The sequence below is a fragment of the Pristiophorus japonicus genome, chromosome 3 (genome assembly GCF_044704955.1).
Source record: "Pristiophorus japonicus isolate sPriJap1 chromosome 3, sPriJap1.hap1, whole genome shotgun sequence".
In the NCBI taxonomy this organism is placed as follows: domain Eukaryota; kingdom Metazoa; phylum Chordata; class Chondrichthyes; family Pristiophoridae; genus Pristiophorus; species Pristiophorus japonicus.
In genome coordinates this window covers 282,102,464-282,174,552 of record NC_091979.1, presented here as the reverse complement: position 1 = coordinate 282,174,552, position 72,089 = coordinate 282,102,464, and positions in this window count along the sequence as shown.

Genomic DNA, 72,089 nt, shown 5'->3' with positions numbered 1-72,089 from the left:
ACTCAATTAATCTGTCATTGTCCCTTTGCAACTTCCTGCTCCCATCTGGACTATTACTGTCCCTCCTATTTTAGTGTCATTCAATAGAATCATAGAAATCATAGAAATTTACGGCGCAGAAGGAGGCCATTCAGCCCATCGTGTCTGTGCCAACCGAAACAGAGCTATCCAATCTAATGCAACTTTGCAGCTCTTGGTCCGTAGCCCTATAGGCTCCAGCACTTCAAGTAAATATCCAAGTACTTTTTAAATGTCATGAGTGTTTCTGCCTCTACCATCTTTTCAGGCAGTGAGTTGTAGACCCCCAACACTCTCTGGGTGGAAAACGTTCTCCTCAATTTCACTCTAATCCTTCTACCAATGACTTTAAATCTATGCCCCCTGGTTAGTGACCTTTCTGCTAAGGGAAATAGATCCTTCCTATGAATGCTATGCCCCCTTAGACTTTTATACACCTCAATTAAATCTCACCTCAGCCTCTTCTGTTCCAAAGAAAACAACCCCAGCCTATCCAATCTTTCCACATTGGTGAAATACTCCAGTACTGGCAACATCCTTGTAAATCTATGCAGAATTTGCAAATTAATAAGGAGTTGCTGAAGGGAAGGAAACAGTATGCCATTGTTAAAGGAGTTCATTTGGAGGGGAGGAATGCTGAGGGGAATGCCACAAGAATTAGAGTTGGGACCTCTACTTTTTCTACTTCACAATAATGACCTAGGTTCAGAAGCTCAATGCAAACCAGCTAAATTCACAGATGGCATCAAACCAGGAGGGGCAGTTGAATCTGAGGAGGAGCTGAGCAACTACAAAATATGTAAGTGGGCTGGGCACCGGTAGATGAAATTTAGTACAGAAAAGTATAAAGTACTGCACAGAGGAAGAATAAATGGGCGATACTCTATGAATGGTATTGCAATAGCTTATGGTGAAGTTAAAACAGATCCAGGGTTTAGTACTCTCAAACCACATTGGTCCAGAAATTGGATTATGTTGGAAAACAGGCAAACAGGCAGTGAGATGTGCACCGCATACGCCTGTTAGTGTTAAACATAGAAACATAGAAAATTGGTGCAGGAGTAGGCCATTCGGCCCTTCGAGCCTGCACCGCCATTCAATGAGTTCATGGCTGAACATGCAACTTCAGTACCTCATTCCTGCTTTCTCGCCATACCCCTTGATCCCCATAGTAGTAAGGACTACATCTAACTCCTTTTTGAATATATTTAGTGAATTGGCCTCAACAACTTTCTGTGGTAGAGAATTCCACAGGTTCACCACTCTCTGGGTGAAGAAATTTCTCCTCATCTCGGTCCTAAATGGCTTACCCCTTATCCTTAGACTGTGACCCCTGGTTCTGGACTTCCCCAACATTGGGAACATTCTTCCTGCATCTAACCTGTCTAAACCCGTCAGAATTTTAAACGTTTTTATGAGATCCCCTCTCATTTTTCTGAACTCCAGTGAATACAAGCCCAGTTGATCCAGTCTTTCTTGATATGTCAGTCCCGCCATCCCGGGAATCAGTCTGGTGAACCTTCGCTGCACTCCCTCAATAGCAAGAATGTCCTTCCTCAAGTTAGGAGACCAAAACTGTACACAATACTCCAGGTGTGGCCTCACCAAGGCCCTGTACAACTGTAGCAACACCTCCCTGCCCCTGTACTCAAATCCCCTCGCTATGAAGGCCAACATGCCATTTGCTTTCTTAACTGCCTGCTGTACCTGCATGCCAACCTTCAATGATTGATGTACCATGACACCCAGGTCTCGTTGCACCTTCCCTTTTCCTAATCTGTCACCATTCAGATAATAGTCTGTCTCTCTGTTTTTACCACCAAAGTGGATAACCTCACATTTATCCACATTATACTTCATCTGCCATGCATTTGCCCACTCACCTAACCTATCCAAGTCATTATGCAGCCTCATAGTATCCTCCTCGCAGCTCACACTGCCACCCAACTTAGTGTCATCCGCAAATTTGGAGATACTACATTTAATCCCCTCGTCTAAATCATTAATGTACAATGTAAACAGCTGGGGCCCCAGCACAGAACCTTGCGGTACCCCACTAGTCACTGCCTGCCATTCTGAAAAGTACCCATTTACTCCTATTTTTTGCTTCCTGTCTGACAACCAGTTCTCAATCCACGTCAGCACACTACCCCCAATCCCATGTGCTTTAATTTTGCACATTAATCTCTTGTGTGGGACTTTGTCGAAAGCCTTCTGAAAGTCCAAATATACCACATCAACTGGTTCTCCCTTGTCCACTCTACTGGAAATATCCTCAAAAAATTCCAGAAGATTTGTCAAGCATGATTTCCCTTTCACAAATCCATGCTGACTTGAACCTATCATGTCACCTCTTTCCAAATGCGCTGCTATGACATCCTTAATAATTGATTCCATCATTTTACCCACTACTGATGTCAGGCTGACCGGTCTATAATTCCCTGTTTTCTCTCTCCTTCTTTTTTTAAAAGTGGGGTTATATTGGCTCCCCTCCACTCCATAGGAACTAATCCAGCATCTATGGAATGTTGGAAAATGATTGTCAATGAATCCGCTATTTCCAAGGCCACCTCCTTCAGTACTCTGGGATGCAGTCCATCAGGCCCTGGGGATTTATCGGCCTTCAATCCCATCAATTTCCCCAACACAATTTCCTGACTAATAAGGATTTCCCTCAGTTCCTCCTTCTTACTAGACCCTCTGAACCCTTTTATATCCGGAAGGTTGTTTGTGTCCTCCTCAGTGAATACCGAACCAAAGTACTTGTTCAATTGGTCTGCCATTTCTTTGTTCCCCGTTATGACTTCCCCTCATTCTGACTGCAGGGGACCTACGTTTGTCTTTACTAACCTTTTTCTCTTTACATATCTATAGAAACTTTTGCAATCCGCCATAATGTTCCCTGCATGCTTCCTCTCGTACTTTATTTTCCCTGCCCTAATCAAACCCTTTGTCCTCCTCTGCTGAGTTCTAAATTTCTCCCAGTCCCCAGGTTCACTGCTATTTCTGGCCAATTTGTATGCCACTTCCTTGGCTTTAATACTATCCCTGATTTCCCTTGATAGCCACGGTTGAGCCACCTTCCCTTTTTTATTTTTACGCCAGATAGGGATGTACAATTGTTGTAGTTCATCCATGCGGTCTCTAAATGTCTGCCATTACCCATCCACAGTCAACCTCTTAAGTATCCTTCGCCAATCTATCCTAGCCAATTCACACCTCATACCTTCAAAGTTACCCTTCTTTAAGTTCTGGACCATGGTCTCTGAATTAACTGTTTCATTCTCCATCCTAATGTAGAATTCCACTATATTATGGTCACTCTTCCCCAAGGGGCCTCGCACAACGAGATTGCTAATTAATCCTCTCCCATTACACAACATCCAGTCTAAGATGGCCTCCCCCCTAGTTGGTTCCTCGACATATTGGTCAAGAAAACCATCCCTTATGCACTCCAGGAAATCCTCCTCCACCGTATTTCTTCCAGTTGGTTTAGCCCAATCTATATGCATATTAAAGTCGCCCATTATAACTGCTGCACCTTTATTGCAAGCAACCCTAATTTCCTGTTTGATGCCCTCCCCAACATCACTACTACTGTTTGGAGGTCTGTACACAACTCCCACTAACGTTTTTTGCCCTTTGGTGTTCTGCAGCTCTACCCATATAGATTCCACATCATCCAAGCTAATGTCCTTCCTAGCTATTGCATTAATCTCCTCTTTAACCAGCAATGCTATCCCACCTTCTTTTCCTTTTATTCTATCCTTCCTGAATGTTGAATACCCATGGATGTTGAGTTCCCAGCGCTGATCATCCTGGAGCCACGTCTCTGTAATCCCAATCACATCATATCTGTTAACATCTATTTGCACAGTTAATTCATCCACCTTATTACGGATACTCCTTGCATTAAGGCACAAAGCCTTCAGGCTTGTTTTTTTAACACCCTTTGTCCTTTTAGAATTATGATGTAGTGTGGCCCTTTTTGTTTCTTGCCTTTGTTTACTCGGCCTTCCACTATTGCTTTTTACCTTTTTACCATCTGTTTCTGACTCCATATTACTTCGCCCTATCTCGCTGCATAGGTTCCCATCCCCCTGCCATATTAGTTTAAACACTCCCGAACTGCATTAGCAAATGTTACCCCTAGGACATCAGTTCCAGTCCTGCCCAAGTGCAGACCGTCCCTTTTGTACAGGTCCCACTTCCCCCAGAACTGGTTCCAATGTCCCAGGAATTTGAATCCCTCCCTCTTGCACCACTGCTCAAGCCACATATTTATTCTAACTATCCTGCTCACTGTACTCTGATTAGCATGTGGCACTGGTAGCAATCCAGAGATTATTACCTTTGAGGTCCTACTTTTTAATTTAACTCCTAGCTCCCTAAATTCAGCTTGTAGGACCTCTTCCCGCTTCTTACCTATATCGTTGGTACCTACATGTACCACGACAACTGGCTGTTCACCCTCCCTCTCCAGAATGTTGTCCCAGGCAGCACAAATATTATGAGTCAGGCATGCAGCCAGTGCTACCCGTAGCATTCACTGGATGCTTGTTTGGGGAGGCCCAGAAATCGATTGTCTCTGAAGCCAATTAAAAGATCTCTTAAGGGGGAGTTGCATTCTGGTTGCAGACAGCAGGGAATCATGTCTGAACACAGGAATTGCTGTAAGTCATCATCATCGTAGGCGGTCCCTCGGAATTGAGGAAGACTTGCTTCCACTCTTAAAATGAATCCTTAGGTGGCTGAACAGTCCAATACGAGAACCACAGTCCCTGTCACAGGTGGGACAGATAGTCATTGAAGTCGTTGAGATAGCCTGCTCTTGTTGATAAGAGGCTCCCGAAGTCTGGGAAATGGTCCACATTGTCCAGGGCCGCGCCGTGGATCTTGATGACTGGGGGGCAGTGCTATGCGACGAGGACAGGCTGGTGGAGTACGTTTGTCTTACAGATGTATAGCGTGAAGCCCAGGCTTTCGTACACCTCAGTAAATACGTCAACTATGCCCTGGAGTTCAGCCTCTGTGTGTGCACAGACGCAGGCATCATCCGCGTACTATAGCTCGATGACAGAGGTTGGGGTGGTCTTGGAGCTGGCCTGGAGATGGAGCATGGCGGTGAGAAAGATTGAGAAGATGGTTGGGTCGATAAGAACTGCAGCTAGGCTCCCCAGGTTCTCCAATGCTCCTTTGGAGGTCTTGGTCTGGGCTGTGCTAGCTAATATTTATCTCTCAATCAACATCACTGAAAAAACATTATCTAGTCATTATAACATTTCTGTTTGTGGGGGCTTGCTACGTGCAAATTGGCTGCTGTGTTTCCCACATTACAACAGTGATTACACTTCATAAGCACTTAATTAGCTGTAAAGTGCTTTGGGACGTTCTGAGGTCATGAAAGGTGCTATATAAATATAACTCTTTCTTTATTTCATTCTTTGTGGACAGGAGGAGGGAAATCTATGTCCCCCAGATGATAGAAATCCCTCCAGGCAACATCTCCACCACCAGTGGGAAGAGGTCATGGCTGCAATGCTGGAAAAAGTTCAATGACCTCACCAGAGTTGTCAAGATAAGAATACTGCTCTCTTACTCACTGGGTCAGCCCAATATCACAAACATGTCTTATTTAAATATGAAGCAGGAATCAACAACAGCAACAACAAATTGCATTTATATAGCACCTTTAACATAGTAAAACATCTCAAGGTGCTTCATAGGAAGATTATCTAATATAATTTGACACCAAGTCACATAAGGAGATATTAGGACAGGTGACTAAAAGCTTAGTCAAAGTAGGTTTGAAGGCGTCTTAAAGAAGGAGAGAGCTGTGAAGAGGTTTAGGGAGGGAATTACAGAACTCAGGTCCCAGGCAGCAGAAGGCATGGCCACCAATGGTGGAGCGATTAAAATCAGGGATGTATAAGAGGCCAGAATTGGAGGAGCTCAGAGATCTTGGAGGGTTGTAGGGCTGGAAGAGGTTACAGAGTTAGGGAGGGGCAAGGCCATGGAGGGATTTCAAAACAAGGATGAGAATTTTGAGATCAAGGCATTGCCAGACCGGGAACCAATGTAGGTCAGCGAGCACAGGGATGATGGGTGAACAAAATTGGGTGAGAGTTAGGGTATGAGCAGCAGAGTTTGAATGAGTTCAAGTTTATGGAGGGTGGAAGATAGGAAGCCAGCCAGGAGAGCTTTTGGAATAGTCAAGCCTAGAGGTAACAAAAATATGGATGAAAGCAAACATAATGCTGAACTGTATGGCCAAAATGTTAGAATGCAAATAAGGAGACAGTTTTAAATTGTACACTGCTCAGATCAGACCAAAGCTTGAGCAGTGTCACCAGTTCTGGTCACCAAGTAACATTCAAACTCTGAAAGCGAAATCGAGGGCTGCCATGAAACTGATCCATTGTACTGAGTAGTGAGGAGAAACTTGGGCTGTTTCATCTTGAGAACAGTTGATGGAGAAGTGATCTTACAGATTATAAACGGAATAGGAAAGATAAATTCAGCACACTGAGAAGTGTAGAGGAACAAAGGGACCTGGGAGTGCATGTCTGTAGGTCCCTGAAGGTAGCAGGCCAGGTAGATAAGATGGTTAAGAAAGCATATGGAATGCTTGCCTTTATTGGCCGAGGCATATAATATCAGAACAGGTGGGTTATGCTTGAACTGTATAAAACACTGGTTAGGCCACAGCTGGAGTACTGCGTGCAGTTCTGGTCACCGCATTACAGGAAGGACGTGATTGCACTGGAGAGGATACAGCAGAGATTTACGAGGATGTTGCTGGGAGTGGAGAATCTTAGCTATGAGGACTGATTGGATAGGCTGGGTTTGTTTTCCTTGGAACAGAGGAGGCTGAGGGGGAGACTTCATTGAAGTGTATAAAATTATGAGGGGCCTAGATATAGTGGATAGAAAGGGGCTATTTCCCTTAGCAGAGGGGTCAACAACCAGAATGCATACATTTAAAATAATTGATAGAAGGTTTAGAGGGGATTTGAGGGGAAATTTCTTCATGCAGAGGGTTGTGGGAGTCTGGAACTCACTGCCTGAAATGGTGGTAGAGGCAGAAACCCTCACCACATTTAAAAAGTACTTGGATGTGCACTTGAAGTGCCGTAACCTGCAGGGTTATGGACCCAGAGATGGAAAGTGGGATTAGGCTGGATAGCCTTTTGTTGGCCAGTGCGGACATGATGGGCCGAAATGGCCTCCTTCCCTGCTGTAAACTTCTATGATTCTATAATTCTAGATACTGTGATGGGGACGCTAGGGTCTTTATGGATGGATGAATTAAAATGAGTAAAATAGCCTACCTCATTTGTATCTAGTGATCTTGTATAAAATCTATGGATTGTATAATTGACTCCCTCATGAATTTAATTTGTGTAATCAGCTTGTAACCATTTAAATAGTCCAGGTTCAAATACTCACATGAAGGTTATTTTACTGTTTTTCTTTATAAAATCTATGGATAGTACAAATTCAATATATTAATGAATATAGGGACGATACTACTGTAAACATAATTCTGTTAATGTCAGCAGTGATCTTGTGTTTCATGGTGCAAATATTTGATGCATGATGTGATCTTTGTACTACAAGATAAGTAAGATGAGTATCATCTTCTCTGCACTTGCAATGCACTTCCCAAAGTATTCAGGACTGGCCATACTTCAAGGAATGATTCCATAAATTAAATAGGAAAAATTAAAAAATGTAAAATAAATGTAGGAAAGTGCACTCATGACATTCAGAACTAGATCCCACTGGTAACTGAGTCCTGATCATTTGTGGCTTACCAAAAGAGCAACTGGTTGCATCAAACCTCTGCAGTACCAGAACCTAGCGACCATTATTAGTATCACTTGATTGCGAAGCGTATGATTGATAACATTTAAGTAAAATTAGTAATCAATGCACTGTACTTATATTTTCCTGATCGTTGACCCTCAACAGTAGAATGATCTGCAAATGAAAGGATTTAGAAGTTAAAAAAATTGTGGGCAATTTTCCAGTGTTGAAAATTTTTCCGATGTTCTGACAACGCCCAGAAACAGCAATTCTCCCAAGCATTGAATAAGGTGTCTGCTGTGTAATGTTAGAAATGGGTTTGCAAACCTGCAGTGAAAATAACAATTAAGCTCATTAAGTTGGAGCAGGGCGGCGGATGCAATTAAAGCTGGCACATTGCAGTTTCCAATCACTTAACAGCCTGAACACATGTCGCCTATAAGTCAAGCTCAGGGATGGCACTAATGGGAAGAATGCTTCACCAAACAGAGCAATAGGGCAGCAACATGGCTTTAGCATCCTAATCATCATCATAGGCAGTCCCTCGGAATCGAGGATGACTTGCTTCCACACTAGAAATTAGTTCTCAGGTGATTGAAGAGTCCAATGTGGGACCCACAGTCTCTGTCATAGGTGGGGCAGATGGTGGTTGAAGGAACAGGTGGGTGGGGTGCCTGGGTTGCCATGCGTTCCTTCCACTGTTGACGCTTGGCTTCAGCTAGCTCTCGGTGAAGAAGCTCGAGGTGTTCAGCGCCTTCCCGGATGCTTTTCCTCTACTTTGGGTGGTCCTGGGCCAGGGATTCCCAGGTGTCGGTGGGGATGTTACATTTTTTCAAGGAGGCTTTGAGGGTGTCCTTGAAGCATTTCCTCTGCCCTCCTGGAGGAGGGAGCTCCGAGTAGAGTGCTTGTTTTGGGAGTCTCATGTCAGGCATGCAAGCAATATGCCCCATCCAGCAGAGCTAATCGAATGTGGTCAGTGCTTCGATGCTGGGGATATTGGCCTGAACGAGGACACTGATGTTCGTGCGCTTATCCTGCCAATGGATTCGCAGGATCTTGCGGAGGCAGTATTGGTGGTATTTCTCCAGTGTTTTGAGGTGCCTGCTGTATATAGTCCATGTCTCTGAGCCATATAGGAGGGCGGGTATCACCACTGCTCTGTAGACCATGAGCGTGGTGCCAGGTTTGAGGTCCTGTCTTCAAACACTCTCTTCCTCAGGCGACCGAAGGCTGCGTTGGCACACTGAAGGCAGTGTTGTACCTCATCGTCGATGTCTGCCCTTAGGTTCCAAGGTATGGAAAATGGTCCATGTTGTCCAAGGCCTTGTCGTAGATTTTGATAACTGGGGGCCAGTGCTGTGTGGCAGGAGCATGTTGGGTAGAGGACCTTTGTCTTATGGGATGTTTAATGTAAGGCCCATGCTCTCGTACACCTCAGTGAAGGTGTTGACGATGGCTTCAAGTTCTGCCTCAGAGTGTGCGCAGACACAGGCATCGTCTGCGTACTGTAGTTCGATGACGGAGGATGGTGCGACCTTGGACCTGGCCTGGAGGTGGCAGAGATGAACAGATTCCCAATTATCCTGTAATTTAGTTCCACACCAGCGGGGAGCTTGCTGAGGGTGAGATGGAGCATTGCAGCAAGGAAGATCGAGAAGAGCGTTGGTGCACTGACACAGCCTTGCTTGACCCCGGTCCAAATGTGGAATGGGTCTGTGGTGGATCCGTTGATCAGGATCACAGCTTGCATGTCATCGTGGAGCAGGCGGAGAATGGTGACAAACTTCTGAGGGCAGCCGAATCTGAGGAGGACGCTCCATAATCCCTCATGGTTGATAGTGTCGAAGGCTTTTGTGAGGTCGAAGAAGGCCATGTACAAGGGTTGGTGCTGTTCCCTGCATTTCTCTTGTATCTGCCGCGCGGTGAAGATCATGTCCATTGTGTCCCTTAGTGGTCGGAATCCGCATTGCGGGTCTGGGAGGAGTTGTTCAGCCACAGGAAAAAGGCAATTCAGGAGGATTCTTGCGATGACTTTCCCGGTGGTCGACAGCAGGGAGATTCCTCTGTAGTTACCGCAGTAGGACATGTCACCTTTCTTGAAGATGGTCACGATTACAGCGTCTCTGAGATCTCGTGGCATGATCTCCTCCTTCCAGATAAGAGAGATGAAGTCATGGATCCGTGCTAGTAGTGCTTCTCCGCCATGTTTTAGTGCTTCAGCGGGGATTCCATCTGCTTCTGATGACTTGTTCTTCAGTTGTCGGATGGCCTTTTCAACCTTGTGTCGGGCTGGGGTTGTGCTGAGATGGTGGCGGGTGACATGCTGGGGACGGAGTCGAGGACACTCACATCGAAGACAGAGTCTCGGTTGAGGACATCCTCGAAGTGCTCCTTCCAACGGGCACTGACTGCCTCTCTGTCCTTGATGAGCGCATCTCCGTTCTTGGCCAGTAGTGGGGTAGGGTCTTGGTGCTTGGGCCGTAGGTCGTCTTGGTTGCGCTGAAGAATCGTCACACATCGTGGATGTCGGCTAGCTGTTGGATTTCTTGAGCTTTCTCCACCCACCATCTGTTCTTTAAGGGTTTTCTGTTGGACATCGGCCTTCAGACATTTATAGAGCTGCTTTCTTGCCATCGAGTTGTGTTGCTGTTCCAGTCTAAGAATGCCTTGTGCTTGCGGCATATTAGCTCCTGGATCTCCTGGTCGTTCTTGTCGAACCAGTCGGTGTTTCCTGGTCGAGTGACCAAGCGTCTCTTCGCAGGTGCTGATTATGGAAGCCTTGAGGGTTGACCAGGCTCTGTGGACACTCTGTGTCTCTGGGTCACTGGGAGTCATCATGTTTGTAGCGAGGCACTGGCTGAGTAGGGCTTTCTTAGTAGGATCTTTGACTGCACTGGCATTGATTTTCCTGTGGCATTGTTTCTGTTGCTGTCGCTGTTTTGGGGCAATGTTACATAGAAACATAGAAACAGAGAAAATAGTTGCAGGAGTAGGCCATTCAGCCTTTCAAGCCTGCACCACCATTCAATATGACCATGGCTGATCATGCAACTTCAATGTTGATGGTGATGACGGAGCGAATTAGGTGGTGGTCGCTCCAGCAGTCGTCAGCTCCTGTCATGGCGCGGGTGATGTGCACGTCTTTGCGGTCCCTCGCTCGGATGATGACGTAAATCAGATGTCAGTGCTTGGAGCGAGGGTGTTGTCATGAAGCTTTATATTTGTCCTTCTGATGGAACAGGGTATTGGTTATGATGAGGCCGTGTTCAAAGCATTTCGTCAGGAGGAGGGCACCATTGGAGTAGGTTTTCCTTACCCCCCGATCTGCCGATCACAACTCCCCAGAGGTCAGTGTCCTTTCCGACTCTGGCATTGAAGTCGCCAAGTAGAATCACTAGGATCACAATCCTAGTGTGGCTGCAATCATTCCTTCAGAAGGAAAAATGACACAAATAGAATGAGAGCATAAGCGCACAGGACTCTCAAAAATATATATTTACATCTGAATGAGAGGGTTTACAAGGTCAGAATGTCATAACTCCTGCTGGCACACAGGTAAATGTGGGGAAGGTGGCTCCTTTCCTGTTTGTGCTATTTCTCAGTATATTTCTTTCTCATTATATTTTCTCTTTCTATTTTTCTCAATGTCTCTTCTTTTATCTGTCTCTATTTTTGCTTTTTTCAGTTTCTGCCCTTTTTTTCTTTCTTTCTCTCTCCCTCTTTCAGTCTATTCTTTCTTCTTTCTAATTATCTCAAGCTGTTTTTCCATCCACATCTTTTACTCTCTGCTTCTATATGTCTTTCTATTGGTTCCTCGTGCTTTTTTTAAAAAGCTTTTATTCTATGTCCTTTTCTTTCCATTCCTTTCTGCTCATCAGTCACTTTCATTGCTATTTCTCATACAAACCTACCTGGTGGAAGCCCTCCTTCGTGAGCTTGCTCTCTGATTCTGTGCACTGGAGGGCAGCGGAATGGCCCATGGATCCCAGGGACGCAGCCTGTGATGAAGCATGCCTGGGATCACATGGCCCTGGTTCTCCAATCATGAAACAGAATTAGATTTTACATAATTTCAAAAGGGGACCCCATAATCAGATTTAATTACAATTACTTTACAGGATTGGAATTTAATCCTAATTAGCTTTATTCCACCTACTTCACGACATCTTAGTTCTGCTAGTAAAAATTTAATTTTGCTGACAATAGTTATCAACATCATTAAAACTCCAATTGTCATGTATTCAACTGTCATTGTAACCCATGTAAAACTGACCTAAGTTGTAGAACATGAGAACACTGACCACGAGGTGGTGAACTTGTGGGAGATACTCCGAACCTGGACTTTCAAATATAAAAGGGAAAGCTCCACCCACCATCATCACTTCAGTGCTGGTTAATAAAGGTTACTGGTCACAGAGTGACCTTCTCTCAAGTATGGGCCTTGTGTGCATTTATATCGTATAGCAAGGACATATTATTGGCGACGAGAAACTGAGAGTTAAACCACACGAGAATGGCCACTAGCAGCACAGACAAGAGGTATTGTGTTGGTGATGATTGGGGTTATTTTATTGAGAGACTACAGCAAAGTTTTGTCACCAAGGAATGGTTGGGATAGGATTCGGCCGACAAATGTAGGGCTCATCTCCTGACGGTTTGTGGATCCAGGACGTACTCCCTGATGAAGGACCTTCTAGCGCCAGAGAAGCCGGCGGACATCATACACCAGAACGCCACCGATAATCATGAAAGTGCTCCTCAATGGCATCCCAGTATCAATGGAGCTAGACACAGGGGCCAGCCAGTCCCTGATGAGTATCAAACAGTTCGACAATTTGTGGGCGTCCAAGGCCAGGAGGCCAAAATTATTGCCGATTGACGCACAGCTACGGACAGATACAAAGGAGATCATTCCGGTGCTAGACAGCGCCACGGTAGTCGTGACCCACAAAGATTCGGAGAACAGATTGCCACTCTGGATTGTCCCGCGGGACGGTCCCGCACTACTGGGGAGGAGTTGGCTTGCTGTCATGAATTGGAAATGGGGCAATGTCAATGCAATTTCTTCTGTGGAGCGAGTATCATGGTCACAGGTCCTGGACAAATTTGACTCATTATTTCAACCCAACATTGGCAATTTCATGGGGACCAAGGTAGTACATAAGAACATAAGAACATAAGAATTAGGAACAGGAGTAGGCCATCTAGCCCCTCGAGCCTGTTCCGCCATTCAACAAGATCATGGCTGAACTGGCCGTGGACTCAGCTCCACTTACCCGCCCGCTCCCCGTAACCCTTAATTCCCTAATTGGTTAAAAATCTATCTGTGATTTGAATACATTCAATAAGCTAGCCTCAACTGCTTCCTTGGGCAGAGAATCCACAGATTCACAACCCTCTGGGAGAAGAAATTCCTTCTCAACTCGGTTTTAAATTGGCTCCCCCGTATTTTGAGGCTGTGCCCCCTAGTTCTAGTCTCCCCGACCAATGGAAACAACCTCTCTGCCTCTATCTTGTCTATCCCTTTCATGATTTTAAATGTTTCTATAAGATCACCCCTCATCCTTCTGAACTCCGAGTAAAGATCCAGTCTACTCAATCTATCATCATAAGGTAATCCCCTCATCTCCGGAATCAGCCAAGTGAATCGTCTCTGTACCCCCTCCAAAGCTACTATATCCTTCCTTAAGTAAGGTGACCAAAACTGCACGCAGCACTCCAGGTGCAGCCTCACCAACACCCTGTACAGTTGCAGCAGGACCTCCCTGCTTTTGTACTCCATTCCTCTCGCAATGAAGGCCAACATTCCATTCGCCTTCCTGATTACCTGCTGCACCTGCAAACTAACTTTTTGGGATTCATGCACAAGGACCCCCAGGTCCCTCTGCACCGCAGCATGTTATAATTTCTCCCCATTTAAATAATGTTCCCTTTTCCTGTTTTTTTTTCCAAGGTGGATGACCTCACATTTTCCGACATTGTATTCCATCTGCCAAACCTTAGCCCATTCGCTTAACCTATCTAAATCTCTTTGCAGCCTCTCTGTGTCCTCTACACAACCCGCTTTCCCACTAACCTTTGTGTCATCTGCAAATTTTGTGACACTACACTCTGTCCCCTCTTCCAGGTCATCTATGTGTACTGTAAACAGTTGTGGTCCCAGCACCGATCCCTGTGGTACACCACTAACCACCGATTTCCAACCCGATTTATCTCGACTCTCTGCTTTCTGTTAGCCAGCCAATTCTCGATCCATGCTAATACATTTCCTCTGACTCTGCATACCTTTACCTTCTGCAGTAATCTTTTGTGTGGCACCTAATCAAATGCCTTTTGGAAATCTAATTACACCACATCCATTGGTAGACCTCTATCCACCATGCTCGTTATATCCTCAAAGAATTCCAGTAAATTAGTTAAACATGATTTCCCCTTCATGAATCCATGTTGCGTCTGCTTGATTGCACTATTCCTATCTAGATGTCCCGCTATTTCTTCCTTAATGATAGTTTCAAGCATTTTCCCCACTACAGATGTTAAACTAACCGGCCTATATTTACCTGCTTTTTGTCTGCCCCCTTTTTAAAACAGCGGCGTTACATTAGCTGCTTTCCAATCCGCTGGTACCTCCCCAGAGTCCAGAGAATTTTGGTAGATTATAATGAATGCATCTGCTATAACTTCCGCCATCTCTTTTAATACCCTGGGATGCATTTCATCAGGACCAGGGGACTTGTCTATCTTCAGTCCCATCAGCCTGTCCAGCACTACCTCCCTAGTGATAGTGATTGTCTCAAGGTCCTCCCTTCCCACATTCCCGTGACCAGCAATTTCTGGCATGGTTTTTGTGTCTTCCACTGTGAAGACCGAAGCAAAATAATTGTTTAAGGTCTCAGCCATTTCCACATTTCCCATTATTAAATCCCCCTTCTCATCTTCTAAGGGACCAACATGTACTTTAGTCACTCTTTTCCGTTTTATATATCTGTAAAAGCTTTTACTATCTGTTTTTATGTTTTGTGTAAATTTACTTTCGTAATCTATTTTTCCTTCCTTTATTGCTTTCTTAGTCATTCTTTGCTAGTGATTCACATAAACCCGGACGCCAGGCCAGTACACCACAAGGCCAGAGCGGTGCCGTACGTAATGCGGGAAAAGATAGAAGGCGAATTGGACCGCCTGCTGAGGGAAGGCATCATCTCGCCAGTCGAATTCAGTGACTGGGCAAGCCCGATTGTGCCGGTGCTCAAAGCGGATCGGTCGGTCAGGATATGTGGTGATTACAAGATCACCATCAATCAGGTGTCACTCCAAGACCAGTACCCGTACCGAGAGCGGAGGACCTCTTTGCGACGCTATCCGGTGGCAAGCTTTTTTCAAAATTAGACCTGACCTCAGCTTACATGACCCAGGAGCTGGCAAGTGAGTCGAAGACCACCATCACAACACACAAGGGGTTGTTTGAGTACAACAGATGTCCGTTCGGGATTCGCTCGGCTGCCGCGATCTTTCAATGCAATATGGAAAGCCTCCTCAAGTCGATTCCAAGGACGGTGGTTTTTCAAGACTACATCCTCATCACGGGTTGCAATACTGAAGAACACCTCCACAACCTGGAGGAGGTGCTACGCAGACTGGACCGGGTAGGGCTGCGACTGAAAAAGGCGAAGTGCGTCTTCCTAGCTTCAGAGGTAGAATTCCTGGGGATGAGGGTAGCAGCAGACGGGATCCAGAGAGCACCCAGACCCTGTAACACGATGGAGCTGCGTTCATTCCTGGGGCTCCTGAACTATTTTGGTAACTTTCTTCCCAAATTGAGCACGCTGTTAGAGCCGCGACACGTGCTCCTATGCAAAGGTCGCGATTGGGTCTGGTGGGACAGCCAGGAAAGGGCTTTTGATATAGCACGCAATTTGTTATGCTCCAACAATCTGTTAACGCTATATGACCCATGTAAGAAACTTGTTTTAACGTGCGATGCGTCGTCCTATGTGGTCGGGTGTGTGTTGCAGCATGTTAATGCCGTCAGTTATAGCTGGTAGCTTATGCCTCCAGAAGTCTGTCCCAGGCAGAAAGGGGCTACGGGATGGTAGAAAAGGAAGCGGTTTCATGTGAATATGCAGTAAAAAAAATGCATCAGTACCTGTTTGACAGGAAATTTGAGCTGGAGACAGATCACAAACCCCTAACGTCCTTTTTGGCCGACAACAAGGCCATAAATTCAAATGCCTCGGCCCGCATACAGAGGTGGGCACTCACATTAGCTGCCTATGACTATACAATTCGGCACAGACCGGGCACTGAAAACTGCGCCGATGCACTCAACAGGCTCCCACTAGCCACCACCGAGGGGCAACCGAGCATGCTGCTGAGATGGTCATGGCTGTTGAAGCTTTCGGAAGCGAAAGCTCACCCGTGACAGCCCGTCAGATCAAAGTCTGGACAAATAGAGACCTGCTACTGTCTTTAGTCAAGAAATGTGTCCTGAATGGGGACTGGGCAGCCACGTTGGGGCATGCCCTGAGGAATTTAAACCATTTCACAGGTGCAAGGATGAACTCTCGATTCAGGCCGATTGCCTACTATGGGGTAACCGAGTAGTCATGCCCCAGATGGGCAGAGAGGTGTTCATCAGAGAACTCCACAATGAGCAGCCGGGCATTGTCATGATGAAGGCAATTGCCAGGTCACACGTTTGGTGGCCAGGGATAGATGCAGACCTGGAACTTTGTGTTCGCAGGTGCAACACGTGTGCCCAGCTGGGCAATGCGCCCAGGGAAGCCCCCCTTAGCTCCTGGTCCTGGCCCGCCAAGCCATGGTCACGCATCCATGTGGACTACACAGGTCCTTTCATGGGAAAAATGTTTTTGGTTGGAGTAGACACCTACTCCAAATGGATCGAGTGTGACATTCTTAATTCAAGCACATCCTCTGCCACGGTAGAAAGTCTACGAGCAATGTTCACCGCCCATGGTCTACCGGACGTCTTGGTCAGTGACAATGGCCCGTGCTTTACAAGCATTGAATTCCAGGACTTCATGGCAGGAAATGGTAATAACCATGTCTGAACGGCACCGTTCAAGCCGGCCTCAAATGGCCAGGCAGAATGAGCTGTGCAGATAATCAAACAGGGGATGCTCAGAATCCAAGGGGGTTCCCTAAAAAGCCGCTTATCACGCCTCCAGTTGGCCAATAGATCCCGACCACACTCGCTCACAGGGGTTCCACCCGCAGAGCTGCTAATGAAAAGGATGCTCAAAACCAGGTTATCCCTTATACACCCCACCATGAAAGAAATTGTTGAGAGCAGGCGCCAGTCACAATGTGACTACCATGACAGGAATGCGAGGGCGCAATGTATTGATTTCAAAAATCCTGTCTTTGTCCTCAACTACGCTGCAGGGCCCAAATGGCTCGCAGGCACTGTGATTGCCAAAGAGGGGAATAGGATTCTGGTAGTTAAACTTACCAATGGACAAATCTGCCACAAAGACGTGGATCAAACAAAAAGGAGGTTCATCAACCCCATAGAAGAAACAGAGGAAGAACACCATGTAGAGTTCACTCCACCACAGGTGACCGAACACCGGAAGCAAGTGGAGGAGAGCCCAGTCACTGTGGGCAGTCCGGACAGGCCTGAGGCACCACAAACAGCAGACACTCAGGCCAGCGCCCAACAACTGGAGCCCCAACTCAGGCGCTCTACAAGAGAGCATAAACCACCAGAGAGACTTAACCTGTGATCCCAATAAGACTTTGGGGGGGAGGTGATGTCATGTATTCAAATGTCATTGTAACCCATGTATAAACTGACCTAAGTTGTACACCATGAGAACACTGACCACTAAGTGGTGAACTTATGGGGGACACTCCGAACCTGGACTTTCAGGTATAAAAGGGGAAGCTCCACCCACCTTCATCACTTCAGTGCTGGTTAATAAAGGTTACTGGTCACAGAGTGACCTTCTCTCAAATATGAGCCTCGTGTGCATTTATACGGTATAGTAAGGACGTATTACCAATCTTTGCAGAAACAAGAAAAACACATTTATTACAATTAAACTATCCGATTTCCAAAATGAAATGGTTAAAACATGCCCCTTACGCTGATGTAAACAAGCCCTGTAGCTGTTTGCGAAACCATAACATTTTCTGACGCAATTGCTGGGCAGTTGGTGGGAAAATAGGCCAGCTCTGCTGTGCGGATAATCTGTCTTCGTGTACAATGACAGATCGGAAGTTCGGGATTTAGCGCATGTGCAAGCGTGTACGGAAATCCTGAACTTGCAGTCCATTTTAAAGGTAGTATGATGACATACTCTCAGAGTACGCTGTCATATCCACCGCAAGTTCTGGCCCATAGACTTTTTTTAAATCTTTCTGGGAACTCAACATCCAGGGGTATTCAACATTCAGAAAGGATAGAATAAAATAAAAGGAGGTGAGGTAGCATTGCTGGTTAAAGAGGAGATTAATGCAATAGTTAGGAAGGACATTAGCTTGGATGATGTGGAATCTATATGGGTAGAGCTGCAGAACACCAAAGGGCAAAAAACGTTAGTGGGAGTTGTGTACAGACCTCCAAACAGTAGTAGTGATGTTGGGGAGTGCATCAAACAGGAAATTAGGGGTGCATGCAATAAAGGTGCAGCAGTTATAATGGGTGACTTTAATATGCACATAGATTGAGCTAACCAAACTGGAAGCAATACGGTGGAGGAGGATTTCCTGGAGTGCATAAGGGATGGTTTTCTAGACCAATATGTCGAGGAACCAACTAGGGGAGAGGCCATCTTAGACTGGGTGTTGTGTAATGAGAGAGGATTAATTAGCAATCTCGTTGTGCGAGGCCCCTTGGGGAAGATTGACCATAATATGGTGGAATTCTGCATTAGGATGGAGAATGAAACAGTTAATTCAGAGACCATGGTCCAGAACTTAAAGAAGGGTAACTTTGAAGGTATGAGGTGTGAATTGGCTAGGATAGATTGGCGAATGATACTTAAGGGGTTGACTGTGGATGGGCAATGGCAGACATTTAGAGACCGCATGGATGAACTACAACAATTGTACATCCCTGTCTGGCGTAAAAATAAAAAAGGGAAGGTGGCTCAACCGTGGCTATCAAGGGAAATCAGGGACAGTATTAAAGCCAAGGAAGTGGCATACAAATTGGCCAGAAATAGCAGCGAACCCGGGGACTGGGAGAAATTTAGAACTCAGCAGAGGAGGACAAAGGGTTTGATTAGGGCAGGGAAAATGGAGTACGAGAAGAAGCTTGCAGGGAACATTAAGACGGATTGCAAAAGTTTCTATAGATATGTAAAGAGAAAAAGGTTAGTAAAGACAAACGTAGGTCCCCTGCAGTCGGAATGAGGGGAAGCCATAACGGGGAACAAAGAAATGGCAGACCAATTGAACAAGTACTTTGGTTCGGTATTCACTAAGGAGGACACAAACAACCTTCCGGATATAAAAGGGGTCAGAGGGTCTAGTAAGGAGGAGGAACTGAGGGAAATCCTTATTAGTCGGGAAATTGTGTTGGGGAAATTGATGGGATTGAAGGCCGATAAATCCCCAGGGCCTGATGGACTGCATCCCAGAGTACTGAAGGAGGTGGCCTTGGAAATAGCGGATGCATTGACAGTCATTTTCCAACATTCCATAGACTCTGGATCAGTTCCTATCGAGTGGAGGGTAGCCAATGTAACCCCACTTTTTAAAAAAGGAGGGAGAGAGAACAGGGCATTATAGACTGGTCAACCTGACATCAGTAGTGGGTAAAATGATGGAATCAATTATTAAGGATGTCATCGCAGCGCATTTGGAAAGAGGTGACATGATAGGTCCAAGTCAGCATGGATTTGTGAAAGGGAAATCATGCTTGACAAATCTTCTGGAATTTTTTGAGGATATTTCCAGTAGAGTGGACAAGGGAGAACCAGTTGATGTGGTATATTTGGACTTTCAGAATACTTTCGACAAGGTCCCACACAAGAGATTAATGTGCAAAGTTAAAGCACATGGGATTGGGGATAATGTGCTGACATGGATTGAGAACTGGTTGTCAGACAGGAAGCAAAGAGTAGGAGTAAATGGGTACTTTTCAGAATGGCAGGCAGTGACTAGTGGGGTACCGCAAGGTTCTGTGCTAGGGCCCCAGCTGTTTACATTGTACATTAATGATTTAGACGAGGGGATTAAATGTAGTATCTCCAAATTTGCGGATGACACTAAGTTGGGTGGCAGTGTGAGCTGCGAGGAGAATGATATGAGGCTGCAGAGTGACTTGGATAGGTTAGGTGAGTGGGTAAATGCATGGCAGATGAAGTATAATGTGGATAAATGTGAGGTTATCCACTTTGGTGATAAAAACAGAGAGACAGACTATTATCTGAATGGTGACAGATTAGGAAAAGGGAAGGTGCAACGAGACCTGGGTGTCATGGTACATCAATCATTGAAGGTTGGCATGCAGGTACAGCAGGCGGTTAAGAAAGCAAATGGCATGTTGGCCTTCATCGCGAGGGGATTTGAGTACAGGGGCAGGGAGGTGTTGCTACAGTTGTACAGGGCCTTGGTGAGGCCACACCTGGAGTATTGTGTACAGTTTTGGTCTCCTAACTTGAGGAAGGACATTCTTGCTATTGAGGGAGTGCAGCGAAGGTTCACCAGACTGATTCCCGGGATGGCGGGACTGACCTATCAAGAAAAACTGGATCAACTGGGCTTGTATTGACTGGAGTTCAGAAGAATGAGAGGGGACCTCATAGAAACGTTTAAAATTTTGATGGGTTCAGACAGGTTAGATGCAGGAAGAATGTTCCCAATGTTGGGAAAGTCCAGAACCAGGGGTCATAGTCTAAGGATAAGGGGTAAGCCATTTAGGACCGAGATGAGGAGAAACTTCTTCACCCAGAGAGTGGTGAACCTGTGGAATTCTCTACCACAGAAAGTTGTTGAGGCCAATTCACTAAATATATTCAAAAAGGAGTTACTACTAGGGGGATCAAGGGATATGGCGAGAAAGCAGGAATGGGGTACTGAAGTTGCATGTTCAGCCATGAACTCATTGAATGGTGGTGCAGACTAGAAGGGCTTAATGGCCTACTCCTGCACCTATTTTCTATGTTTCTATGTTTCTCTTTCTGTTTTTCCCTCTGTTTATAGCTCTTTCTATCTCTTATTGCTTCTTTATATCTGCCTCTATCTGTATGTTTATCTTGATGTATAATTCTGTTTCTTCCTGTTCTTGCCTCTCTCTATCTATCTATCTATTTATCACTCTCTTTCTGTCTCTGCATTTATGTGGCGAGCACCTACTCCATTTTTCTCCATCTGCCCAATCTGAGACTCTGTTTACATATCAACAGGCTTTGTGGTCTTAAATAGATGCAGTTCCACCTTGACCAGCAGAATAATATTGTGTATTACACAATATTACTCTCCTGTCATTATGAAACAGCATGTTGCCCAATTTCTCATGAGCAATGCCATGGGAGCTCTGCTAATAATATTAATAAGAGTACATTTAGCATGCATTTCCTGCCTGTTAGACCACACTCTGTCAGTCAAAATCAGAGATAGGAGTTGTGCTGGGAGTTCTCAACATTGACTCTGATCTCCATGACATCTCATGGATCAGGTCAAACAAGTCCAAGGACACCTCCTGCTCATCACCACTGATACCCTCCCCCCTCAGCTGAATAATCAATACTCCTCCATGTTGAAAATCACTTGGAGGAAACTCTGGGGATAGCATGGGCACAGAATGTACTCGGGCTAGAGTACTTCAATGTCCACCACCAAGAGTGACTTGGAAGTACCACCGCTGACTGAGCTGGTCAAATCCTGAAAAACATAGCTGCTAGACTGGACCTCTTGATAAGGGAACCAACATGAGAAATAATCTACTTGAACTTATTCTCACCAACCTACCTGTTGCAGACATGTCTGTCCATGATAGCATTGGCAGAAGTGATCACGGTACAACTCTTGTGAAGGCAAAGTGGTCGAACTTTCTGCCCAGATGTAAACGTTGCAGATTGTTGCCGATCGGGTGCCATGATAGAAACTGCCCAATTTTAATTTCAAATGAATGGAAACGAAAACTAGATGGTCTGAATTATAGGTGGCTGATCTGCGACACCAGACTTGCACCTGCACAGTAAGTTCAAAATCTTATCTCAAAGTTTGATCTCCTCCGTGAGGATAACCTCCATCGTGTAATGTGACACTATCACTGTGCTTCTGTAAATATTAATGTACAGTAATTGCTTTCAGTTACCCCAATTTACTCTGGCCGCGGTTTCGCCGTCCATGGCGAGACCAAGGTGGCTGGCATCGGTGGCATGTGGGAAACCCGCTGCTGACTCCATCCCGCCCTCTTGAAACAATCTTCCCTACATGGGGCTTGTTAAGCCCATCCTGCAAAGTTCCCGGTCAATTAACATGAAGTGGATCTGATGACATAATTTGATGACATGTCATCAGCCGCTTTCCTTAAAGGGACCATGCTCACATTAATTTTGACAATTCTTCTGTCAATGTTCTGCAGCATTGAGGTGCTGCAAATACTCATCTGCACCGCACAGAGGTGCACGGCTGCACCCAGGCTCTCCCATCGTTCCCTCCAAATGCTTATGGAGGGAGTCACAGGGAGGTCCTCTTCCCTTCCAATGGGTGGAAAAGACCTCCCCAGGACACCAACGCAGCCTGGTTGCAGATTGCACAGGAGGGCACAAGCAGGGATATCATCAGGAGGACATGGCTGCAATGGTGCAAACCTTTCGGTGATCTCAATAGATCACAAAATGTTACTACAAAGCTACATTCAACCTCATCCTGCTGTGCCACTCATCACATCCCCATCACTCTGCCTTCCCTACTCTACCATTGCACATCCTTGCTCATACCAACTTACCATGCACCTCCACCCATCCTTCTCTCTCTATCTACATTATCAGCTTCCCATCACAATAGTCACCACTCACGCACACCTTCATCCTCGTGCAACCATACAAACTAACACACAAGGGTAGGCACTTGCATCTTTTAGCCAATGTTCATGTAACATTCACGTTGATGCATTGTCAAACATTGAAATCTTTATTTTCAGCACTTTGCGTTCTTGGACAGATTTGTGGACACCTTTGGAAATGGCTTAGTGAGTTGTAGTGAATGGTGAGTCATAAGGGTACACCCACAATGGTGATGAGAGTGAATGGAATGGCTTTGGCATTGCAGGGATGCTTTATGGAGCTGGTATGGGGTGGTGCCAACCTGGCACATCATGTGGTAGCCAGGGTGTGCATTGTCAAGTCAAATGGTGTTGGGGGTAATATACTGACGTGGATAGAGAACTGGTTGGCAGCCAGGAAGCAGAGAGTCGGGATTAACGGGTCATTTTCAGAATGGCAGGCAGTGACTAGTGGGGTGCCGCATGGCTCAGTGCTGGGACCCCAGCTCTTTACAATATATATTAATGATTTGGATGATGGAATTGAGTGTAATATCTCCAAGTTTGCAGATGACGCTATACTGGGTGGCGGTGTGAGCTGTGAGGAGGACGCTAAGAGGCTGCAGGGTGATTTGGACAGGTTAGGCGAGTGGGCAAATACATGGCAGATGTAGTATAATGTGGATAAATGTGAGGTTATTCACTTTGGGGGCAAAATCACGAAGGCAGAATATTATCTGAATGGCGGTAGATTAGGAAAAGGGGAGGTGCAGCGAGACCTGGGTGTCATGATTCATCAGTCATTGAAGGTTGGCTTGCAGGTACAGCAGGCGGTGAAGTCGGCAAATGGTATGTTGTCCTTCATAGCTAGGGGATTTCAGTATAGGAGCAGGGAAGCCTGCAGCTGTTCAGGGCCTTGGTGCGACCCCACCTGGAATATTGTGTTCAGTTTTGGTCTCCTAATCTGAGGAAGGATGTTCTTGCTATTGAGGGAGTGCAACAAAGGTTCATCAGACTGATTCCCGGGATGGCAGGACTGACATATGAGGAGAGACTGGATCGACTGGGCCTGTATTCACTGGAGTTTAGAAGGATGAGAGGGGATCTCATAGAAACATATAAAATTCTGTCGGGACTGGACAGGTTAGATGCGGGTAGAATGTTCCCGATGTTGGGGAAGTCCAGAACCAGGGGACATAGTCTTAGGATAAGGGGTAAGCCATTTAGGACTGAGATGAGGAGGAACTTCTTCACTCAGAGACTTGTTAACCTGTGGAATTCCCTACCGCAGAGAGTTGTTGATGCCAGTTCATTGGATATATTCAAGAGGGAGTTAGATATGGCCCTTACGGCTAAAGGGATCAAGGGGTCTGGAGAGAAAGCAGGAACGGGGTACTGAAGGAATGATCAGCCATGATCATATTGAATGGTGACGCAGGCTCGAAGGGCCGGATGGCCTACTCCTGCACCTATTTTCTATGTTTCTATGTTTCTAAGAAAATGTGGCCAAGGTGAGGCCATTCCTGGCCTCCTGGGCAGCAATGTGGTCAGATGCTGATGCCCTGGAGACTGTGCAGCATCAGGTGATTGCGGAGAAGGCTGGTGTTGTTGTTGGTGATGCTGGTATGTTTAGTGATGTTGGTGTTGGGGCTGATCTTTCTTTCTTTCTCTTTCTCTCTCTCTTTTTTCTTTCTTTCTCACTTTCTTTCTCTCTTTCTCTCTCTCTGTCTCTCTTTCTCTCTCTTTCCCTTTCTCTCTCTTTCTCTCTCTCTTTCTTTCATACTACTGCTTTACTATTGATTTTTTTTGTCAAAATCCAGTCCCGTCCCCATGCCCCTATATGCCAATACCAACTTTCAATCTGCTACATTGTTCTTACTGTCTTGCTGTGTGCATCCTGTGCTTTAAAAAAAGTTGAGAGAATAATTGAAGACATAGGTAAAAGAGCCAAGTTGCTTACCCACTCACTGCGAACAACACCACAGGAGCCTACTAATGTGATATAGTGAGAGAAGGTACTGAGGCATTACTGACTAGTCTGGCATCTCCCCCTCTATGACCACATCCCAAGTCTTCCTGTGAGAAAGTAGTTTCAATTGGCAAATCCAAGTCATTGTAACTGCTCGTAATTGATTGGTTCCAGGTTAGAAGGACCCATCCTGAAATAACAAGCTTTCTTACTCTTTTTTAAAGACTTTTGTATTTGTAACATGTGTTTGCATCTGTGACAATTTAGAGTGTGATCAATTGGCACTAGATGCAAGACATTTTTATATCTAATAATATCATATATTTAAATAAAAGTCTTGTATCTAGCATGGGTCCATCACACTCCTGATATCAAACACCAGATGTACACTTTGTTACTGATACAAAATAATTTTAAAAATAGGGAAAGTAAGCCAGTCTGAAGTATAAAATTTACACCCGATTTACTGACCTCTCTTTGATCTGAGCAATTTACATGCAACCATAGCAACTCTTTTTTTGCAGCAGAATAAGACACTGTGCATAACATGATATGATGCCCCTGTTCTTATGAAGCAGGGCAAACTCGGAGATATCCCAGGGCCCTGAAGCAGCAACATGAGAAAATGTGCTTATTCTTTTCTTGTTTTCCATTTACAGAAGGAAATTATTTCCTACAGTTCTGTCAAGTCTCAGGCCTGGGAGCATGGGTGACTATGGTTCAAGACTGATGTGTTATGCTGGTAGAAAAGCGTGACAATGATCCACCTGTTTGATATAACCATAAGTAAATATGAATGAAGAAGACGATTTAGTCATCTATATCTGGTTACACTGATAGAGTGTGTTTTTCCTTCAGATATCGGCCTAAATTTCCCAAGTACTCACTAGCAGCAAGGAATCAAGAACAATGCAGAATCAAAAAATCTTGGCCAATGTACCCAGGATTTTTTGACATGCACCGACAATAGGTGAGGCTCCTCACCATCGGAGGGCACTTGGAAAATTACTCTTATAAAGTGGCTTCACATACTGCTGACTGTAAGAATGTATGAACTAGTCACAGGTGTATATTGCATGTTATAGACAGCCAGTGATTTCTTACAGTAGGAAGCGAAATGAGAGATGAATTCACCTCTGCATATGTTGCCATAGGTAACAAGTATAAAGATGAGTAATGTGACTGAAACCAGTCATAGACTTCAAAAATAAATCTCTGTTCCAATTATAGTTTTTGTGAAGCAGAGCTGTGCTCAACATATGGAAGAAAAAAGAGGGTAAAAATTGATCCCCACCCAAAACGTGGCACGCACACCCTGTTTCCATGGTTTTTAACCGCAGTTGTGGTTGAGATCACCTCTTAAGTGAAATTCCATTCTTTGTTGTTTTTTAAAATTCGTATCCGGAAGTCGCTCCTCATGAATTGTTAATTTAGTGAGGCCTTGAGGCCGAAATTGCCCCTCTCCCTAAGGCCTTTTACCACCACAAATCGACAGCCATCTGCGGAGTGGAGTGGCCACCAACTTTTCGTGGAATGGCTGCTGATAGCCCAATTGCCCTTCCGAGGTGCCCCGATCCACTCCTACTGCTCAGCTGCTGCCAATCCATATGCGGTGACTACACGAGAGGGTCGAATACGCGGCAGTGGCAACACCTGAGGGGCGGAAGTTGGTGGTGGTGCGGAGTGACTGCCGCAATGACATCATCACGGCACCGTGTCACCTTGGCTCTCACCTTCACTTAAAGTGGTGAGCCTACGCGATTTTAAAATTTCAGCCCACTGGGCCACCAAGGAGGGTTTTGTCGGGCCAGTGGCTCGGCACCCAAGAGGGGATGCCAGGCTGCCTGTTGGTGACCCGGCCACACTCGGGGGAATAATCGTCGGGCCAACATGGCAGTTGGCCAACAAAAAAAACATGGTGGCGGTGGCGGTGCTCCCTCCCCTTTAAGGGAAGCCGCACTGTCGTTACAGAAGGCCACAGCCTCACTGGACCACCGGGAAAAAACATGTTTTGGCACCGCCAGGTGGGCCGAAGATTTTCAGAGGGGAATGTCACCATCGGGGGTGTAGATTAGCAGTGCGCATGTTGATGACTCACTTAATATGGATTAGCAGCAGCTGAGCAGTAGGAGTGGATCGGGGCACCTCGGAAGGGCAATTGGGCTATCAGCAGCCATTCCACGAAAAGTTGGTGGCCACTCCACTCCGCAGATGGCTGTCGATTTGTGGTGGTAAAAGGCCTTAGGGAGAGGGGCAATTTCGGCCTCAAGGCCTCACTAAATTAACAATTTCCAATGTACAGCATTGAGTGAATTTTCACTCTTGCAGTTATCTAAGGAGTTTTGGAGGAAACAAAAATCAGCATAATGCAGTACAAAATAAATTAAATTCGACAAGAAAAGTTTGATTGCATTTATGCTATTCTTCCATGATCCGCACCCTTTGAAGATGATAGAGGAAGGCGGTTTAGCATAGTCAAGCCATTTTTAAATCTCTAAGTTGTTAGGCTACATATAAGTGAAAGTCCACATGAGTCACTTGCAGCATATGAGTTAACCCAGGCAACCTTACTGGCACTGGTAATGGTAAAGAAATGCTTCTCTTTACTGATTTCACCATTGAAGGAAGAGGCATGATTAAGCATACGTCATCTTTGTGCTCTCTTTGCTGGACTGATCCTTGGCCACTTTTTCCAATCATCTTTTTAACCTATGACAGTTGGACTCATCTTTGTCTTCTTTTGCTTCTACCTCTTTATGTTTATTTGAGAGTTGGAATTATCCTTGTCCTCTGTTGCCCATTTCTCCTTGGACAGACTCAAGGGAACCTTTGAAGAACCTCTGTGACTAGAATATTCATCCTTGTCAGCATTGCATGTAAAATTACCCCCGTGAGAGTTCAGGTGCATTGAATAATGGACAAGAGCTCTTGACGGTAGACGCACAAAAAAAAAAAAATCCTTTTTGGTATGGACTGATGGGTTGAACAAGAAAGATTCTACAAGACTGCGATCTGGGTCACAGAATTTGACATGTTAGAGTTAGACTCGAAACAGGGTTTATGTACCATATAAAAATCTCCCTAAATGAATTCAGTACAAAACAAAAAAATGTTGTGCTAATAAATATCGAATAAAGTCATAATTATTATGTAAAATAGAAACATATGAAATAGCTTGATTATAATTAAAGTTGCACACTTATTAAAAAAATGTGTGCTTTACAAATCAAATAATTGAACACTGCAGGAATAATTATTCTATTTGGGAGCCAACTGGGAAAAAACTAATAAATTCTAAATGAATGTAAGAGCGTTAATGGGATTTGGAGTGTAGAAAGCTTGGCTAAACTTTTAATATAACGTGTCCTGTTTCTTTAAATGGAAGCGAAGTTGCTTAGTAGAGTGAACTATTTATTGCTAGACATCATAGTTAGCAACTAAGTTAGATTAAAAAGCATTTGCATGGGAATAGTACTTATTACGTTGCTAAGGCGCTCTAGCCAGTCACAAAGCAGAACATAAGAAATAGGAGCAGGAGTAGGTCACTTGGCCCCTCGAGCCTGCTCCACCATTCAATAAGATCATGGCTGATCTGATCTTGGCCTCAACTCCACTTCCCTGCCCGCTCCCCATAACCCTTGACTCCCTTGTCATTCAATAATCTGTCTATCTCAACCTTAAATATATTCAATGGCCCAACCTCCACAGCTCTCTGGGGCAGAGAATTCCAAAAATTCGCAACCATCTGAGAGAAGAAATGACTCCTCATCTCCATTTTAAACGGGCGACCCATAATTCTGCAACTACGCCTCCTAGTTCTAGATTCCCCCACGAGGGAAAACATCCTCCCTGCATCTACCCTGTCAAGCCCCCTCAGAATCTTATACGTTTCAATAAGATCACCTCTCATTCTTCTAAACTCCAATGAGTATAGGCCCAACCTGCTTAACCTTTCTTCATAAGTTAACACCTTCATCCCAGGAATCAACCTCATGAACTTTCCCTGAACAGCTTCCAATGCAAGTATATCCCTCCTTAAATACGGAGACCAAAACTGTATGCAGTACTCCAGGTGTGGTCTCACCAACACCCTGTACAGTTGTAGCAGGACTTTCCTACTTTTGTACTCCATCCCCTTTGTAATAACAGCCAAAATTCCGTTCGCCTTCTGAATTACTTGTTGTACCTGCATGTTAACTTTTTGTGTTTCATGTACAAGGACCCCCAGATCCCTCTGCACCACAGCATTTTGTAATCTCTCCCCATTTAAATAATAATTTGCTTTTTTATTTTTCCTAACAAAGTGGAAAACTTCACATTTTCCCACATTATACTTGCTCTGCCAATTTTTTGTCCACTCACTTAGCCTGTCTATATCTTGTTACAGATTCTTTTCATCCTCCTTACAACTTGCTTTCCCATCTATCTTTGTATCATTAGCAAATTTGGCTACATTATACTTGATCCCTTCATCTAAGTCATTAATATAGATTGTAAATAGTTGAGGCCCCAGCACTGATCCCTTTGGAATGCCACTAATTACAGTTTACCAATCTGAAAATGACCCATTTATCTCAACTCTCTGTTTTCTGCTAGTCAATCCTCTATCCATGCTAATATATTACCTCCAACCCCATGAGCTCTTATCTTGCATAGTAACCTTTTATGTATCACCTTAACGAATGTCTTCTGGAAATCCAAATACACAACATCTACTGGTTCCCCTTTATCCACCCTGCTCGGTACATCCTCAAATTTGTCAAACATGATATCCCTTTCATAAAACCATGCTGACTCTGCTTGACTGTATTATGATTTTCTAAATGTCCTGCTATTATTTCCTTAATAATGGACTCCAGTATTTTCCCAATGACAGATGTTAGACTAACTGGTCTATAGTTTCCTGCTTTCTGACTCACTCCATTCTTAAATAGGGCCGTTATATTTGCGGTTTTCCAATCTGCTGAGACCTCTCCAGAATTCAGGGAATTTTGGTAGATTACAACCAATGCATCCGCTATCTCTCCAGCCACTTCTTTTAAGACCCTAGGCTGCAGGCCATCGGGTCCAGGGGACTTGTCCGCTTTTAGTCCCATTAATTTGCCTAGTACTTTTTCTTTAGTGATAGTGATTATTTTAAGTTTCTCCCTCCCAATAGCCCCTTGGTTATCAATTATTGGGATGCTTTTAGTGTCTTCTACTGTGAAGACCAATACAAAATATTTGTTCAAAGTCTCTGCCATTTTCATTATTAATTCCCCATCTCATTCACTAAGGGACCAACATTTACTTTAGCTACTCTCTTCCTTTTTATATACCTGTAGAAGCTCTTAATGTCTGTTTTTTAATATTTCTTGCTAGTTTGCTCTCATAATCTATCTTCCCTCTCTTTCGAATTTTTGCAGACATCCTTTGCAGGTTTCTAAAAATTTCCCAATCCTCTGGCCTTCCACTAATCTTTGCAACATTGTATGCCTTTTTTCAATTTGATACCATCCTTTACTTCCTTATTTAGCCACGGATAGTTCGTCCTTCTCTTAGGGGCCGATTTTCAGCACCTCACCGCCCGCTGCCGCCGACTGCTGCCCACTCCCACCAACATTCCTCCTGAAGATCCGCCCAGTGCCACTTTAAGGGTAGCCTGGAGCAGGTGGGAGGGGAGAGCCGCCGGGAACCACCCGCTGACGTCAGCGGATGGCCAAGTGGCGCAGCTGACCTCCCGCCCGCCAAGCTCCCAGACACTTGTGGGCAGGAGTCGGCGGGATTCGGCGGCAGAATGGGGGTGGACCGCTGGCTGGAGGCTGGTCTGTCCCTGACGGTGATTATGAAGAACCTGAAAAAAAGGTAAGTGAACATTTTAATACTTTTGTGATCCCCTGAAGGTCTTCGGATACTTTTTAAATTTTTTGCTGTTTTTTTTCCAGGTCTTCGACCCTCCGTGGGCCCGACTTCATCCTCGGCGGCACTTGGGTGGCAAGCGCCTCTGCCACCGAGAATGAGACCTCTCGCCCGCTGCCGCCCAGATTGACGACGTACGTCTTCCATTTGCCGCCCGCCAACCTTCGAGGGACCTTCTTCCTGAATATCCCGCCCAAAGTACCGTCCGGTATCTTGGCGGACATCGGCGGCATATTGGGCGGCACTTGGGTGGGCAGAGGTCTTGCTGAAAATCAGCCCCTTAGAGTCTTTCTTTCTCACTGGAATATATCTTTGTTGAGAGTTATGAAATATCTCCTTAAATGTCTAGCACTGCTTATCTACCATCTTACCCTTTATTCTATTTTCCAAGTCCACTTTAGCCAACTCTGCCTTCATACCTTAGTAGTTGCCTTTATTTAAGTTCAGGACATTAGCAGTTAATGGATATGATGTAATTGGCATCACAGAGACATGGCTCCAGGATGACCAAGGCTGGGAACTCAACATCCAGGGGTATTCAACATTTAGGAAGGATAGACAGAAAGGAAAAGGAGGCAGGGTGGCGTTACTGGTTAAAGAGGAAATTAATGCAATAGTAAGGAAGGACATTGGCTTGGATGATGCGGAATCGGTATGAGTGGAGCTACGGAATATCAAAGGGCAGAAAACGCTGGTGGGGGTTGTGTACAGACCACCAAACAGTAGTAGTGAGATTGGGGACAGCATCAAACAAGAAATAAGGGATGTGTGCAATAAAGGTACAGCAGTTATCATGGGCGACTTTAATTTACATATAGATTGGGCTAACCAAACTGGTAGCAATGCGGTGGAGGAGGATTTCCTGGAGTGTATTTTCTTGACCAATATGTCAAGGAACCAACGAGAGGGCTGGCCATCCTAGACTGGGTGATGTGTAATGAGAAGGGACTAATTAGCAATATTGTTGTGTGAGGCCCCTTGGGGAAGAGTGATCATAATATGGTAGAATTATTTATTAAGGTGGAGAGTGACACAGAAACTAGGGTCCTGAACTTAAGGAAAGCTAACTTCGACGGCATGAGGCGTGAATTGGCCAGAATAGGTTGATGGTGGATAGGCAATGGCAAACATTTACAGATCACATGGATGAACTTCAACAATTGTACATCCCTGTCTGGAGTAAAAATAAAACAGTGAAGGTGGCTCAACTGTGGCTAACAAGGGAAATTAAGGATAGTGTTAGATCCAAGGAAGAAGCATTTAAATTGGCCAAAGAAAGCAGCAAACCTGAGGACTGGGAGAAATTTAGAATTCAGCAGAGGAGGACAAAGGGTTTGATTAGGAGAGGGAAAATAGAGTACGAGAGGAAGCTTGCCGGGTACATAAAAACTGACTGTAAAAGCTTCTATACATATGTGAAGAGAAAAAGATTAGTGAAGACAAACGTCGGACTCAGGTGAATTTATAATGGGGAACAAAGAAATGGCAGACCAATTGAACAAATACTTTGGTTCTGTCTTCATGAAGGAAGACACAAATAACCTTCTGGAAGTACTAGGGGACCGAGGGCCTAGAGAGAAGGAGGAACTGAAGGATATCCTTATTAGGCGGGAAATTGTGTTGGGGAAATTGATGGGATTGAAGGATTAAATTCCCGGGGCCTGATTGTCTGCATCCCAGAGTATTTAAGGAAGTGGCCCGAGAAATAGTGGATGCATTGGTGATCATTTTCCAACAGACTATCAACTCGGGATCAGTTCCTATGGACTGGAGGGTAGCTAATTTAAAACCACTTTTTAAAAAAGGAGAGAGAGAGAAAACAGGTAATTATAAACCGGTTAGCCTGACATCAGTAGTGGGGAAAATGTTGGAATCAATTATTAAGGATGAAATAGCAGCGCATTTGGAAGCAGTGACAGGATCGGTCCAAGTCAGCATGGAGTTATGAAGGGGAAATCATGCTTGACAAATCTTCTGGAATTTTTTGAGGATGTAACTAGTAGAGTGGACAATGGAGAACCAGTGGATGTGGTGTATTTGGACTTTCAAAAGGCTTTTGACAAGGTCCCACACAAGGGATTGGTGTGTAAAATAAAAGCACATTGTATTGGGGGTAATGTACTGGCGTGGATAGAGAATTGGTTGGCAGACAGGAAGCAGAGAGTCGGGATAAGCGGGTCCTTTTCGGCAGTGACTAGTAGAGATCCCAGCTCTTTACAATATACATTAATGATTTGGATGAAGGAATTGAATGTAATATCTCCATGTTTGCAGATGACACTAAACTGGGTGGCGGTGTGAGTTGTGAGGAGGATGCTAAGAGGCTGCAGGGTGACTTGGGCAGGTTAGGTGAGTGGGAAAATTCATGGCAGATGCAGTATAATGTGGATAAATGTGAGGTTATCCACTTTGGAGGCAATAACACGAAGGCAGAATATTATCTGAATGGCAGCAGATTAGGAAAAGGGGAGGTGCAACGAGACCTGGGTGTCATGGTTCATCAGTCATTGGAAGTTGGCATGCAGGTACAGCAGGCGGTGAAGAAGGCAAATGGCATGTTGGCCTTCATAGCTAGGGGATTTGAGTATGGGAGCAGAGAAGTCTTACTGCAATTGTACAGGGCCTTGGTGAGACCTCACCTGGAATATTATGTTAGTTTTAGTCTCCTAATCTGAGGAAGGACATTCTTGCTATTGAGGGAGTGCAGCGAAGGTTCACCAGACTGATTCCAGGGATGGCTGGACTGACATATGAGGAGAGGCTGGAACAACTGGGCCTTTATACACTGGAGTTTAGAAGGATGAGAGGGGATCTCATAGAAACGTATAAGATTCTGACGGGACGGGACAGGTTAGATGCGGGAAGAATGTTCCTGATGTTGGGGAAGTCCAGAACCAGGAGACACAATCTTAGGATAAGGGGTAGGCCATTTAGGACTGAGATGAGGAGAAACTTCTTCACTCAGAGAGTTGTTAACCTGTGGAATTCCATGCCACAGAGAGTTGTTGGTGCCAGTTCATTGGATATATTCAAGAGGGAGTTAGATATGGCCCTTACGGCTAAAGGGATCGAGGGGTATGGAGAGAAAGCAGGAAAGGGGTACTGAGGTGAATGATCAGCCATTATTTTATTGAATGGTGGTGCAGGCTCGAAGGGCCGAATGGCCTACTCCTGCACCTATTTTCTATGTTTCTATGTTTCTATTAGCTTGAGACCTAACTTTCTCACCCTCAAACTGAATTTGAAATTCTACCATGCTATAATCACTCTTTCCAAGATGATCTCAAAGAAACATATAAAATTCTGACAGGTTTGGATAGGTTAGATGCAGGAAAAATGTTCCCGATGTTGGGGCAGTCCAGAACCAGGGGTCACAGTCTAAGGATAAGAGGCAAGCCATTTAGGACTGAGATGAGGAGAAACTTCTTCACTCAGAGAATTGTGAACCTGTAGAATTCTCTACCACAGAAAGTTGTTGAGGCCAGTTCGTTAGATATAGTCAAAAGGGAGTTAGATGTGGTCCTTATGGCTAAAGGGATCAAGGGGTATGGAGAGAATGCAAGAATGGGGTACTGAAGTTGCATGATCAGCCATGATCATACTGAATGGTGGTGTAGGCTCGAAGGGCCGAATGGCCTACTCCTGCACCTATTTTTTATGTTTCTATGTTTCTATGATCCTTTACTATGAGATCATTAATTAATCCAGTCTCATTACACATTACCAGATCAAAAATAGTCTGCTGCCTGGTTGGTTCCACAATGTATTGCACCAAACCAATCAGACGTTGTCTATCAAGTGAGATGTTTCTGTAGCTATGAGAGAGTGTGGAAAACATGAAGGAAAAACAAATTACATTTAACTAAGAAAGAAATTGCATTAGAAAAGAGAATGAGGGCTTACCTTTGGTATAGCCAGTGAAACATCTTTGTTACCTGTGGGTAGGTACCTTTGCTTTACAAATCAATTGAAAACTCTTGTACTGTTTGCACAAAGCAGTATTGGCTATTGGATATGGAACACTAAGTAGATAGAAATGGAGTCAGGTATCAGTATTGTGGTAAGCACATAAATGCGACACACTCTCAACAATTCCAAAATGGAAGTTGGCAGATAGTGGCACCTGAGTCTCCTTAAATGGTTGAATCCTAAAGTGCAATACTGTGGCTTCCACTGTCCTTTTCAGTAGAGATCAAGCACAACAAAAGATAAAGGCTGGAGTTTTCCGCTCTTTCACTGGTCCGTGATTTTCTGCCCATTTACTTTAAGGGGCAGGAAACTGTACGTTGGTGAGAGTAGAAGTGGAAAACCTAGACCAATGTGAATATCAAGGTGGTTTTTATTTGAGTATCCGAGGGTTGAAATTCTTGGCAGGAGCAAATAAATATTGATGGCCTTGAAATTCATAGGGGCCTCCTCTTCTGGCGCATGTATAGTGGAGCGAAACCCTTGAAGGCCTGCACTTGAAGACATAGGCCCCCATCCCAAATTGTTGTCATTTAAATGACTCGGGTGGACACACATGTCCACCCGGGTGCATCAAAGCTGCCTGGCCCAATCTGCCAGCCAATAGCAGAGTAGAACATATCCACTCTAGCAGGAGGGCCCTGAAGCTCTTCCTGAGCCAAAGAAAATCAGGAGATGAGTTGCCATTTTGGTCTGAAGAAAGCGATTTGTGGACACTTGCTAGATTATTCATCCTTTCTAGGACCCATTACCTTTCAGCTGGGAACTTCTGGAGCCTGTGCTAGGACCTCAGCAGTGCTCACAGCAACCTATTAAGGAGTTTGACAGTGTCCAAATGAGATTCTGAGCTAACTCGGTGAAACATTTTCCACGAGTTATTTATCTATGTAAAAAAAATGCTCATTTTTACTATGTTCAAAATGTGTGTGTATGGCAGTTTGCAGAGCCCATATTTACTCCATGTCCATTCATAGAAGGTTACAGCACAGAAAGAGGCCATGTTGCCCATCGGGTGTGCACTGATGTTTTACTCCATGGGAACAATTTAATCTAATTCCATGATCCCACTCAGTCCCCATACCCTTTAATAATCCTCTTTTTATGTAGCTATTTAGCTACTTTTATTTTTAAAAATTATAACCTCTACTTCAGTAACAATATGCGGCAGAGAATTACACATTCTAACCATCCTGTTGAAACTGGAAGTGGATTCTCTTACTACTATTCTGATGTGTGGGTCTTACGGCTGTTTTGTAAGTAATAGTTATCGCTCGATGGAGAAGGCTGAAATTTCCATAAGGCAGCCCCCTACTTTACAATAAATCACCCAATTAGCTGTTATAAAATTTAGCATATCTGTGAGACACTTTACATATGCTAACAAATGCAAATAAATGTGATATCATATACTGCTGATAATAAAAGCAAAAATGACATCCAGAAAGAGATGGCAGCCATGTTCTCTGAGACTGAATTATTTATTCTAGTAAAAAGCTTGCAAATTAAAAAATATGTTTCTAAAAAAAAGCTGCAATGCTACCCACACCCAAAGGGCAATCAAATGCATGGACCATGATAGTGATGATTGATTGATCATTCACCTCATGGCTGTTTGTTGGTCATGGCTGCTGCACTTGCTTACATAACAGGCACTGTACTTCAAAAATAATTAATTATGCAAAGCCCTTTTGAAACATTTAACATGAAAGGTAGTATATAAATGCAAGTAGCATTTATTAATGATTTTGATGAACTCCACAGGAATGCCAAAAGTATTAATGACCTGAAAAAGGGGGGTGGGGTGGTGAAAAAAATGGATTCTAAGGCCTAAAAGTTTAATGAAGATTGTTCAGAGGCAGAAGCACTGAAGATAACTCATGGCTAGAGAGCAGGATTGCAAAGGCCTTCAAAATCGTTCAAGAAGGCAAAACGTCTGCCCGAGAGTAGTAGCCTAGTGAGATAAAACTATGATCTTCTTCCATGCAGTCTCCCAATAAACCAAACGTAGTCGGAAAAGAACTATGCATCAATTGCACCTTGAGCAGCATGTTTTAAAAGTTTTTAAATATTTCAAATTACATGCTGCTAATCCTTTTTCAATAGTTTAATTATTACAATAATTATTCCTTTAAATATTCCTTTTTTTAATATTCTCTTTAAATTAATTTTAGAAATATAAATCTTCACCACGTAGCAACAGGCTAATTAACACTCGCACTGCCTCCAAGTATATTGGAACCAACCCGTGCAAAGTGCACTACTAAACCCATCTTTTTTAACCTCTTTCTTAATTTATTTTACCCAATACTTTACCAGATTAAATTTTAATGTATGGTAAATACAGAATACATCGTATAAACCTGTAAGAGATGATTTATTTGTCATTTGCAGCACTGAGCATAATTCACTCATGACTGCCTACATGTGGGATATAAATCAAATCCCACGTGTGTTCGTTACATATCCTCTGTATCTTCTTCTCTTTATGGGGTGTAGTAAATAGTATGAGAATGCTGGCCATCACAAATTTCAACGAAATCGGTACAATGATGCGCTTAGCCCCAGCAAGAGAAAAGATTTAACTGGATGATGTGGGTAATGGGCGAGTTCCTATAGGGGAGGGAGAGGCAGAGCATATAAGCTACATAATAAGTAGGTGGAGGAGGTCTTCCGGCTGCTGAATGCGAATTTGCACATCATTTCCTTTCAGGTTAGAGGAATGTTACAGTTGGTCATAAAGGAATCACATGGCTCATTTTGAAATGTTTATTCCATGAAGTTCGAGCACTTGATACATTCATGTTGGATCAATGATTTAAAGTGACACTCAATGGCCACACTTTCTTGGAATGTTGTATTCAAAATGACAAGTAAACCGAGTAGAAATGTGAGTAATTGTTTACTCTGAGGCAGCTGTTGTCAGGCCTATGTGTAACCCTAAGGGTTAGGGTGTAACCCTAAATGGAAGGAAATACAAAGGACTTAGTTCATGTACGAGACTTTATGTTATTTGGATGACAAAAAGTGAAAGAAAAGTTGGACAAATAATAGATTTGTTAAGAAGTAAGAGCAACAATCCAATGACAGAGAGCTAATATAATAGGAGGCCAGATGCAAAACAGCAACTGAATGCAATGAGAGGAGTAATTTGAACTAGGAAGCCAACTTGAATGATTTATAATTAAAGAGAAATTTACAACTGAATTGGGAAACATAACTTATATATAGGAAGATGCCTAGAGGATTAGCAGTGATTCTGGCATAAAGTATGGTTTAAAACATTCAATCTTGGGATGTGGGCATCACTGGCAAGGATGGCATTTATTGCCCATGTCTTGTTCCCTCAGAAAATAGTGGTGGGCCTTCTTCTTGACCATTACCTTGTTATCCTTTGTAGGGATTCGATACAACTGAGTAGTTTACTAGGCCACTTCAGAGGGCAGTTAAAGTTTTGGTGTGGGACTGGAGACACATATAAGCTAGACCAGGAAAGGACGGTAGGTTTTCTTCCCTAAAGGATATTAGTGACTCAGTTGGGATTTACAACAATCCGAAAGCGTTGTGGTGACTTTTACTGACACCATTTCTTAACTTTCAGACTTTTTAAACTGAATTCAAATTCTCAAACTACCATGGTTTAGATTATTATTCTAGGCCCCTGGGATACTAGTCCAAATAACATAAACACAATGCTCCCAAACCCTGCCATGTGTATGAGTACAGTTGAACTGTGATCATACAAAGGCCATTCATATTTCATACCATTAAGTAGTGAATGAGGTTAATGGTCTTTGCTAGAGATACAAAGAAAGTGGAATGCATTTGTTTCAGGTTTTGGAGTTTATGGTGATGATGTTATTCTAGAAGGGTTGCGTGAAGAATTACAGAGTTTTTTTTCAGGATCAATTAACCAATCTCAGCCAGGACATTAACAGGGGGCAGTACAGTTGGCTTTCAGGATTCCCATGCTAATCATTGGGGTGGGGGTTCAAGTGAATTTCTGTCCAGTAATCCCCTGCTGCAAGTGCTTATGTGCGGTTATTGAGCAACAAAAGGAATAAGCTCAGTTATGATGGCTCACATAAGCAAATTGCCACAATGTTCAGTGTCCAGGTTTAGGCAAGACAATTTTCTTTTAGTATTCATTCTGAAGATGTAGGCATCATCGGCAAGGCCGGCAGTTATTACTCATTCTTAGTTGTCCTGAGAAGGTGGTGGTGGGCATTTTTTTTGACCCACGGGACTTCTTTGATGGTTTTATACAACTGAGTAACTTGCTAGGCCACTTTAATTTTTATTTGTTCATGGGATGTGGGCGTCGCTGGCAAGGCCAGCATTTATGGCCCATCCCTAATTGCCCTTGAGAAGTTGGTAGTGAATTGCCTCCTTGAACCACTACAGTCCATGTGGTGAAGGTACTCCACAGTGCCATTCGGGAGGGAATTCCAGGATTTTGACCCAGCGACTTTGAAGGAACGGCAATATACTTCCTTGTCAGGACGGTGGTGTTCCCATGCACCTTGTCCTTCTAGGTGGTAGAGGTCACGGATTTGGGAGATGCTGCCAAAGAAGCCTTGGTGAGTTGCTGCAGTGCATCTTGTAAATGGTACACAGTACAGCTTCGAAATGCCAATGGTGGAGGGAATGAATGTTTAAGTTGCTGTGGTGGGGTTTGAACTCATAGTCTGTGGATCATTAGCCCAGGCCTCTGGATTACTAGTCCAGTAACATTACCACGATGCTATTGTTCCTGTTCTTCAGAAGGCAGTTAAGCATGAACAACATTGGTGTGGGACTGGAATCACATTGACGGTCAGGATGGCAGGTTTCTTTCCCTAAAGTGTATTAGTGAACCAGCTGGGTTTCTACAAAAATCTGGCAGCTTCATGGTCACTTTTACTAATTCCAGGTTTTTATTTCCAGATTGTTAAAACTGAATTCAAATTCTCAAGCTGCCATGGTGGGATTTGAACCCAAGTTATCTGGATTATTAATCTGGGTCTCTGGAATGAAAAATTGTTACTTGGGTGAAAGCGCTGCCACCTGTTGAACTATACTCCAGCAGCTAGTGTCTTCAAGATTGGAAGGCTAAAGGGAAAAAATCAGAAGGAAAATTGGAAGCGTAAAACATTTTGGAATTAAGCTTCCAAAAAGATTCTCTATTTGGCCTCTGGGATTTTTTTTCAGAGATATGGAACTCAGGAATGACTAGGTTAATTAGATCTCACTAAAATACTTGTTGCTGAAAAGAATATTGATACAAAATAGAAGGGCCTAAAAATTCAGGGGTTCAACGCAACTTGTTACCGGCAAAAAGTTGGGAGAAGAGGGCGGCTGCCACTCTTTCGTCAGCTGATGGTGGGTCCTGCGGCCTGCTCCATTTTCCCAGGCCGGGCAGCACTGCCGGTAACATCCATCGCCCTGCAAATGGAAATGAGGGAGAGGTGACGTCAGTCACCATGCAACGGCGACTTAACATCACCATGGTGAACTTGAATCTTTGTACTGAGTTCAGTGCTGGATCCTAAGCTCGCCAGGTAAACCTAGCATGCAGCAGAATGACAGAGATTCTGTCAGCACCTCTTAAAGAGACACACACATCTTGTAGGTAAGTTTGCCTTTAAGCTTTTGGATTTTGGGGGGTATTTTATTGAAGTAGTGGCTTGCTGCAATACATGTTAAAAGTTTTTTAAGTGCAAAGGGAGTGCTGCTGGATGCTTGTAAGGCCTCTTGATGGTAAAGGAAGGCCTCTGATAAGACAGAAAATGCTGCAAATACTCAGCAGGTCAGGCAACATCCATGGAGAGAAAAAACAGGTTTAAATCTCAGGTCAAGATGCTGCCTGACCAGCTGAGTGTTTCCTGCATTTGATGCCATTTTTTCAGATTTACCCCATCCACTCGCAGAGGGAAAAGGGAGACACAGAAGAGCAAAGCGCAGAAGCAGAAGACGCAGAAGTGGAAGAAGCCGAAGAGGAGGAAGCAGAAGGAAGAATGCAACCCAGCCAGCCCCTTTATGGCCGGGATATCCAGGATGGAATCATCTGCCTATGGTCCCAGTGGCCACAACCTCAATTCCCCTTTCAACATTTGTCCCACACTTTACCTTACCTTTGTTACTGACCATCACAGCATCCTCTTGGCCATAGTGCTGAAATAAAAGCCATCACAAAACAACCTTCCCAATCCAACTTTATACATCGATCCATCCAATATAACATTAAGAATTAACTCATCACCCTTATGCATTCCCTTTGTGACTGTCATGTGTGTACCTTTGCCTATCCTACTGATGTTACGTAGTGCTACTCTAGTGGCTGCAGCATGGCTGGTGGAAGGCTGCTGACTTTTAATAGGGGACACTACAAATGGCCTTGCTGCTCAAACTTGAGGAGCTGGTGGCTGGGAGTATGAAATCGAGTGATGGTGTTCCTTCTTCCTCTTCTCCACTCTCCTCTCCCTCTTCTTGGTCACCTACTGGCTTGGTAGCCAGACCCTCCTCCCTGCTAGGCCACACATTTCCGGTGGCTGTCAAGTGAGCACTCCTGGACCTCCCGTCTGGACATCCTGCAGCGGCTGGACGACTCGACACGAACTGGACCTTCCGGCTGGACTTCCTGTGGCGACTGGGCGGCTGGACCTGGCTATCGGGCCTCCACCTCCTTCCCCCCCCCCCCCCCCCCCGCCATCTGGACCTCTCCTTCCCCACTGATGGCCTGGTCTCCTCTCCTCCTCCAGCACGTGGTGAGTACAATGGCTGTGACCCCCTGCACCCCCATTCTGAACCCCAGTGCACTACTGGCCCCCCCCATTGCCTGCTTCCAACTAAGCCTTGGACCATCTAGCATCAAGGGCGCTACCCAGTGCCGATCCTGCGGCTAACACCTCGCTGTAGGCAATTAGGTCAATATAGCAATGCCTGGTCTCCAGTCGTCCTGGACCCCCTTGCCACTGGACCAAGACCTCGCTCAGCTAAGCCCGTGTGGTAGCTGGCGTGCAACGATCACCCCACATTAAAAGAAACCACGCACAGGCATCTTCCACTCCTCTAAAATGAAGTTCTGGACCTGGAAAGTCAAGACCCTCATGGACAACTCCAACAGCGATAGACTGAAACGCCGCACTGCCATAGTTGCCCGGAAACTTGGATGCTTTGATATCGACATCGCAGCCATAAGCAAGACCCTACGGGCAGGGGAAGGCCAGCTCAGGGAACAAAATGGAGGTTACACCTTCTTCTGGAAAGGGAAACCAGAGGCAGAACGCCGCCTCCACAGAGTCGGCTTCGCCATCAAAAACGAGCTGGTCGATCGCCTCAAAGACTCCCCCTGCGGGGCTAACGAATGCCTCATGACGCTTCGACTCATCTTATCTCGGAACCAGTGCGCCAGTCATCAGTGCATACGCCCCAACACTCGATGCAACAGATGAGGCCAAAGAGGGTTTTTACTCCAACCTCAAAAAATCCATGACCTGCGTCCCCGCAGGCGACAAACTGATCCTCCTCGTCGACTTCGATGCCAGGGTCGGCAAGGACACAGACCTCTAGGGAGGCGTGATTGGCAGAGATCTCCAGCGGTGACAGGGCCCCCTCCAGCGGCGATTGGACCCCTCTAGTGGTGATCGGGCCTCCTCCAGCGGTGATTGGACCCCTCCAGCAGTACCCTACTCCTGACAAAATGTCTAGAGCATGAACTTGTCATCACCAACACTTTGTTCCGCCAGAGGGACAAATACAAGGCATCATGGCAACACCCTCGCTCAAAACACTGGCACCTGCTCGACTATGTTATTGTCCGAGCCAGGGATCGTAAGGATGTGCGCATCACCCGCGCCATGACAGGAGCTGACGACTGCTGGACGGACCACCGCCTAATCTGATCCATCATTGACATCAACATAGCCCCAAAGTGAAGGGGGCAGCAGAAGCAGTGTCGCAAAAAAGTCAATGTCGGGGCACTTAAGGACCCAGCTAAGTGAGCCCTTTACAGTCAGCGCCTCACAGCTAACCTGGCATGCCTTGATGACCCCGAGATGCAGAATGTCCACTGCCCTCCAGGCCTCCATAACCAGTGTCTGCAAAGAGACGCTCGGTCACTCAACCAGGAAACACCAGGACTGGTTTGATGAGAATGATCAGGAGATTCAAGAACTAATAGATTGCAAGCGCAGGGCATTTCTGAGCCTTAAACAGCAACCCAACTCGGGAGCAGCAAAGCAGCATTACAGATGGCTAAAGGCTAAGGTCCAACAAAAAACCCAGGAGCTAAAGAACAGGTGGTGGATGGAGAAAGCATAGGAAATACAGCAGCTGGCCGACAACCATGATGTGCGAGGATTCTTCATCCAGTCAAGGCCAGATACGGACCAAACTCCCAAGGCCCCACCCCACTCCTGAGAAACAGAGAAACACTCATCAAGGACACCAAGGCAGTTAGGGTCTGCTGGAAGGAACACTTTGAAGATCTCCTCATTCGAGACTCTGCCTTTGACTCGAGTGTTCTCCAATTCATTCTGCAGCATGCTACCTGCCACCACCTCAGTGAGACCCCAACACTGCACGAGGTAGAAAAGGCCATAAGACAGCTAAAAAACAACAAGGCTGCTGGAGCGGATGGAATCCCTGCTGAGGCACTGAAGTGTGGCGGAGAGGCACTACTGGCGCGAATACACAACCTCATCTCTCTCTTCTGGAGGGAGTAGAGCATGCCGGGAGGTCTTAGAGATGCAGTGATCGTGACCATCTTTAAAAAAGGGGACAAGTCCGACTGCAGCAACTACAGAGGAATCTCCCTGCTATCAACCACTGGGAAAGTCGTTGCTAGAGTCCTCCTCAACTCTCTTCTCCCTGTGGCCGTGGAGCTCCTCCCGGAGTCACAGTGCAGATTTCGTCCACTCCGAGGCACAACGGACATGATTTTTGCAGCACGACAGCTGCAGGAAAAATGCAGGGAACAGCGCCTGCCCTTATACATGGCCTTCTTCGACCTTACAAAGGCCTTTGACACTGTCAACCGCGAGGGTCTATGGAACGTCCTCCTCCGTTTCGGATGACCCCAAAAGGTCACCATCCTCTGCCTGCTCCACGACGACATGCAAGCCGTGATCCTTACCAACGGATCCATTGCAGACCCAATTCACGTCCGGACCAGGGTCAAGTAGGGCTGCATCATCGCCCCAACCCTCTTCTCAATCTTCCTCGCTGCCATGCTCCACCTCACAGTTGATAAACTCCCCGCTGGAGTGGAACTAAACTACAGAAACAGTGGGAAGCTGTTCAACCTTCACCGTCTCCAGGCCAGGTCCAAGACCACTCCAACCTCTGTCGTTGAGCTACAACGAGGCTGAACTCCAGGATATAGTTGACATGTTTACCGAGGCATATGAAAGCATGGGCCTTACTCTAAACATTAGTAAGACAAAGGCCCTCCACCAGCCTGTCCTCGCTGCACAGCACTGTCCCCAAACATCAAGATCCACAGCGTGGCCCTGGACAACGTGGACCACTTCCTCTGTCTCGGGAGCCTCCTATCAACAAGGCATTGACAACGAGATCCAACACCACCTCCAGTGCAGCCTTCGGCCGCCTGACAAAAAGAGTGTTTGAAGACCAGTTCCTCAAAACTATCACCAAACTCATGGTTTACAGGGCTGTAATAATACCCGTCCTCCTGTAAGAGATGTGGACCATGTACAGTAGAAACTGGACTCAAGTCACTGGAGAAATACCACCAGCGATGTCTCCGCAAGATCCTGCAAATTCCCTGCAGAGGGCAGAGGCACAAACATTAGCGTACTCGTCCAGGCCAACATTCCCAGCATTGAAGCACTGACCACACTTGATCAGCTCCGCTGGGCAGGCCACATAGTTCGCATGCCAGACACGAGACTCCCAAAGCAAGCGCTCTACTCGGAACTCCTTCACGGCAAACGAGCCAAAGGCAGGCAGAGGAAACGTTACAAGGACACCCTCAAAGCCTCCCTGTTAAAGTGCGACATCCCCACTGACACCTGGGAGTCCCTGGCCATAGATCGCCCTAAGTGGAGGAAATGCATTCGTGAGGGCGCTGAGCTCCTTGAGTATCGTCACCGAGAGCATGCAGAAATCAAGCGCAGGCAGCGGAAGGAGCGTACGGCAAACCAGGCTCCCCGCCCACCCTTTCCCTCAACGACAGCCAGCTAAGAACTCATGCTAAGAATGGAAGCAAGTCTTCCTCGATTCTGAGGGACTACCTGATAGGCTGCATTTCTTGGGAGTGTAAAATGAGGAAAGCACAAGGGTAGAGTTGTTGTGAGGGGAGGGTGGAAAAGAAAAATGTGCATGCGAGAAGGAGGATAACCTACGAGGATACCAGCATCTTATATACTTTCAGCCTTGCCACTGACCAAGGGCTCAGCCATGCCCCTGCCAAGAATGGCCTGCACTATCTCCTCCAAGGGTTGAGGTGAGGCTAGGAATGGAAGGTGTGCCTCGTGATTGGTACAGATTATCGTTGGCGAGCATTGAGCAGTGTGTGGGGCTAGCGGTGCAGTTGGTAGGAAACGGCTTTTGAAGATGCATTCACTAACCTTGTCCAATGGTCTGAGGTCATGAAGCTTCTTTGGGCACTAGTGCCAGGTGGTGGGGGCGACACTGCTGGCAGTGATGCCCTCGGTTCTGTAGTCCCACATCGCTCTTTCTGGAGTGTCTCCTGGCCCCTGTGGGTAGAAGACCTGTCATGCAGTGTTGACCCCTGAACAAAGCTGGAGTGCTGTGTACGAGACCCTGGGTGCCCCTTCCTTGACTTGCTGAACCATTTGTGTTAGTGCTGAAGCACTTTTCCCATTTTTTGTGGTTTGGAAGGGAATTCAACTTTAAGAGCAGAAGACTCCCATTTGGGACTTCTTTTTAATGTTATTTTTTAAAGTCAGTAGGGGCCAAAAACACATTTTTTTCACTTCATTTTTATATTTATTAATTCAAAAGACATTGCCCTTACAGTGCATTGCCCATTTAATTTCCCTCAATGCCCAATGAACTCCACTGCCTCATTTCCAGAGGTTATTAGAAGCTCGAACACTACTTCTAGATGGCAACTTCAACTACCATGCCTGCACTAACACTGCCAGACGGGCGTTACACAGTAAGTTAGCGCTGGGCTACAAATCTTTAGCCCCCAGTGCGTGTTTTTCCCTTCTAGCGCTTTGTCCATTTTCAGCAGCCGTTAGCCTGAAGCTGTGGTGATACCGGCAACTCTAGTGGTGGCCACACATTTTTAGCCCCAAGTCCTTTCCCAATCAGCAAAATAAGATAAACATGTATTTTTCCTTTTGACTTTGGTTATCAGTTGCACTTTGAAGCCCCTTGCAGAAGTCTCTGAGTGAAAGTTATGCTGATACTCTTCTCCATGTATTTCACTCTCCAAAGCAGCTAGGGTCACCTCCCCAGTAATGTCCATGACGAAGCCTTTTTGGATGGCAAAACTATGCCAGGTACAGCACTGTGAGCACTTACAGCTGGAAGTGCGCTATCTGCCATATTGGGAAAGGGACAGTCCCCACATCTGAAACAGGCATTGGGCCCTTTACATATACAAATAAGGGGCCTACCCCCTGTTTGAGGCCCCCATTGCAAGATTGGTTTGCCTTGAAGCAGCCGGGGGCGGGTGATTTGAGGCTAGGGGAGGGGGGAATCAGATGGCAGGTTGTGGGGTGTGGGGTGGGTGGAGGTGGGCAGTTGTGGAAAGCAACGGCCCACATTGTGGGGTTGGGAGGTGCACTCTGCCTCCTCCCGGGTCAACATTCTGTTCGGTATATTTCAAAAACCCACCTTTTTAGTAGCTACGGTGATATGCTACTTTTACTCTATCGTATGGAATATTAGATTCTGAGACCAGATAAGGATCCCATCCTTGACCAATTTAAAGTACTGGTTATAAAAAACAGTCTCAGCTGTGAGCCATAGCTTGTTTCAGTTCAATAAAATTCAAATAATAGGGACAGCATATGTGAAGGAGTGGTCCTTCCATAATTCTTTTCGAACCTTGCTTTCATTTGCATAAAGCACAAAAATTGATTGGTGGTAGTGTAAAATTATCCAGAAGCTTCTTTAAACAGTGGATACTTCCATCTGGATACACGTATACATGAGTTGAAGTATAGCCCCTAGTTCCATACGGCCCAATTAATATCCTCACCCCCTCCCAAATTCAGTCAGGAGAGACTCCCAAATGGAAGACAAACTCACAGCCAATCTATAAGTCATTATAAATGCCCAATTATCTGTTTCAAAAATGGAATTATTACATGAAATAAGGGTCATTTTGTAAAATATTGAAAATATATTAACTAGACCAGTCATTTCTTCATGAATAAGTAACAAAGGGAAAGATTTTTCATTGCTATGTAGCAAAATCATAAATGTATTCTTTATACACGAGCTTCTGATTTTGTTGCAAGGAGCTATCAGAGAAATTATTTCTCCTCACATAGGTTTAGTTTAAAGAAACTGGAAAGAACCATAAAAGAACAAGGGGTACACCTGAATTATTGTGATGTATCGAAATCATATACAGTGTGTATCATCTTCTGATGCATCAAAAGAATCCTGCTATCTCTCTATCAGTATTTTTCCCCAGTTAGTACAATCTTTGGGAACAATATACAAATAGGCCTAGAAATTTGTCGAGGATGATGTGTCAGAATGGTCGGTATTAGATTGGTCGGCCGTTGTTCTGCATTGTTCACATTGGCTGCAATGAAACTGACTATCACGCTCTGTGTATAACAGGCGGCTGAATGAAATCATGCACCACCATCCGAGACATATTTCTGGGCCATATGGGGGTAAAATTGCGTAGCGACCTGTTTGGGGGCGGTAACAGCTGTGAGGCGGGATTTCCTGCAGCAGGCTCGGAAGTCGTATCCTAAATTCGGGTTACCACCCCCAGAGCGCAAGTGGAGCGCAAAATATCGTGCCCCACTTGCTCTGTGGGGTGCGAGCGGATGGAAGGGATCAGTGAGGGGTGCAACATTATGCAGGTGGGACACATAGCGCTGCCGTGTAGACAGGGCCCTCCCCTTCATTAAAGGGGAGGGCCAAGCTGCCGACTCTGTGGGGGGAAAACGGGTATCTACATGGACCACCAGGGAGCGGGGGTGCCATTGCATCAGCCCAGCACACAAGTGGAACACCGGGCTGAAAGGTCGCGGCACAGACCCCACGATTCAACATCCAGCAGTAAGTCGGCCAATTTAAAAATGTTGACATCACCACCTCCCCATTAAATTTCATCCCGCGAATGGCCTACAGCCTGGTATGTGACCTCTGAAGCTGTTGCTGGCAATGTCCGGCACTGCTTCAGGCAACGCGACCGAATTTCCGCTCCGGGGCGAAAACGAATTGCTGCGCATGGTGATGACGTCGTCATCGCCAGTGCAGCGGAGCGGAGTGCTACCAGTTACCGCTGCCACTAAATCCCGCGGAATTTTGTGGGAGTCATTAGTGGCACCATGCCGAGGCAAAAAGTCATTTGAGCCCTGTTAGCAACCCCGCATACGCCCTGAATGTCTTCCTCATACTCTTTTAAAAAACACAGAGAAATATATATTGGAATTATAACTTATGATAGTTTTTCTGGGATAAAGTCTAGCCTATCCTATAGAATCAACAGAAGCAACTTCCATCTGCTGCATGTCAATTTTTTTAGTTATTTGCAAAATAGCATCAAATTCAAATCAGATACCAGTATTCTCCAAATATGTCCATAGAACAAACATGTTATATCAGCATAATGTAGAAAGCAATAAGATAAATCCGTATTTCAACTAACCTTACAGTTAAATAGGTTGCTGAAACTTTTACTTCTACAGAAAGGATATCAGTACTGCACTGATCCTGAAGGAGTAACCTGGAACATCAGAATGATATCAGTGTATAGGGAATCTATGAACCTGGGAGCCACTTTGACACCTGATTCAGCTCCAATGGCAGCAGCTAAAGACTCCAAAGATAAAAAGCAATAAAATGGGAATTGGGCCAGCCCTGTCTCATGACTCCTTTCAAAGCAAGTGAAGGGGCACTGTGAAAACAATACAGCCTCTCTAATCATTAAATAAAATTGTCTCCAAAGTCCAATTCTTTTGACATCTGAAACGGATAAGGTCATTCAGCTCTGTCAAAAGCACTGTTGGCATTGAGGAAGATGGCATCTGACGGGTACCAATACACCGAGACAAAATTTAAAAAAAGAGCATCTCAAGTCATCGGCATCATAATCATCCATCCTAAAGCCAATCTGGTCAGGATTTATCAAGTTTGAGCTTATTCAAGTAAATAGAAAATATTAGGATCCATGCTTATTATATAATGAGGTCTTTAGTACACTGTATAGGATTTTCATCTTTTTTAGGATCACAGGAATAAGGGTTATACACAGTGAATCAGAAAAAGTATCCTTTTTTTTGCTTCATTAAACTAATGTAAAACTAGAGCAGAGTTACGAAAAACATAGCTAACAATTTTAGAATCCTTCTGAAAGCTCTTCATCATCTCACATCAAATTCATCACATCCTTTATTCCACACATTTAAATAAGTTTGGCTTTGGTCTCACTCAAGTGAATCAGGGTATATCAAAGACTAAAGAATGATACAGATATTACTTTCATGGAAGATCAATTAAGAACCCTCGAGTCTCTATACATGCAGTAATTTGGTTATGATTGTTCATAACCCCAATTCAAGAAATATTAATTACTGAGAACTTTTTTGAGAAAGAAATGAACCTTTTGTCATATCACTTTTCATTGTGTAGCCACCAAGAATTTAGGTTGGTCATTAAATTCAAAGTAAACCTTCAATTTAGTTTTCAAGCTCTTTTATACATCCAGAATCTTGCACCAATAGCCTATTTATTCTCAATCAATGCTATTTTGAGTGTAGGAACTATCGATCAAATTTAATTTGTACAAAAACATATGGCAGGATCGTTGTGTACGCATAAATAGCAGACAAACTGAGCCAAGAGTAATGTAACTTAACTGTGCTTTTATACAACCCAAAAATGGAGTCCCAAACCGGCATGAACCAGCATGAGTACAGCGACTGTGAATAGTTCCCGCAGGGTCCTAATGACAGTCCTGTGAGCTGTAACCATCAGAGTATGAACACAACAGAGTTTAACTCGAAGGCGGGGGAGGGGTGGGCTGGATCGCGGTCAAGCCCTCAGGCCCTGCCAAATTTAACAGCACGACCTGATTTAAAATTTTTTCTTTGTTTCCCGCCCGCAGCCAGCCAGATTGAGAGGCTAACTGACTGTCAGGTGGGTAGGCCGGCGGCACCATGCTGCAGCCAATGAGCAGAGATGAAGGAGGGAGGGATCGGAGGCCGGAGTGGGGGTCGGAGATCAGGATCTGGAGATCAGAAGGCCGGAGAGGGGATCTGGGGCTGTAGGTCAGAGATCAGGGGCCGGAGATAGGAAGGGCGGGGGGGGGGTGCGGTCAGATAGACGGAGGGAGATCGGAGGTCGGGTGGGAGATTGGAGGCTGCGGGGGGTGATTGGAGGCCTCGTGGGGAAGGTTGGGATTCTCGTGGAGGAGATCGGGGGGGTGGGGATGGGTTTCCGAACACGGAGGGTGAGGGGTTGGTAAGGCACATACGCTGGATCCAGCAGATAAGTGTATAGGCACTTACTTCCTCGATCCAGCAGTCTCACCTTCCTTTAGCTGTCGTGTTCCTTGAGTCCTGGGAAACTCGGCCGTCCAGAGTTAAATAAAAAATGGTGCTTCAGAATGAGGCACGCAGCCTCATTATAACATTTAAAGCACCAACCCACCTCCTGGGAGTGTGTTGGCCCCGCGCCCACCCATCCCGCCTCCATTACAACCAGGAGTGAGTTGGAAGCGTATTGGGGTCGGGATTCAGATTTCTAATACTTTAAACTCCCACCCACCCCAAATTCTCCCATAACAATGGATCCTTACTCCATTCGCCAATAGATCTTGGGGGGAGAAAGTGGGGTCACAAGCGCTAACGGGGCACAAACAACTTTGCGACCGGGTGCAGAGTCATTAAAGACTCCCGTTAAATTCGGTGGGAGTTCAACGATGGCACTATGGCATTGCGGCGATCTTCTGCGCCCGGAGATCGTGATGTCATCGCCGTGCGCAGTGCCCCATGAGAGCCACGGGCCTAAATTGAGTATCACCCTCTGAAGCTGCGCTGGGCGATGAAAACAACAACTTCAGGGGCCGCGTACTGGGTGGCTTGCCGCTAGTGGGCCAAACTTTAAAGGGGAGGTGGCCGGCTGCTCCTGAAAGAAGTCTCCGGTTGTCTTTTCCGCACCGGTGCCAATTTGGATGCGGGGCCCGTGCCGCGACCGCTCAGTCCGGCACTCTGCTTGCATGCCAGGCTGATGGCGCGATCCCCGATGGTCCAGCAAGGACCCTTTTTATTATGCAAAGTATGCAGCTTGGGCCCTTCCCTTGATTTCAGGGAAGAGCCCCTTGTACGCAGCAGTGCCAAACGTCCCAGTTCCCGAGCCGTGCGCCCTGCTACCTCCCCAGAAAGGAAATGGAGCTCTTGATTTATTGCGAGAGGTGAGACTTCTGCGCCTGCCGCAAAGTCTCGTGCCTCGTGAGTGTTACCACCCCCAAACGGAGCTCACCCGAATTTCTAGGCCATAGAATGAATTAATAAAAATGCGCTATTCATGAAATAGGAACCATTAGTATTACTTCGTTAGCAGTGCTCATTAATAAATAAGGGTCAGCTTGCACCCACATCATATCCTCCCAAGTCAGAAGATGTTGGGTTCAAGGCTCACTACAGATTTGAACATCTAGAATGATTCATCTAGCGTGTAGTACTGAGGGAGTGCTGCACTGCTCGGGTGCTGTTTTGGTTGAGACTCTGTTCTAGATCTCTGCCCAAGGAGCTCCCCTGCAGATGGCCATGGAGTTGCCATTTTGGAGTTTACAAGAATGAGAGGTGATCATATTGAAACATATAAAATTCTGAGGGGCAAAACAGGTTAGATGCAGAGAGGATATTTCCACTCATGGGGGAATCTAGAACTAGGGGGCATAGTTTCATAATAAGGGGTCGCCCATTTAAAACAGAAATGAGGAGGAATTTCTTCGTTCAGAGGGTGGTAAATCTTTGGAATTCTCTACCCGAGAGAGCTGTGGAAGTTGGGTCATTGAATGTATTTAAGGTGGAGATAGACAGATTTTGGGAATCAAGGGTTGTGGGGAGCAGGCGGGGAAGTGGAGTTGAGGCCAGGTTCATGTCAGCCATGATCTTATTGAATGGCGGAGCAGGCTCGAGGGGCCAAATGACCTACTCCTGCTCCTGTTTCTTATGTTCTTATGCTCTTATATACGAGATAATGGCCTTAAGGTCTGTGAATCCATTTTGTGCCACTGTAATGATATCAGACATGTACTTCTGAATATTGTCTGACAAATATTGCAGGCTGCTATGAATAATCTCAAAAGAATGCAAATAAATACTATTACTGATCGATGAGCTCCCTTCCATAGGCAGTCACTGTCATTTGAGCATCCACAGCTGAGGAGGAATATCTGGGACTGGTCCGGGTTTCTCAGCTGTTATCTCCCTGTCCTCTTCCTCACTTGTGCATGGTTGGCACGCGATTCTTCTTCTTGGCCTTCACTCTGCATGTCCCAGGGTGGGGGGTATCTCTGAACTGGTGTCAATATGTGAGGTTATTATGAAGCAGTGGGATCTTGTTCATCACAGGGACGTGGTCCTTCATTTTGCAAGGCCTCTATAGATAAAGAAAATAAATGTATTACGAAGCTTATAATATGAAATGGTCTTTGATGCAGATAACATGGCAAGTTATTATGGCTAGAATGTTCACGTGTAGTGAGGAGGGATTTGTGTCCACAGAACAAATCAGCGCTGATCCTGGCAAAGTTTCCAAGTTTACCCTTATTTAACTATTTTCAGCAGGCTCGTGCCTGTGCTTGGGAGCTCATGACTGGGGGTTTGGGGATGTGCATGAAATGGTTGCTGCTGCAGGATTCCAACATTATCAGCATGTTAAACGTAGAAACACAGAAAATAGGTGCAGGAGTAAGCCATTCGGCCCCTCGAGCCCGCACCACCATTCAATAAGATCATGGCTGATCATTCACCTCAGTACCCCTTTCCTGCTTTTTCTCCATATCCCTTGATCTCTTTAGCCATAAGGGCCATATCTAACTCCCTCTTGAATATATCCAATGAACTGGCAGGGAATTCCACAGGTTAACAACTCTCTGAGTGAAGAAGTTTCTCCTCATCTCAGTCCTAAATGGCCTGCCCCTTATCTTTAGACTGTGTCCCCTGGTTCTGGACTTCCCCAACATCGGGAACATTCTTCCCGCATCTAACCTGTCCAGTCCCGTCAGAATCTTATATGTTTCTATGAGACACCTCTCATCCTTCTCAACTCCAGTGTATAAAGGCCCAGTTGATCCAGTCTCTCCTCATATGTCAGTCCAGCGATCCCTGGCATCAGTCTGGTGAACCTTCGCTGCACTGCCTCAATAGCAAGAACGTCCTTCCTCAGATTAGGAGACCAAAACTGAATACAATATTCCAGGTGAAGCCTCACCAAGGCCCTGTACAACTGCAGTAAGACTTCCCTGCTCCTATACTCAAATCTCCTTGCATTGAAGGCCAACATGCCATTTGCCTTCTTCACCGCCTGCTATACTTGCATGCCAACTTTCAAGGACTGATGAAACATGACACCCAGGTCTCGCTGCACCTCCCCATTTCCTAATCTGCCGCCATTCAGATAATATTCTGCCTTCATGTTTTTGCCTCCAAAATGGATAACCTCACATTTATCCACATTATACTGCATCTGCCATGTATTTGCCCATTCGCCTAACCTGTCCAAGTCACCCCGCAGCCTCCTAGTGCCCTCCTCACAGCTCACACCACCACCCAGTTTAGTGTCATCTGCAAACTTGGAGATATTACACTCAATTCCATCATCTAAATCATTAATATATATTGTAAAGAGCTGGGGTCCCAGCACTGAGCCCTGTGGCACACCACTAGTCACTGCCTGCCATTCTGAAAAGGACCCGTTTATTGTGACTCTCTGCTTCCTGTCTGCCAACAGTTCTCTATCCGCATCAGTACATTACCCCCAATACCATCTGCTTTGATTTTGCACACCAATCTCTTGTGTGGGACCTTGTCAAAAGCCTTTTGAAAGTCCAAGTACACCACATCCACTGGTTCTCCCTTGTCCACTCTACTAGTTACATTCTCAAAAAATTCCAGAAGATTTATCAAGCATGATTTCCCGTTCATAAATCCACGCTGACTTGGACCAATCCTATCACTGCTTTCCAGATGCGCTGCTTTTTCATCCTTAATGATTGATGCCAACATTTTCCCCACTATTGATGTCAGGCTAACTTGTCTAAAATTACCCGTTTTCTCTCTCCCTCCTTTTTTAAAAAGTGGGGTTACATTAGCAACCCTCCAGTCCATAGGAACTGATCCAGAGTCAATAGACTGCTGGAAAATGATCACCAATGCATCCACTATTTCTAGGGCCACTTCCTTAAGTACTCTGGGATGTAGACTATCAGGCCCTGGGGATTTATCGGCCTTCAATCCCGTCAATTTCCCTAACACAATTTCCTGTCTAATAAGGATATCCTTCAGTTCCTCCTTCTCACTAGACCTTCGGTCCCCTAGTACATCCGGAAGGTTATTTGTGTCTTCCTTTGTGAAGACAGAACCAAAGTACTCGTTCAATTGTTCTACCATTTCTTTGTTTCCCATTATAAATTCACCCGAATCCGACTGCAAGGGACCTACGTTTGTCTTCACTAATCTTTTGCTCTTCACATATCTATAGAAGCTTTTGCAGGCAGTTTTTATATTTCCAGCAAGCTTTCTCTCGTACTCTATTTTCCCCTTCTTAATTAAACCCTTTGTCCCCCTCTGCTGAATTCTAAATTTCTCCCAGTCCTCCGGTTTGTTGCTTTTTCTGGCTAATTTGTATGCCTCTTCCTTGGATTTAACACTATCCTTAATTTCCCTTGTTAGCCACGGTTGAGCCACCTTCCCCGTTTTATTTTTACTCCAGGCAGGGATGTACAATTATTGAAGTTCGTCCATATGATCGTTAAAGGTTTGCCATTGCCTATCCACCGTCAACCCTTTAAGTATCATTTGCCAGTCGAATCTAGCCAATTTGCGCCTCATACCGTCAAAGTTACCTTTCCTTAAGTTCAGGACCCTAGTTTCTGAATTAACTTTGTCATTCTCCACCTTAATAAAGAATTCTACCATATTATGGTCACACTTCCCCAAGGGGCCTCGCACAACAAGATTGCTAATTAGTCCCTTCTCATTACACATTACCCAGTCTAGGATGGCCAGCTCTCTGGTCGGTTCCTCGACATATTGGTCTAGAAAACCATCCCTAATACACTCTAGGAAATCCTCCTCCACCGCATTGCTACCAGCTAGGTTAGCCCAATCAATATGTAGATTAAAGTCGCCCATGATTACTGCTGTACCTCTATTGCACACATCCCTTATTTCTTGAATGATGCTGTCCCCAACCTTACTACTACTGTTTAGTCGTCTGTACAGAACTCTCACCAGTATTTTCTGCCCTTTGGTATGGGCTCCACCCATACCGATTCCACAGCATCCAAGCTAATGTCCTTCCTTACAATTGCATTAATTTCCTCTTTAACCAGCAACGCCACTCCACCTTCTTTTCCTTTCTGTCTATCCTTCCTAAATGCTGAATATCCTTGGATATTGAGTTCCCAGCCTTGATCACCCTGGAGCCATGTCTCCGTGATGCCAATCACATCGTATCCGTTAACTGCTATCTGCGAAGTTAATTCGTCCACCTTATTCCGAATACTCCTCGCATTGAGGCACAGAGCCTTCAGGCTTGTCTTTTTAACACACTTTGACCCTTTAGCATTTTGCTGTAAAGTGGCCCTTTTTGTTTTTTGCCTTGGGTTTCTCTGCCCTCCACTTTTACTTTTCTCCTTTCTGTCTTTTGCTTCTGTCTCCATTTTGTTTCCCTCTGTCTACCTGCATAGGTTCCCATCCCCCTGCCATATAAGTTTAACTCCTCCCAAACAGCACTCGCAAACACTCCCCGCAGGACATTTGTTCCGGTCCTGCCCAGTTGCAGACCGTTCGGTTTGTACTGGTCCCATCTTCCCCAGAACCGGTTCTAATGCCCCAGGAATTTGAATCCCTCCCTGCTGCACCACAGCTCAAGCCACATATTCATCTGAACTATCCTGCGATTCCTACTCTGACTAGCACGTGGCACTGGTAGCAATCCTGAGATTACTACTTTTGAGATCCTACTTTTTAATTTAACTCCTAGCTCCCTAAATTTATCTCGTAGGACCTCATCCCATTTTTTACCTATGTCGTTGGTACCTATATATGTACCATGACAACTGGCTGTTCACCCTCCCTTTTTAGAATGTCCTGCACCCGCTCCGAGACATCCTTGACCCTTGCACCAGGGAGGCAACATACCATCCTGGAGTCTCGGTTGCGGCCGCAGAAATGTCTATCTATTCCCCTTACAATTGAATCCCCTATCACTATCGCTCTCCCACTCTTTTTCCTGTCCTCCTGTGCAGCAGAGCCACCCACGGTGCCATGGACTTGGCTGCTGCTGCTCTTCCCTGATAAGTCATTCCTCTCAACAGTACCCAAAACGGTGTATCTGTTTTGCCGGGGGATGACCGCAGGGGACCCCTGTACTACCTTCCTTGCACTGCTCTTCCTGTTGGTTTTCCATTCCCTATCTGGCTGTGTACTCTTTTTCTGTGGTAAGACCAACTCGCTAAGTGTGCTATTCATGTCATTCTCAGCATCGTGGATGCTCCAGAGTGAATCCACCCGCAGCTCAAGTGCCGCAATGCAGTCTGTTAGGATCTGCAGCCAGATATACTTCCCGCACACGTAGTCGTCAGGGGCACCGGAAGCGTTCCTGACTTCCCACATAGTACAGGAGGAGCATAACACGTGTCCGAGCTGTCCTGCCATGACTTAACCCTTAGATTAACTTAATTTGGCAACAACAATGCTAAAGGTTACTTACTGATAAAGAAAAGTAAAAGAAAAACTACTTACCAATCACCAGCCAATCACTTACCCCCTTGGCTGTGACGTCACCTTTAGATTTCTTTCTCCTTTTTTGCCTTCCTGCTGCAGCTGCACCAGCTGGCCTTTATAGGCCTCTCGACCCTCTGCTGCCGGAACTCCCACCTCTCTGACTGCCCAAGCCCCTTGTCTCACTGGCCTTTATAGGCCTCTCAACTCTCTGCTGCCGGAACTCCCACCTCTCTGACTGCCCAAGCTCCTTGTCTCACTGGCCTTTATAGGCCTCTCGACTCTCTGCTGCCGGAACTCCCACCTCTCTGACTGCCCAAGCTCCTTGTCTCACTGGCCTTTATAGGCCTCTCAACTCTCTGCTGCCAGAACTCCCGCCATTGAAGGGACAGGCAGCCATGAAGACCAGAGAAACTTTGGAGCTTTTGATTTGGAAGGAAAAACTGCAGCTTTAGGTTAGTCCATTGATGGCCCTGCCTTTGCCGCCTGCTCAGTTGAACAGGTTAAAATTGTCACCTGTCACTTTAATTCTCCACGCCACTCCCACTCTGAACTCTCCGTTCACTGCCATTTACAACATTTCCAATGAAGCTCAAAGCAAGCTGAAGGAACAGCACCTCATCTTTTGATTAGGTGCTTTACAGCCTTCTGGACTCAATATCGAGTTCAACAATTTCAAACCATAACCTCTGCCCCTCTATATTTTTTTCTGTTTTATTTCCTCTTTCCCACGGCAGCTGCTGAAGATTCTACCATTTACACCCTATCTAGACTCATCTTTTTTTATTAACTTGCCCCATTACCATCTCCTTTCGCCTTGCACCATCACCCTTTTTGTCTCTTAATCGCTTCTGCCCTCCACTCTATCACAGACCTCCCCTTTTGTTCATTCCTCCACTCCCCCTTTCCCTGCCTCTACACTTGCTACCTGTTACATCTCCAACTTTTTCCAGTTCTGATGAAGGGTCATCAACCTGAAACGTTAACTCTGTTTCTCTCTCCATAGATGCTGCTTGACCTGCTGAGTATTTACAGCATTTTCTTTATTTAATTTATGAGTCCAGCATCCGCAGTATTTTGCTTTTGGGTTAAAATTGCATTTGTTCTGCTCCAGGGCATGTAAATAACCTAGTCGATTTTAACTGCCAACCTGCTCGGTTTCCACCAGGTGGGTAGGGTTAGAATCGCCCCCTATGTGTTGTGTCCTTCCTACTAATGAAGGATCAGTGGCACTTTGATTTCACTTCTGGCCCTCGTATTATTAGAAAGAAAGAAAGACTTGCATTTATATGCCGCCTTTCCTGACCTCCGGATTACTCAAAGCGCTTTACAGCCAATGAAGTACTTTTTGAAGTGTAGTCACTATTGTAATATGGGAAATGCGGCAGCCAATTTGCACACAGCAAACTCCCACAAATAGCAATATGATAATGACTAGATAATCTGTTTTTGTTATGTTGTTTGAGGAATAAATATTGGTGAGGACAATATTAGGCAGTATGACCTATAGGATATTTAGTTTTAACAAATGGTGCAGACAAAGGAAGATGTGTAGCACTTCCAAATTAAAGGACATGTGCCATTTATACCCTGCTGTGCTAAATCATGCACAGAGAATATTAATTCATTCACACTATTTCAAACAGAAGACATGAATGACACTGGGTGTAGACATTTCTTATCCATATAATAGTTTCTTCCCCCTTCCAGTGTTTTATTGGACAGAATTTGCCTCCTTACTAATATAGATCGATAATAGCAGCCAGATTGAGCTCACCACTATTTGGGAGTCTATTTGTTTGTAGCTCTTTTGCACATAAATATCAACTGTCACACCGTATTTACATCATTCATGATGGCAGCAGAACTTTTACACTACAAGTAGCTTTTCACAATCCACATTGGTCCTGTGACCCCTCATTTGCATATTAGCATTGGTTTATCTTTGTACCTATGTCCAAGTAATTGAACTTTTTCCTGACCTCAACTGAAGTCCGGAGGGTTGGAGTCACAGTGAACAACCAATTGCAAGGCACAATGGCACCTGATCTTGTTGGTATTACACCTGCTGAGCAGAAAAGGGCCCCTTTCCTCTTCAGGTGCCGTATCTACAGATTGAGACCGAGAGCAGTCCATGAATCAGGCGTTTCATTTGAGCAGCTGAGATATTGTAAGTTTAGAATTACTTGCAGCTGGCTTAATGTTGTTGGGTGTTACATGTGTTCGTTAAATGGCTGTAAAGTCCAGTCAGAAATGTGAATCCAAACACAGGAGAGGGGTCTGGAGGTACTGGGGGAAAACTCATTAAAACTGTCCATGCTGTGTGCAACACCAATGAAGAAGGCAAACACGACATTATGGTGTGATGGCAGAGAAATAAAGCAACTGCTTATGCTTATATAGTGACTTTAATATACATTAGAGAAATGGACACCAATCAACAGTGGGAGAATTAGAAACATGACCAACATGTGCTTCTCCTCCATAATATACCTCCTTGGGCTTGCTGCCCTTCCACCCTGCACAATCACATCGGGTGTATCTCGAGGATCATTCCTTGGCCCCTTCTTTTAATCATTTACATATTACCCATTGGTGACATCATAGGCAAGGGATCAGCTTCTATATGTATGCTGATGACACCCAGCTTTACCTCTCCATTGCTTCCCCCAACTCCATAACTGTGGAGGAAGAATAGTGTCAACAAATTCATGAGGGAGCTAGATAGCTTTTTGATGATTTTTCTATGATAGTCTTTTCCTGTTCTGTATGTTCCTATGTTTCTAATTCAGGATTGTCTAGCTTTCCAGCTTTAATGCTGACAGCAAGGTGATGAAAGACTGCTCCCGGAGGAAAACTTGTGTGAATCCACATGGAAGAATATCAGTGTTTGTTAATTCCAAAACAGAAAATATATCTGACATAGCACACATGGGCCCTGAATTTCTGTGGGCTTCTCATGATCTCCATCCATAACTTCAGTGGAAACCTAGGAGGAATGGTGATAATAACCATATTTGGCCAATTACAACATGTCTCTGGGGCTTCTAATGCTCGCCTACCATTAAACTGCTGTGGCAATGCTAATTGGATTGTTTAGTGGTTATTATAAAGGTCTTCTCTGAACTAGTGGGAGCTTCCACAGTCAGCATTATGAGGAAATTCTTTAGTTTTCTGTATATAATAAATAGTTTGAACTGCTCTTTCTGTGGCTCAGTGGGTAGCACCCTTGCCACCAAAGTTGAAAGGTTGTAGGTTCAAGTCCCACTCCAGGGACTTGAGCATAGGAAAAAAATCTAGGCTGACACTGCAGTGCTGAGGAAGTGTGGCACTGTTGGAGGTGTTGTCTTTTGGATGAGAAGTTAAAACCGAGGTCCCGTCTGCTCTCTCAAATGAATGTAAAGGATCCCACAGTGCTATTTTTGAATACGAGCAGGGGAGTTATCCCCGGTGTCTTGGCCAATATTTATCCCTCAATCAACATAACAAAAAAAACAGATTTTCTGGTCATTATCACATTGCTGTTTGTTGGAGCTTGTGCGCAAATTGGCTGCCGCGTTTCCCACATTACAACAGTGACTACACTCCAAAAGTACTTCATTGGCTGTAAAGCGCTTTGAGACATCTGGTAGTCATGAATGGCACTATATAAATCCAAGTCTTTCTTTCTTGCTTTTAGTCACATCGCATCAAACACACTCCTGGCTGGCCTCCCACATTCAACCCTACGTAAACTAGAAGTGATCCAAAACTCAGCTGCCCGGTCCCACTCACCCATCACCCCTGTGCTCATTGACCTACATTGGTTTCTGATTAAGCAATGCCTCGATTTAAAAATTCCCATCCTTTAATCAAATCCCTCTATGGCATTGCCCCTCCCTATTTCTTCTCCAGACCCATAATCTGCCCCCCCTCCCCCCCGAGATGTCTGCGCTCCTCTAATTCTGCCCTCTTGAGCATCCCTGATTATAATCGCTCAACCATTGGTGGCCGTGCCTTCTGTTGCCTAGGCCCCAAGCTCTGGAATTCCCTGCTTAAACCTTTCTGCCTCTCTACCTCTCTTTCCTCCTTCAAGACGTTCCTTAAAACCTGCCTCTTTCAACAAGCTTTTGGTCACCTGCGCTAATTTCTACTTATGCGGCTTAGTGTCAAATTTTTTCAAAAATCCCATGATGCTCCTGTGAAGTGCCTTGGGATGTTTCACTATGTTAAAGACACTATATAAATACAAGTTGTTGTTGTTGTAGTAGTAGAGACTGGTGAATGTAAAGGTTTTAGTTCGAGCTCTGAAGGTTGCTCTGTCCACAAGCCCATGTTAGCAGATTTTCTGTGGGCGGTCAATGTTAGTTATTAAAATCGACACAGGCAAGCTCCTAGCCCCGAGTGGCCATGTTCTAAGCTGTAAACTTGAATGGTTCTATGGGTCCTCAGTAGCAAGCGGGATGAATACATCATTACAGTCCTGCCTGGATGGAAAATCGCTCGAGGTGCAAATGTAGTGGGGAATAACTGAAAGTGCTCATTGTTCAATTGTCTGATTCTGGCATCGACCAAATCCTGCTGGTGAAACTAGAAGTGCTGGGCAGAAAATCCTCCCTACAAATCTTTACATTTCAGGGTACCATACATTGTTGATGGAAATTATGTTGTTAATTTATGTGGAGAATGGTGCATCTTTTTGTCATTTGCCATCTGTAAAAGAATCTATAAGGTCCTGTCAACAGCCTGTTATTCAGTGAGGTTCAATGCCATTTTGTATCATCACCCAATGAAAGAGGTTTAAAAAAATCCATATAATGGTTAGCAGAGGATTAAAAATAGTAATTCAATGCCAAAGATCAAATAGCTCAACTTTACTTCAGTAGTTTATATTGCCATACAAACCCTATGGCAGGATTATAGTGTTCTAGCCAGCTGGTATTTTATTTGTATTTGTATATTTCTAGATATTTGTCAGCTTGAAGTAAACACTTCCAATAATAGATTCATGGACCTGTCCCAATTCTGCCCCTATCCTGTTTTAAATATGACAAAGCGATTCCCATGTGTTTGATCTAGCCTGGTTCTGAATGTTATAATATTCATATTCCAGCCTGCCACACGAATGTCTTTCTATTATCCAATCAGCACTAATGATTCATTGTATTTGAAATTCAAGAACTTTGTATTGACTTTTCTATTTCCTATTCTATGTTGTTCGGTTCCAGATTTGTGTCAATTTTGAACGTTTTTGGAGATAGGTGCCACAAGATGGGGCAGATGTTAAATATAAAATTGTGCTGCACAACACAGATCCTTTTTTGGATTAAACTCTATAGAGAAATAGAAAGCTTTGCATTTATCTAGCGCCTTACATGACTTCAGCACGTCCCAAAGTGCTTTACACCCAATTTTTGAAGTGTAATCACTGTTGTAATGTGGAAAATATAAAGTGTTGTGTATCTGTAAAGCATGCACTCCCATGTACCGTACCTCCACCAGGGAGCTCATTCCCTGAAGTCCCAAGGGATCCCAGCATTATTAAAGACTGAGGCCACTGTTGCTTTAACCTCCCTGTGTGCAGCCTCATCTGTGTTAGGAACACAATAACTGGTGACGAGAATATGAATCCAACGCAAAGATGCAGCAAACTGTGGGCATTCTGGAGATGTTCTCGGAGGGTGAGGACTGGGAAGCCTATGTCGAATGGCTAGATTAGTACTTTGTAGCCAACGAGCTGGACGGAGAAGGAAGTGCTGCAAAAAGGAGAGCAGTCCTCCTCACAGTCTGCGGGGCACCGACCTACAGCCTCATGAAGAATCTTCTGGCTCCAGTGAAACCCACAGATAAGTCGTATGAGGAGCTGTGTACACTGGTTCGGGAGCATCTTAACCCGAGGGAGAGCGTGCTGATGGCGAGGTATCGGTTCTACATGTGCCAGCGATCTGAAGGTCAGGAAGTGGCGAGTTATGTCGCCGAGCTAAGGTGACTTGCAGGACAATGTGAGTTTGATGGCTAACTGGAGCAAATGCTCAGAGACTTTTTTGTACTGGGCATTAGCCACGAGACCATCCTACAAAAACTTTTGACTGTAGAGACACCGACCCTCGGTAAGACCATTGCGATAGCACAGGCGTTTATGTCCACCAGTGATAACACCAAACAAATCTCTCAGCACACAAGTGCTAGCAATGTTCATAAATTAACTGGAACTGTGTTTGCGAGCAGAAATGTACAAGGCAGAAACCACGAGTCTGCAACTGCCAGCAGGCCTCAGGTGACCCAGATGACTCAGAGTCCGCAACAAAGGATGAATGCAAGGCAATTCACACCTTGTTGGCATTGTGGAGGCTTCCAGTCATCCTATTCATGCCACTTCAAAGGGTATGTTTGCAAGAGCTGTGGAACAATGGGGCACCTCTAACGAGCTTGCAAACGAGCTGCAAGCTCTGGAAAACCTGCTAACCACCACGTGGCAGAGGAAGATCGGTCCATGGTGGATCAAAGCAATTTTGAGCCTCAGAGAGAGGAGGCAGATGCTGAAGAACACAGGGTGCACACATTTTCAACGAAATGTCCACCTATAATGCTAAATGTAAAATTGAATGGCTTACCCGTAGCCATGGAACTGGACACTGGCACGAGACAATCCATCATGAGTAAAAACTTGTTTGAGAGACTGTGGTGCAATAAGGCATTCAGACCAGCCCTGAGCCCCAGCCACACGAAACAAAGAACGTACACCAAAGAGCTTATCACTGTCCTGGGCAGTGCCATGGCCAAGGTCACCTACGAGGGCACGGTGCACGAACTGCCACTCTGGATTGTCCCGGGCGATGGCCCCACACTGCTTGGAAGGAGCTGGCTGGGCGAAATCCGTTGGAACTGGGATGACATCCGAGCGCTATCACATGTCGATGAGGCCTCATGTACCCAGGTTCTAAACAAATTTCCTTCCCTTTTTGAGCCAGGCATTGGAAACTTTTCCGGGGCGAAAGTGCAGATCCACTTGGTCCCAGAGGCACGACCCATTCACCATAAGGCGCGAGCGGTATCTCACATGATGAGGGAGAGAGTGAAAATCGAGCTGGACAGGCTGCAATGCGAGGGCATCATCTCCCCAGTGGAATTCAGCGAGTGGGCCAGCCCAATTGTTCCAGTACTCAAAAGTGATGGCACGGGCAGGATTTGCGACGATTATAAAGTAATTATTAATTGTTTCTCGCTACAGGACCAATACCCGCTACCTAAGGCAGACGACCTATTTGCGACGCTGGCAGGAGGCAAGACGTTCACCAAACTCGAACTGACTTCGGCCTACATGACGCAGGAGCTGGAGGAGTCTTCAAAGGGCCTCACCTGCATCAACACGCACAAGGGACTGTTCATCGACAACAGATGCCCGTTTGGAATTCGGTCGGCTGCAGCGATCTTCCAGAGAAACATGGAGAGCCTACTCAAATCGGTACCACACACGGTGGTCTTTCAGGATGACATATTGATCACGGGTCGGGACACCGCCGAGCATCTACAAAACCTGGAGGAGGTCCTCCAGCGACTGGATCGCGTAGAGCTGCGGCTGAAGAGGTCGAAATGCGCCTTCATGGCAACAGAAGTGGAGTTTTTGGGGAGAAAGATCGCGGCGGACGGCATTTGGCCCACAGACGCCAAGACAGAGGCTATCAGGAATGCCAGGCCACAGAACGTCACGGAGCTGCGGTCGTTCCTGGGACTCCTCAACTATTTTGGGAGTTAAGCACCCTCCCGGGGATAAGCACCCTCTTAGAGCCCGTACATGTGTTATTGCGCAAAGGTGAGAGCTGGGTATGGGGAAAAAACCAAGTAATTGCTTTTGAGAAAGCTAGAAACATTTTATGCTCCAACAAGCTGCTTGTATTGTATAACCCGTGTAAAAGACATGTGCTAGCATGTGACGCATCATCGTACGGAGTCGGGTGTGTATTACAACAAGCTAACGTTGCGGGGAGGTTGTAACCTGTCGCCTATGCTTCCAGGAGCTTGACGAAGGCCAAGAGGGCCTACAGCATGATTGAGAAAGAGGCATTAGCGTGTGTGTTCGGGGTAAAGAAAATGCATCAGTACCTGTTTGGCTTCAAATTTGAGCTGGAAACCGATCATAAGCCCCTCACATCCCTGTTCGCTGAAAACAAGGGGATAAATACTAATGCTTCAGCCTGCATACAAAGGTGGGCACTCGCGCTATCAGTGTATAACTATACCATCCGCCACAGGCCAGGCACCGAGAACTTTGCGGATGCTCTCAGTTGGCTACCATTGCCCACCACAGGGATGGAAATGGCGCAACCTGCAAACTTGTTGATGATGGCGCAGCCCGCAGACTTGTTGATGGTCATGGAAGCGTTTGAAAATGATAAATCATCTGTCACGGCCCGCCAGATTAGGACGTGGACTAGCCAAGATCCTCTGCTGTCCCTAGTAAAAAACTGTGTACTGCATGGGAGCTGGGCCAGCATCCCCGTTGAAATGCAAGAGCTAATCAAGCCATTGCAGCAGCGAAAGGACGAGCTGTCCATTCAGGCAGACAGCCTGTTGTGGGGTAACCACATAGTGTTACCAAAAAAGGGCAGAGAGACGTTCATCTCGGATCTCCACAGCACACACTCAGGTATAGTAATGATGAAAGCGATAGCCAGATCCCATGTGTGGTGGCCTGGTATCGACCATGACTTAGAGTCCTGTGTACGGCAATGCATCGTGTGTGCTCAGTTAAGCAACGCGCCCAGAGAGGCACCACTAAGTTTGTGGTCCTGGCCCTCCTGACCATGGTCGAGGATCCATGTCGACTATGCGGGCCCGTTTCTCGGTAAAATGTTCCTGGTAGTGGTGGATGCTTTTTCAAAATGGATTGAATATGAAATAATGTCGGGAAGCACCGCCACCGTTGAAAGCCTGAGAGCCATGTTTGCCACCCACGGCCTGCCTGACATACTGATCAGTGACAACGGGCCATGTTTCACCAGTGCCGAATTTAAAGAATTCATGACCCGCAATGGGATCAAACACCTTGGCCCCGTTTAAACCAGCCTCCAATGGGCAGGCAGAGCGAGCAGTACAAACAATCAAACAGAGCCTTAAACGAGTCACAGAAGGCTCACTCTAAACCCGTCTGTCCCGAGTATTGCTCAGCTACCGCACGAGACCCCACTCACTCACAGGGGTGCCCCCGGCTGAGCTACTCATGAAAAGGACACTTAAAACCAGACTCTCGCTGGTTCACGCCAACCTGCATGATCAGGTAGAGAGCAGGCGGCAGCAACAAAATGTAAACGATGGTCGCGTCACTGTGTCACGGTAAATTGATCTGAATGACCCTGTGTATGTGCTAAACTATGGACATAGTCCCAAGTGGATCGCGAGCACGGTGATTGCTAAAAAAGGGAATAGGGTGTTTGTAGTCAAACTAAACAATGAACAAATTTGCAGAAAGCACCTGGACCAAACGAGGCTACGGTTCACAGACTGCCCTGAACAACCTACAGCAGAAATCACCTTTTTTGAGTCCACAACACAGACCCAAAGGCTCAATGACACCACGCCGGACCAAGAAATCGAACCCATCACGTTCAGCAAGGCCAGGCTCACCCAGCAGCCCTGCAGGGCCAACAACACGCCAGCCCAGCGAGGGCACAGCCAACACACCAGAACAGACATTTGTACCAAGGCGATCCACCAGGGAAAGAAAGGCTCTCGACCACCTCACCTTGTAAATAGTTTTCACTTTGACTTTGCGGGGAGAGTGATGTTGTGTATCTGTAAAGCATGCACTTCCATGTTCCGCCACCAGGGAGCGCATCCCCTGAAGTCCCAAGGGATCCCAGCATCCCTTGGGAGCACTGTATATAAGCCGGCCCCTAAGGCCTGTTCCTCACTCTGGAGTATCTTATTAAAGACTGAGGTCACTGTTACTTTAATCTCCCTGTGTGCAGCCTCATCTGTGTTAGGAGCACAATATAAAAGAATTCTATAAGATTAAAAAAAAGAAAGACTTGCATTTATATTGCATCTTTCACAACCTGAGGACATCCCAAAGTGCTTAATAGTACTTTTGAAGTGTAGTCACTGTTGTATTGCAGGAAGCACAGCAGCCAATTTTCACAAAGCAAGGTCCTACAAACAGCAAAGTGATAATGTTTTAGTGATGTTGATTATGGGATACATATTGGCCAGGACACCAGGGATAACTCCCCTGCTTTTCTTCGAAATAGTACTTTATAAAATGTCTTATCGGGGAAGAAAACCTCTTCAAAAGCAGAATATTGCTAATTATATTCAACAAGGTTTACACTCTGTGCGTTAACTAATAAACAACAATAGTCTAAAAGACATACTGCTATTTATACTATATCTAAAATCAGACTAGACTTTCTTCATCATTTTTCATGAAGAAAAATGACAACCAAGTTGGTTCAAACATTTGTGCCAATGTTTCAGTCTAACAAGACATTTTCCAATGATGGAATATACTATCTGATTAATTGATGAGCCAATCTAATTCTTATCTCTACTGAGGACGTATTAAGGAAAACTCTAATAATTGGGATCAAAATATCAACTCTGAATATTGTTAAAATCCTGTTGAACTCACTGATCAGGGTGTCAGTTAATAATTTGTCATATTAAACATGCAATGAGCTCTAGTTGTCAAGGGAGCTGGTTGGGTGTTGATCTGTTAAATACCCCTTCTGCAATTAGCTGCTGCAGGTGGTCTACATTGGAATCACGTTATCACTTTGTCAGCGTAGCTGTCAGATACTATCTAAATTCAGAAAATCATCCAGAGCCCCCCCTCCGCCCCCCTCCAATCACAGCCATAGCCTCCGATCACATCCAAAGCCCCCGATCACATCCAAACCCCCCTGATCATATCCAGAGCCCCCCTCCGCCCCCCTCCAATCACAGTCATAGCCTCAGATCACATCCAAAGCCCGGCCGTCACATTCAAAGCCCTCCGATCACATCCAAAGCCCCCCGATCGTATTCAGACTCCCGCCCCGATCTTATACAGAGCCCCCCCGATCGTATCCAGAGCCCCCCCAATCATATCCAGAGCCCCCCCAATTGTATCCAGAGCCCCGCCCGATCGTATCCAGAGCCCACCCCAATCGTATCCAGAGCCTCGCCCGATCGTATCCAAAACCCCCCCCGATCATATCCAGTGGCCCCCAATCATATCCAGAGGCCCCCCCCGATCGTATCCAGAGCTCCTCTCCCGATCATATCCAGATCCCCCCGATCATATCCAGAGTTCCCCCCGATCGTATCCAGAGCCCCCCCGATCATATCCAGAACCCCCCTGATCGTATCCAGGGCTCCCCCGATCATATCCAGAGCCCCCCCGATCATATCCAGAGCACCCCCAATCGTATCCAGAGCACCCCTCCCTGATCGTATCCAGAGCCCCCCTCCGATCATATCCAGAGCCCACCCCGATCGTATCCAGAGCCCACCCCGATCGTATCCAGAGCCCCCTCCTTGATCGTATCCAGAGCCCCCCCCGATCATATCCAGAACCCCCCCGATCGTATCCAGAGCACCCCCTCCGATCGTATCCAAAGCCCCCCCCCGATTGTATCCAGAGCCCACCCCGATCGTATCCAGAGTCCCCTCCCTGACCGTATCCAGAGCCCCCTCCCCCCGATCATATCCAGAACCCCCCCGATCGTATCCAGAGCACCCCCCGATCGTATCCAGAGCCGCCCCCGATCATATTCAGAGCCCCCCCCGATCATATCCAGAGCCCCCCTCCCCGTTCGTATCCAGAGCCCCTCCCCGATTATATCCAGAGCCCCCCCGATCGTATCCAGAGCCCCCTCCCGATCGTATCCAGAGCACCCCCCCGATCATATCCAGAGCCACCCTCCGATCATATCCAGAGCTCCCCTCCGATCATATCCAGAGCCCCCCCGATCGTATCGAGAGCCCCACCCCCGATCGTATCCAGAGCCGCCCCTCCTCGATCGTATCCAGAGCCCCCCCGTCCTCGATCATATCCAGAGCCCCTCACCCGATCATATCCGCAGCCCCTGCCCTGATCATATCCAGAACCCCCCCGATCGTATCCAGAGCACCCCCCCGATCGTATCCAGAGCCCCCCCCGATCATATTCAGAGCCCCCCCGATCATATCCAGAGCCCCACTCCCCGATCATCGCCAGAGTCCCTCCCCCGATCATATCCGGAGCCCCCCTCGATCATATCCAGAGCCACCCTCCCCGATTATATCCAGAGCACCCCCCGATCATATCCAAACCCCCCTGATCATACCCAGAGCCCCCCTCGATCATATCCAGAGCCCCCCTCGATCATATCCAGAGCCCACCTCGATCGTATCCAGAGCCCCCCTCGATCATATCCAGAGCCCACCTTGATCGTATCCAGGGCCCCCCCAATCGTATCCAGAGCACCCCCCCGATCGTATCCAGAGCCCACCCCGATCGTATCCAGAGCCCCCTCCCTGATCGTATCCAGAGCCCCCCCCCCGATCGTATCCAGAGCCCACCTGGATCGTATCCAGAGCACCCCCTCCGATCGTATCCAAAGCCCCCCCCCGATTGTATCCAGAGCCCACCCCGATCGTATCCAGAGTCCCCTCCCTGACCGTATCCAGAGCCCCCTCCCCCCGATCATATCCAGAACCCCCCCGATCGTATCCAGAGCACCCCCCGATCGTATCCAGAGCCGCCCCCGATCATATTCAGAGCCCCCCCCGATCATATCCAGAGCCCCCCTCCCCGTTCGTATCCAGAGCCCCTCCCCCGATTATATCCAGAGCCCCCCCGATCGTATCCAGAGCCCCCTCCCGATCGTATCCAGAGCACCCCCCCGATCATATCCAGAGCCACCCTCCGATCATATCCAGAGCTCCCCTCCGATCATATCCAGAGCCCCCCCGATCGTATCGAGAGCCCCACCCCCGATCGTATCCAGAGCCGCCCCTCCTCGATCGTATCCAGAGCCCCCCCGTCCTCGATCATATCCAGAGCCCCTCACCCGATCATATCCGCAGCCCCTGCCCTGATCATATCCAGAACCCCCCCGATCGTATCCAGAGCACCCCCCCGATCGTATCCAGAGCCCCCCCCGATCATATTCAGAGCCCCCCCGATCATATCCAGAGCCCCACTCCCCGATCATCGCCAGAGTCCCTCCCCCGATCATATCCGGAGCCCCCCTCGATCATATCCAGAGCCACCCTCCCCGATTATATCCAGAGCACCCCCCGATCATATCCAAACCCCCCTGATCATACCCAGAGCCCCCCTCGATCATATCCAGAGCCCCCCTCGATCATATCCAGAGCCCACCTCGATCGTATCCAGAGCCCCCCTCGATCATATCCAGAGCCCACCTTGATCGTATCCAGGGCCCCCCCAATCGTATCCAGAGCACCCCCCCGATCGTATCCAGAGCCCACCCCGATCGTATCCAGAGCCCCCTCCCTGATCGTATCCAGAGCCCCCCCCCCGATCGTATCCAGAGCCCACCTGGATCGTATCCAGGGCCCCCCCCCCGATCGTATCCAGGGCCCCCCCGATTGTATCCAGTGCCCCCCGATCGTATCCAGAGCACCCCCACAGATCGTATCCAGAGCCCCCCCGATCGAATCCAGAGCACCCCCCCGATCATATCCAGAGCCCCCCGATCGTATCCAGACCCCCCCGATCGTATCCAGAGCCCCTCCCCCGATCATATACTGAGCCCCCCGATCGTATCCAGAGACCTCCAATGATCATATCCGCAGCCCCTCCCCCGATCGTATCCAGAGCACCCCCCCGATCTTATCCAGAACCCCCCGACTGTATCCACAGCCCCCCCCGATCCAGAGCCCCACGATCATATCCAGAGCCCCTCCGATCGTATCTAGAGCCGCCCCCGATCGTATCCAGAGCCCCCCCATCTGATCATATCCAGAGACCGCCCCGATCGTATCGCCCCCCCCCCGATCGTATCCCGACCCCCCCCCCACTGATCGTATCCAGGGCCCCCACCCCGATCGTATCCAGAGCCCCCTCCCTGATCGTATCAAGAGCCCCCCCCCGATCATATCCAGAACCCCCCCGATCGTATCCAGAGCACCCCCTCCGATCGTATCAAGAGCCCCCCCCGATCGTATCCAGAGCCCCCCCCGATCGTATCCAGAACCCGCTCCCTGACCGTATCCAGAGCCCCCCCACGATCATATCAAGAACCCCCTCCAATCGTATCCAGAGCACCCCCCCAATCGTATCCAGAGCCCACCCACGATCATATCCAGAACCCCCCCGATCATATCCAGAACCCTCCCGATCATATCCAGAACCCTCCCGATCATATCCAGAACCCCCCCGATCATATCCAGAACCCTCCCGATCATATCCAGAACCCCCCCGATCATATCCAGAACCCCCCGATCATATCCAGAACCCTCCCGATCATATCAAGAACCCCCTCCAATCGTATCCAGAGCACCCCCCCAATCGTATCCAGAGCCCACCCGATCATATCCAGAACCCCCCGATCATATCCAGAACCCTCCCGATCATATCCAGAACCCCCCCCGATCATATCCAGAACCCTCCCGATCATATCCAGAACCCCCCCGATCATATCCAGAACCCTCCCGATCATATCCAGAACCCTCCCGATCATATCCAGAACCCCCCCGATCATATCCAGAACCCCCCCGATCATATCCAGAACCCCCCCGATCATATCCAGAACCCCCCGATCATATCCAGAACCCTCCCGATCATATCCAGAACCCCCCCGATCGTATCCAGAGCCCCCCTCCCTGATCGTATCCAGAGCACCCCCGCCAGTCGTAACCAGAGCCCCCCTCCCTGATCGTATCCAGAGCCCCCCCGATCATATCCAGAGCCCCCCCGATCGTATCCAGAGCCCCCCACCGATCATATCCAGAGCCCCCCCCGATCATATCCAGAACCCCCCCGATCGTATCCAGAGCCCCCCTCCCTGATCGTATCCAGAGCACCCCCGCCAGTCGTAACCAGAGCCCCCTCCCCGATCGTATCCAGAGCCCCCCCGATTGTATCCAGCACCCCCTCCCCCGATCGTATCCAGAACCCCCCTCCTCGATCGTATCCAGAGCCCCCCTTCCTCGATCATATCCAGAGCCCCTCACCCGATCATATCCGCAGCCCTTTCCCCGATCATATCCAGAACCCCCCCGATCGTATCCAGAGCCCCCCACGATCATATTCAGAGCCCCCCCGATCATATCCAGAGCCCCCCTCCCCGTTCGTATCCAGAGCCCCTCCCCCGATTATATCCAGAGCCCCCCCCCGAACCTATCCAGAGCCCCCCCCGATCGTATCCAGAGCCCACCTCGATCG